At 43.0% G+C, this 72,089-nt stretch overlaps 3 protein-coding genes and 1 long non-coding RNA gene across 21 annotated transcripts in view; 3 read left to right on the top strand and 1 right to left on the bottom strand.

The window, feature by feature from the left end:
* Positions 1-943, bottom strand: part of LOC109881999 (hexokinase-2) — a 76,723-nt gene extending 75,780 nt beyond the window's left edge. The window contains exon 1 of the mRNA XM_020474103.2: positions 638-943. Coding sequence (XP_020329692.1) covers positions 638-700 — 63 coding nt within the window. The 5' untranslated portion in view covers positions 701-943. The remainder of the gene's footprint in view (positions 1-637) is intronic.
* A 28,968-nt stretch (positions 944-29,911) lies between these two features.
* Positions 29,912-54,424, top strand: LOC109882010 (beta-adducin-like). Of its 13 annotated transcripts, none has more exons than XM_020474149.2 (17): positions 29,984-30,375; positions 42,453-42,664; positions 43,498-43,645; positions 43,884-44,035; positions 46,201-46,281; positions 46,616-46,765; positions 47,012-47,155; positions 47,429-47,527; positions 47,884-48,060; positions 48,478-48,723; positions 49,727-49,834; positions 49,953-50,039; positions 50,355-50,423; positions 50,667-50,793; positions 51,664-51,750; positions 52,201-52,238; positions 53,272-53,370. In XM_020474149.2, exons 2-16 carry the CDS (start codon positions 42,500-42,502, stop codon positions 52,233-52,235), a joined length of 1,875 nt encoding a protein of 624 aa, XP_020329738.1. In that variant the 5' UTR covers positions 29,984-30,375; positions 42,453-42,499; the 3' UTR covers positions 52,236-52,238; positions 53,272-53,370. The 13 variants fall into 13 exon arrangements, with proteins under 13 accessions (XP_020329724.1, XP_020329716.1, XP_020329738.1 ...); XM_031805341.1 differs by having other exon boundaries at positions 52,201-52,234; positions 53,272-53,363; XM_020474142.2 differs by having other exon boundaries at positions 52,201-54,424.
* Positions 54,425-54,940: 516 nt separating this feature from the next.
* On the top strand, positions 54,941-59,664 carry LOC109872247 (uncharacterized). 4 transcript variants are annotated; one of them, XR_002252426.2, is made up of 5 exons: positions 56,443-56,828; positions 57,070-57,224; positions 58,050-58,129; positions 58,955-59,055; positions 59,489-59,664. It is a non-coding gene; the product is annotated as an uncharacterized LOC109872247 (long non-coding RNA). The 4 variants fall into 4 exon arrangements; XR_004205550.1 differs by lacking the exons at positions 56,443-56,828; positions 57,070-57,224 and adding an exon at positions 54,941-55,049; XR_004205556.1 differs by lacking the exons at positions 56,443-56,828; positions 57,070-57,224 and adding an exon at positions 55,180-55,555.
* Positions 59,665-61,249: 1,585 nt separating this feature from the next.
* LOC109882057 (max dimerization protein 1) overlaps positions 61,250-72,089 on the top strand; it is a 22,889-nt gene continuing 12,049 nt past the window's right edge. The window contains exons 1-4 of one of the 3 annotated variants that reach the window (XM_031805355.1): positions 61,250-61,318; positions 62,081-62,123; positions 62,841-62,940; positions 71,396-71,425. In XM_031805355.1, coding sequence (XP_031661215.1) covers positions 62,081-62,123; positions 62,841-62,940; positions 71,396-71,425 — 173 coding nt within the window. In that variant the 5' untranslated portion in view covers positions 61,250-61,318. Of the gene's footprint in view, positions 62,124-62,840; positions 62,941-71,395; positions 71,426-72,089 lie in introns of all 3 variants that reach the window. The other 2 variants (XM_031805353.1, XM_020474154.2) reach the window with 2 other exon arrangements.

Consider the following 72,089-nt stretch of genomic DNA (forward strand, 5'->3'; position numbering starts at 1 on the left):
ATGATAGGCTCATTTTCACAACCATTTATCCTACTACTGATGTAAAGATAAGTGTGCATGCATCCTGTCTAATTATGTTGATAGTCCTGTTTAGGTCAGTGATGTAGACAGTCTTACGTTTCAGGTCCAGCCAATCTAAACCGATATGCCAACAGTCTATTTCTCAAAACATTGCTAGGTCAGTGCTGTTATTTCTTGGATTCCCTGCCCATCCATGCACAGGGCCGACGGCTCTCGCTCTGGCATTGCATTGAAATGCGGAAACAAGAAGATGCGCAATTATTGCATTTTAAACATGTCAGTAAAAGTGAATAATACTTGGGCATATCTTGTCAGTGTCTTCAACTTTAATTTAGTTCGTTTGGATAGACATTGTGGGGCATTTGACGGAAAAGAAAACTAATTAACTACCACTCCTTAGAGGAAATTCGACACAATGGAAACTAGCTAGACGCTCCACTGACGCAATGCCAATATGATCCGAGTCATCACACGACACGTGTGGCGTACTTCAAGTAACCTAGCCTCTTCTTTCGAGTGCTAGCTAACCGGTCAACGGCCAATATCACTTGGAAAATATGTCCCTTTATAACATAAAAAGAGCAAAGACATGTAGCTATGTTTTCGATGCACTTACTTGTTGAACTTTGTCATGGTGGAGCTCCGTGAAGTAGTAAGCCAGAAGATGAGAGGCTATCATCGTCGTTGTAAATGTCCTTCTCTACCTCTTAGTTAGTTAGCTAGCTATGTCAATGTAATTATTTCCTATATGGCTTGTTCGTTAAAGTTGTCGGCAACTAATCATAACGTCTAACAAAATCTTATCTGGCCTTCGTAATGACAACTTTATAGAGATGAAGGCTGCAGAAGTCACATCGATAACTTCCACCTACTTCGAACAAGTAATTCTTAATATTCTTCGCGTCATTGCTGGCGATTGGCCACGAGGAAGGTGGGGCTTCTCTTCTTGTCTAACGATAAGCAAATTATCATAATGATGAATACTATAATTAAAGACAAGATGTCCTTACATATTTGATCTCTCAGATCAACTTTTAACTTTTTTTAAATATATATAAAATGAGTATATCTTATTCATAGAGATACATCTATAATCGTATTTATATAAAACAGGGGTGAGTTTGGTTTGTAATACAGATTAAACTGATTTCAGGGAGCAGTTCCATCTATTGACATGATGTTCCTGTAATGACTGACAATTCACATTTCTTACATTCATGAACTGCCAGAAGAAGGAAAAAATCTCATCATAGGAAGAAAAACTGTATGGGGGAAGAATATAATTTAAGGCAGGAAATTGACAGGGAGGAGAGAATTATTTCAACAACAATGTAGCAATATATCCAATTTAGCACATGTGGTAGCCCATTCAGGTGCCACATTCAATTATGTAGCCCATTCAGGTGTGTGTGTTTGATGTATTATATGCACCAAGTCAAGGTCAGTAATTTTCTGCAAAAAGTACAACTGAACTCATACTGACAAGATCTCAGGACCCTGGTTCACATCTGCACGTTCCATGATGCTGAATGACTAGGCATTACAGTGATCTGAGGATTCTTCTCTATTAGAACAATAGTAGGCTACTGTCTCAGAGGATGAGGGTTGGGGTCAGTTATATTTCAATTCAGAAAGTTTTTTGTGTTCTTGATATTTCAGCATGGACTACAGATATAACCTTCAGATAATGGTGTGACTCAGACAATGCTACTCATAGAATCTCTGAGTTGGATACAATAAAACAGATCACAAGGTCAGAACATTGGGATCTAACTCCAAACTGCTGCTGCATAGCAGCTATTGTCCAGAAGAAATGCCACACCAACAGCCACTATTGTCACACCAGAGCAACTCAAACCTACTGGCTGAAGTATGCCTATCTCTTTGTCAGTACCTACGCAGTGGTCAGGCCGTGTACTGGTCATTCTGCCAATTCTCATCCTCATTGTATCTCTCCATCCATCTATTGTATTCCTCTCCATCCATCTGAAACTTTCCCTCCTATGACTACTTGTCGAAACCCTATGGGAGTGCACTAGGGAATAGAGTGCCATGTCAGAAGCAGCCCTTGTCAATAATGCGTTCCTTCCAAACACACACAGTGCCACATTATATCACGATTAAATTAACATAAACAAAGCCATTGCAAAAGGCCATCTGTACTGATTACAGCCCTCACACTTTTCATATTGGACACAATTCAAACAAACACTTTCAATAAAATGTGCCTTTTATATAAGTGTAGAAAAGGTCAGTAAATATTATGATGTTTCTAGATATTTCAAGGTTTGTATATCAATTGACTCTATTGCTCTTTCCCTTCTACTAATAAAGCATTGCTCATGCAACCGGTTTGGCATGTTTTGAGCACACAGATGTACACGTAAACATGAATGCAAATAGACATTGTCATGATGCCTTAGGTCATGCATTCGACTAATGCTATACGATATGATCATATTCCAAACGAATGTTCATGTGGCAGAGGGAAATATCTGATCTAGCTCTGATCAGACTAAGGGGTGACTGCGAGTTTTAGGGCCCGTATTTAGGGTCTCAGAGTAGGAGTGCTGATCTAGGATGAGGTCCCCTCTGTCAAAGCAATTTGATTCATTATGATCTAAAAGGCAAAACCGATTTAAGATCAGCACTCTTACTCTGAGAAGCTATATTAATACCCGCCCAGGTTCAGCTTTTGGATATAGCCTAACCCTCTCCTCGGTATTCTGGTTGTGTTCCCTGTCTTCTGCTTGGACAGGACAGAATAAAAGGAGCGGCAAGATAAACTAGGTAATCCATGATGCAGGTATTAAAGGATTAGCTATTTATAACTCAAAGTTTAAAGCCAAGTGTAGTTGGCCAGAGTGTGAAATGTTTAGGACACTAAGCTATCATGTAGAGATAATGTTGAATAACATTTTATACCATATATTTATAGTGTTATACATAAACGGTCTCCTATTCCTCAGTCATGATGTGACTTTTACGGTGATAAATTCATATCAGGTTCAGACCGGCTCCTCCTGGCAAAGCCCCCCAAAATGGGTTATGTCATTAATTTATCGTTCAGCGATCCACTCACTTATCTCCCATTTGTATTTTAGTCTAGAGAGAGAGAGATTACGAATGATGATAGAGCCTAAATGTCCAAGAAAGAAATTAAATGTAATTTATGTGCTTCATTACAAAACACACATATTTCATGATGTTTTAACACAAACATTATTTTTTTTGTGGACCTGAGTTAAGATGTAGATAGCGGATATATAAATGCAGCCAGAGAAAAAACATGACATACGGTATACTCTAGTCCAGGACATATTTTAAGTATGCACTCTTTTTCTGATGTGATAACTGTAGCTTCTATTTCCCCAAAAATATATTACAGCACTCATGACCTCTAGTGGCTAACATTATTAGTACAGTTTTCAGCCAAGCTCAATTGCTCTTGCTCAGTGGTTCCCAAACTGTTTATAGTCCCGTACCCCTTCAAACATTCAACCTCCAGCTGCGTACCGCCTCTAGCATCTACGATACATTTATTAAACATAAGAATGAGTGTGAGTTTTTGCCACAACCCGACTCGTGGGAAGTGACAAAGAGCTCTTATAGGACCAGGGCACAAACAATAATATAATAATAATCAATAATTCTGCTCTTTATTTCACCATCTTACATATAAAACCTTATTTGTTCATTGACAATTGTGAATATCTCACCACAAGTTAATGAGAACGGTGTGCTTTGAAAGGATTCACATAATATGTTGGGTTGTATTGGAGAGAGTCTCAGTCGTAAATCATTTTCCACACAGTCTGTGCCTGTATTTAGTTTTCATTCTATTGAGGGCTGAGAATCCACTCTCACATAGGTACGTGGTTGCAAAGGGTATTAGTGTCTTAACAGCACGATTTACCAAGGCAGGATACGCTGAGCTCAGCCCAATCCAGGCTTCTGATTAAATCCAATTTTCACAGAACCACTTGTTGCAATTTCAATGAGGCTGTCTTGTTCAGATATCAGTAAGTGGACTGGAGGCAGGGCATGAAAGGGATAACAAATCCAGTTGTTTGTGTCATCTGTTTGGGAAAGTACCTGCATAATTGTGCACCCAACTCACTCAGGTGCTTCTCTATATCACATTTGACCTTGTCCGTAAGCTTGAGTTCATTTGCGCACACAAAAAAATCATAAAATGATGGAAAGACCTGTGTGTTGTCCTTGTTAATGCAGACAGAGAAGAGCTTCAACTTCTTAATCATAGCCTCAATTTTGTCCCGCACATTGAATATAGTTGTGGAGAGTCCCTGGAATCCTAGATTCAGATCATTCAGGCGAGAAAAAACATCACCCAGATAGGCCAGTCGTGTGAGAAACTCGTCATCATGCGAGTGGTCAGGCAAGTGAAAATTAGGGTCAGTAAAGAAAACTTTAAGCTCGTCTCTCAATTAACAAAAAAGTGTCAATACTTTGCCCCTTGATAAACTGTGTGTTGTAAAAGCGTTACATGGTCGCTGCCCAAATCTTTGCATAGTGCAGAAAATACAGGAGAGTTCAGGTGCCTTGCTTTAACAAAGTTAACCATTTTCACTGTAGTATCCAAAACGTCTTTCAAGCTGTCAGGCATTCCCTTGGCAGCAAGAGCCTCTCGGTGGATGCTGCAGTGTACCCAAGTGGCGTCAGTAGCAACTGCTTACACACACGTTACCACTCCACTATGTCTCCCTGTCATGGCTTTTGCACCAGATACCAACACATCTTGACCATCAAAGTCCATTTGGTATCACAAAGCTGTCCAGTACATTAAAAATATCCTCTCATGTTGTCCTGGTTTCCAGTGTTTTGCAGAAGAGGATGTCTTCCTTAATTCACCCCCATAAACTTAACAGACATATACCTGGAGCTGTGCCAGGTATGACTCATCCGGCAGCAGGAAGAATTAAGTCCTCCACAATAGTATGGGGCTTGTCTGTCCTAGCCACTTGGTAGCTCACCATATAAGACGCTTCTAGCCCCTTCTTATTCATTGTATTTGTTGCTTTTACAAGTCTTACTACACAGAAGTCGTCTTAATTCTTAATTCCCTTATTTTTCAAATTGTCATGTTTTGTTTCTAAATGTCTCCACAAGAGAGAAGGTTTCATCGAGTTGTGAGATAGTACTTTTTCACATATAACACACTTTGGCTGAGGAAAGGCACTCTCCCAATATAAGGGAACACCAAATCAATGTAGTTCTCATCATATTTGCACCTCTTCGATGGACCAACATCCCTGTCTGTTGTTCGGTGCTTTCCCGGGTAAGGGGGCAGTAGCTCTTCGGCTGCATCAGATTCACAACTGTCAGTGTCCATGCTAGCTGGGCTAACAACAAATGTAGAATTACTGATGCTAGCATTGGATGTACTCGTGGAAGCAGAACAACTTGTTTCGTCGACAGGTGCAGGTGTAGTACTGCTGGTAGTGGCAGTTCTACCAGTAGAGCTGGTATGTGTCTCTATGGATGCGGGCCTTACATTTTTTAAACCATTTATCAATTTCCGAGCAAACGGAATGAGCAGCAGCTCCATTTGGCTACATACTGACTGTTAGTGGAATTCCCGCGAGAGAGTAATGGTTAATGTGATTGGATGTTAATTATTTGACTAGGCTACCTGTATTTGACATTGTGTCGTTATTTCGCTGACCACCATATGGTTTAATTAGATTTTTGGCAGTGAAACGAGGCTACTCAGGCAAGAAAAAAAACTCATCCAAACGTATAGCCCCGTTGGAAAATATAATTGGACTTTTTTTATTTTTATGGGAATCACATTTTTATTTGGCGTACCCCCAACGGCATTTTGCAACCATTACCTGAGACCATAAACCTCAAGTAAATCTATCTAGCGACGATTTGGTTAGGTACATAGGTGAACTTTCTTTAAGATGAATGCAATAAATCGCTCTGGATAAGAGTGTCTGCTAAATAAAAAAATGTGAACGTGGGATTCAATTAATGAACGATACACATTGTCATTTATTTTCAGTAATGGAAAAGGTACCCAATTATCATACTTGAGTAAGAATAGAATATGACTCAAGTAAAAGTGAGTCACCCAGAAAAATACTACTCGAGTAAAAGTCAAAAGTATTTGGTTTTAAATATACTTAAATATCAAAAGTAAAAGTATAAATTATTTCAAATTGCTTATAATTAGCACATCAGACAGATATTTTACGGATAGCCAGGGGCACACTACAACACACAGACATCATTTACAAACAAAGCATTTGTGTTTAGTCAGTCCTCCAGATCAGAGGCATTAGGGATGACCAGGGATGTTCTCTTGATAAGTGAGTGAATTAAACCATTTTCCTGTACTGCTAAGCATTGAAAATGTACTTTTGGATGTCAGGGACAATGTATGGAGTAAAAAGTAAAATTATTTTCTTTAGGAATGTAGTGGAGTAAAATTAAAAGTTGTCAACAATATAAATAGTAAAGTAAGGTACAGATACCTAAAAAGAAACGACTTAAGTTGTACTTTAAAGTATTTTTACTGAAGTACTTTACACCACTGTTTATTTTAAGTGCCTCATTCTATTGTAAATCGGATGTGTTATCTACTGTAACATTGTAACATATCAGATATGACCACACGTAAAATACATCACTATGAAAAGCTTGGAAGAGAGTGCTGGAGTAATAAGGGTCCCCGAACGTGAATTGATGGGTGACATGAAAAAGGTGTGTCCTTCCTCCCAATTATCTTGAACGTAGCTAAATTCAGATGAGGAAACAAAGGACTTTATGTTCACACAGAGAACTGGAAGGTTATTGTGAAGAAAGGTTATTGTGAAGACGAATGGTAAACACCAAGGAACAAATGAGAGTGAGTGTAGCTGCAGGCTCAATATCAACACACAAACTCTACCTGTGGGCTAGCGGACTAAACCAACGGCGTAGAGCCGAAACCAGGCATTGTGGAATCTAGCACCGACTATATTGATTCACACTACATCAAATCAAATCAAATGTATTTATATAGCCCGTCGAACATCAGCTGATATCTCAAAGTGCTGTACAGAAACCCAGCCTAAAACCCCAAACAGCAAGCAATGCAGGTGTAGAAGCACAGTGGCTAGGAAAAACTCCCTAGAAAGGCCAAAACCTAGGAAGAAACCTAGAGAGGAACCAGGCTATGAGGGGTGGCCAGTCCTCTTCTGGCTGTGCCGGGTGGAGATTATAACAGAACATGGCCAAGATGTTCAAATGTTCATAAATGACCAGCATGGTCAAATAATAATAATCACAGTAGTTGTCGAGGGTGCAGCAAGTCATCACTTCAGGAGTAAATGTCAGTTGGCTTTTCATAGCCGATCATTAAGAGTATCTCTACCACTCCTGCTGTCTCTAGAGAGTTGAAAACAGCATGTCTGGGACAGGTAGCATGTCCGGTGAACAGGTCAGGATTCCATAGCCGCAGGCAGAACAGTTGAAACTGGAGCAGCAACACGGCCAGGTGGACTGGGGACAGCAAGGAGTCCTCATGCCAGGTAGTCCTGAGGCATGGTCCTAGGGCTCAGGTCCTCAGAGAGAGAGAAAGAAAGAGAGAATTAGTGAGAGCATACTTAAATTCACACAGGACACCACATAAGACAGGAGAAGTACTCCAGATATAACAAACTGACCCTAGCCCCCTGACACATAAACTACTGCAGCATAAATACTGTAGGCTGAGACAGGAGGGGTCAGGAGACACTGTGGCCCCATCCGATGATAGCCCCGGACAGGACCAAACAGGAAGGATATAACCCCACCCACTTTGCCGAAGCACAGCCCCCACACCAGTAGAGAGATATCTTCAACCACCAACTTACCATCCTGAGACAAGGCCCGAGTATAGCCCACAAAGATCTCCGCCACGGCACAACCAAAGGTGGGGCGCCAACCCAGACAGGAAGATTACATCAGTGACTCAATCCACTCAAGTGACGCACCCTTCCTAGGGACGGCATGAAAGAGCACCAGTAAGCCAGTGACTCAGCCCCTGTAATAGGGTTTGAGGCAGAGAATCCCAGTGGAAAGAGGGGAACCGGCCAGGCAGAGACAGCAAGGGCGGTTCGTTGCTCCAGAGCCTTTCCGTTCACCTTCACACTCCTGGGCCAGACTACACTCAATCATAGGACCCACTGAAGAGATGAGTCTTCAGTAAAGACTTAAAGGTTGAGACCGAGTCTGCGTCTCTCACATGGGTAGGCAGACCATTCCATAAAAATGGAGCTCTATATGAGAAAGCCCTGCCTCCAGCTGTTTGCTTAGAAATTCTAGGGACAATTAGGAGGCCTGCTTCTTGTGACCGTAGTGTACGTGTAGGTATGTACGGCAGGACCAAATCAGAGAGATAGGTAGAAGCAAGCCCATGTAATGCTTTGTAGGTTAGCAGTAAAACCTTGAAATCAATTTAAAGAGGAGTCCATAATTTGCTTTCTAATAATCATGATATTTTCCTCAAAGAAGTTCATTAATTTATTACTGCTGAAGTGAAAGCCATCCTCACTTGGGGAATGCTGCTTTTTAGTTAGCTTTGCGACAGTATCAAAAATAAATTTTGGATTGTTCTTATTTCCCTCAATTAAGTTGGAAAAATAGGAGGATCGAGCAGCAGTGAGGGCTCTTCGATACTGCACAGTACTGTCTTTCCAAGCTAGACTTCCAGTTTGGTGTGGCGCCATTTCCGTTCCAATTTTCTGGAAGCTTGCTTCAGAGCTTGGGTATTTTCTGTATACCAGGGGGCTAGTTTCTTATGAGAAATGTTTTTAGTTTTTAGGGGTGCAACTGCATCTAGGGTATTGCGCAAGGTTAAATTGAGTTTCTCTGTTAGGTGATTAACAGATTTTTGTCCTCTGACGTCCTTGGGTAGGCAGAGGGAGTCTGGAAGGGCATCAAGGAATCTTTGTGTTGTCTGTGAATTTATAGCATGACTTTTGATGCTCCTTGGTTGGGGTCTGAGCAGATTATTTGTAGCAATTGCAAACGTAATAAAATGGTGGTCCGATAGTCCTGGATTTTGAGGAAAAATATTAAGATCCACAACATTTATTCCATGGGACAAAACTAGGTCCAGAGTATGACTCTGTGACCGTGAGTAGGTCCAGAGACATGTTGGACAAAACCCACTGAGTCGATGAGGCTCCGAAAGCCTTTTGGAGTGGGTCTGTGGACCTTTTCATGTGAATATTAAAGTCACCAAAAATGTGAATATTATCTGCTATGACTACAAGGTCCGGAAGGAACGCTATATGGCCCAGGAAGCCTGTAAACAGGAGCTATAAAAAAAAGTGATTGAGTAGGCTGCATAGATTTCATGACTAGAAGCTCAAAAGACGAAAATGTCATTTATTTTTTGTAAATTGAAATTTGCTATCGTAAATGTTAGCAACACCTCCGCCTTTGCGGGATGCACGGGGGATATGGTCACTAGTGTAACCAGGAGGTGAGGCCTCATTTAACACAGTAAATTCATCAGGCTTAAGCCATGTTTCAGTCAAGTCAATCACATCAATATTATGATTAGTGATTAGTTCATTGACTATAACTGCCTTTGAAGTAAGGGATCTAACATTAAGTAGCCCTATTTTGAGCTGTGAGGTATCACAATCTCTTTCAATAATGGCAGGAATGGAGGAGGTCTTTATCCTAGTGAGATTGCTAAGGCGAACACAGCCGTGTTTAGTTTTGCCCAACCTAGGTCGAGGCACAGACACGGTCTCAATGGGGATAGCTGAGCTGACTACACTGACTGTGCTAGTGGCAGACTCCACTAAGCTGGCAGGCTGGCTAACAGCCTGCTGCCTGGCCTGCACCCTATTTCATTGTGGAGCTAGAGGAGTTAGAGCCATGTCTATGTTGGTAGATAAGATGAGAGCACCCCTCCAGCTAGGATGGAGACTGTCACTCCTCAGCAGGCCAGGCTTGGTCCTGTTTGTGGGTGAGTAACAGAAAGAGTCCCAGAAAGAGGGCCAATTATCTACAAATTCTATCTTTTGGGATGGGCAGAAAACAGTTTTCAACCAGCGATTGAGTTGTGAGACTGCTGTAGAGCTCATCACTCCCCCTAGCAGCTTCTATCTCAAGGCCATCAGACTGTTAAACAGCCACCACTGACATTGAATGGCTGCTGCCAACACACTGACTCAACTCCAGCCACTTTAATAATGAGAATTGATGGGAATTGATGTAAAATATATCACTAGCCACTTTAAACAATGCTATTTAATATAATGTTTACATACCCTACATTATTTATCTCATATGTATACGTATATACTGTACTCTATATCATCTACTGCATCTTTATGTAATAAATGTATCACTAGCCACTTTAAACTATGCCACTTTGTTTACATACTCATCTCATATGTATATACTGTACTCGATACCGTCTACTGCATCTTGCCTATGCCGCTCTGTACCATCACTCATTCATATATCTTTATGTACATATTCTTTATCCCTTTACACTTGTGTGTATAAGGTAGTAGTTTTGGAATTGTTAGCTAGATTACTCATTGGTTATTACTGCATTGTCGGAACTAGAAGCACAAGCATTTCGCTACACTCGCATTAACATCTGCTAACCATGTGTATGTGACAAATAAAATTTGATTTGGGAGGGGGAGAGAGACAATTACTCGATGCCGACACATCTTTCTAGCTGATTTACACGCTGAAGCTATGTTGCGCTTGGTGACCTCTAACTCTTTCATCCTAACATCGTTGGTGCCGACGTGGATAACAATATCTCTATACTCTACACTCGCCAGTTTTAGCTTTAGCCAGCAACATCTTCAGATTAGCATTAACGTTGGTAGCCCTGCCCCTGGTAAACAGTGTATGATCGCTGGATGATTCGTTTTAAGTCTAATACTGTGGGTAATGAAGTCGCCAATGACTAGGGTTTTCAATTTGTCAGAGCTAATGGTGGGAAGCTTCGGTGTCTCAGACCCTGTAACGGGAGGAGTAGAGACAAGAGAAGGCTCAGCCTCAGACTCGCTGCTTAATGGGGAAAACCGGTTGAATGTTTCTGTCGGCTGAATGAGCGACACCGATCAATACTTAAAAGTACAATTATTAAACGCCCACCTTGTCCTCTGTAGTTGCATGCCTTTCTTTGTTTGCGGAATTCCAAACTTTTAAAATAAATTAAATACCACCACTGACTGTTTCCTTTAGATTTAATGGACATTTGCGCTGAGTTGCCATCTTTGAGGAACAGCAATAAGCAACCAGTTGGAGGGTGTAATTAAATGAAATAAGTGGTTACTATTTTATAACTTGCCACTACAAACTTAATGGATGAAAATTGAAATGGCAGAAAGAGCTGTTCCGCTAATTCCGTCCTTCACAGAAAGTTATGTTATTTATTTATTTTTACTAGGCAAGTCAGTTAAGAACAAATTCTTATTTTCAATGACAGCCTAGGAACAGTGGGTTAACTGCCTGTTCAGGGGCAGAACAACAGATTTGTACCTTGTCAGCTCGGGGATTTGAACTTGCAACCTTCCGGTTACTAGTCCAACACTCTAACCACTAGGCTACCCTGCCTACTAATCTTTAACAGTCTTAATCAGTCGTTCATCTGTCCTCTTGACATGCCTGTATGTCAACAGTAGGCTGCTAATTATGTGATAATAGTCAATTCACCAATGACAACAAAGCATGTTGAATGAATAGTAGCCTAGTAGTCAGACCTAACTTGATGAATTAGGTCAGGGATGGAGATCTGAAACAAGCTCATATACAGTGCATTTGGAAAGTATTCAGACCCCTTGACTTAGTCCACATTTTGTTATGTTACAGCCTTATTTTAAAATGGATTCACATGTTTTCCCACCCTCATCAATCTAAACACAATAACCCATAATGACAAAGCAAAAACAGGTTTTTAGACATTTTTGCTAATTTATATATATATTTTTTTAAATATCACATTCACATAAGTATTCAGAACCTTTACTCAGTACTTAGTTGAAGCACCTTTGGCAGCAATTACAGCCTCGACTACTTGGGAATGATGCTACAAGCTTGGCACACCTGTATTTGCGGAGTTTCTCCCATTCTTCTCTGCAGATCCTCTTAAGCTCTGCCAGGTCGAATGGGGAGCGTCGCTTGTTGGAGAATAATCAGAATTAGTTGGTAACATAGGTAAGATGTTTTATATTCATCATATGTTTGTAAGTCACTTCTCATCAGAATGTTTATTTTTGTAATACTGTGGCGGGGTTAAAGTATCTGGTCTCTATCAAGACTAAGTTACTTGGGCCGGAGAGAGGGGAGAGGTTAAGCGTGTATCTCTTGGCTCCACAATGTCTGTGTGCCAGTCAATGTGTCTCTGTGATCTTGTCAAGATAGGATGGATTTGATATATGGCTGTTGATGGAGGATTTGCTGGGTTCTGAGTTTGAGAAAAGAGCATAGTTTAGGAGACAAAGCTGAACGATAAATTATGCCTAATGCTGTCTGGCTATGTGTGTCTTTGCTATAAAGGATCTCAGTTGCAATGTGTAAGGGACTCTCAGAGAATTCATTGATAGACACTGAATTCTCTGAGAGTCACAGGGTTGTGATGGAGCTCATATAATTAAAGATGGACTTTGTGATAACTAACTCTGACTTGTGTGTGGTTTGCTCTCATGATTTGGTAAATACAGAAAATTTCCACGACACGCTGCACAACTATTTTCAGGTCTCTCCAGAGTTGTTTGATTGGGTTCAAGTCCGGGCTCTGGCTGGGCCACTCACGGACATTCAGAGACTTGTCCCGAAGCCACTCCTGCATTGTCTTGGCTGTATGCTTAGGGTCGTTGTCCTTCTGGAAGGTTCTCCCATCTCCACAACTCCACAGAGGAGCTCTGGAGCTCTGTCAGAATAACCATTGAGTTCTTGGTCACCTCCCCGACTAAAGCCCTTCTCCCTCGATTCCTCATTTTGGCTGTGTCACGTTTCTTCAAAATCGAACCCAGAAGCAGACCAGGACAAGGAGAGTAGGAAGAAGGTGAGTATTTATTTACAAGTGAATGTGAGTGGGTAGATACATCCATCCAGGTGGCGTAGCGGGCAGCGGTGGTGAGTTGATGGGAGTAAATAGGTGGATCCAATGGGGAAGCGGAATCCTCTGATGACCAGGCGGGAATGGGGTAAATGATCCGGGTGAGTAACTGAAGACAGAACAAACGGAGGTAAGTTGAAGGCAAGCAAGACGTACAAAACAACAAAACAAATTCTATCCAACTTGAGGCTGATACTATGGCACAACATACTGTTCATGGCTAACGATCCGGCAGGGAATGGATGTCAGGTCAGAGCTTTTGAAGGGGAGAGGTGATGATCAGGACAGGTGTGCAGATTACTGATGGGATACAGGTGCGGGTGAACATCGATCTCCCAACAAGCTAATCTGCCCGGCAACCAGACAGGGTGCGTTCCAGGACACCGGAAACACACTCCAGGACAGAAACACAGGCAAACACAGACTCAGGAAGCGGGGTTCGTGACAGGCCGGGTGGCCAGCTCTAGGAAGAGTCTTGGTTGTTCCAAATTTCTTCCATTTGAGAATGATGGAGGCCACTGTGTTCTCAAATAAAATTTTACTTGTCACATGGGCTGAATACTTCAAGTTTATTAGACCTTACAGTGAAATGCTTACTTACAAGCCCTTAAACCAACAATGCTTTAAGATGTTTTAAGAAAAGAAGTGTTAAGTAAAAAATAGATAAAAATTGAAAATAAAAGTAACAAATAATTAAACAGCAGCAGTAAAATAACAATGGCAGGTTATATACAGGGGGTATCTGTCACACCCTGACCATAGTTTGCTTTGTATGTTTCTATGTTTTGGTTGGTCAGGGTGTGATCTGAGTGGGCATTCTATGTTGGATGTCTTGTTTGTCTATTTCTATGTCTGGCCTGATATGGTTCTCAATCAGAGGCAGGTGTTAGTCATTGTCTCTGATTGGGAAGCATATTTAGGTAGCCTGGGTTTCACTGTGTGTTTGTGGGTGATTGTTCCTGTCTCTGTGTTTTGCACCAGATAGGACTGGTTTAGGTTTTTGCACGTTTGTTGTTTTGTTAGTTTATTCGTGTACAGTTTCTTTATTAAAGTACAATGAATAACAACCACGCTGCATTTTGGTCCGCCTCTACTTCACCTAAAGAAAACAGTATCAATACAGAGAAATGTGGGGTTAGTTGAAGTAATTGAGGTAATATGTACATGTAGGTAAAGTTAAAGTGTCTATGCATAGATAATTAACAGAGTGTAGCAGCAGCGTAAAATAGGGGTCTGGGTAACCCTTTGATTAGCTGTTCAGGAGCTTGGCAGTAGAAGCTGTTTAGAAGCCTTGATAGTTTTTGGTGATGTTTTTGGACACCAAGGAACTTGAAGCTCTCAACCTGCTCCACTACGGCCCCTTCGATGAGAATGGGGGTGTTCTCGGTCCTTTATTATCCTGTAGTCCACAATCATCTTCTTTGTCTTGTTCACGTTGAGGGAAAGGCTGTTGTCCTGGCACCACATGGCCAGGTCTCTGACCTCCTCCCTGTAGGCTGTCTTATCATTGTCGGTGATCAGGCACTGTTGTGTCATCGGCTAACTTGATGATGGTGTTGGAGTCGTGCCTGGCCATGCAGCCATGAGTGAACAGGGAGCACAGGAGGGAACTGAGCACGCACCCCTGAGGGGCCTCTGTGTTGAGGATCACCATGGTGGATGTGTTGTTACCACCTGGGGGCGGCCCGTCAGAAAGTCCAGGATCCAGTTGCAGAGGCAGGTGTTTAGTCCCAGGGTCCTTAGCTTAGTGATGAGCTTTGAGGGCACTATGGTGTTGAACGCTGAGCTGTAGTCAATGAATAGCATTCTCACATTGGTGTTCCTTTTGTCCAGGTGGGAAAGGGCAGTGTTGAGTGTCATATAGATTGCATCATCTGTGGATCTGTTGGGGTGGTATGCAAATTGGAGTGGGTCTTGGGTTTCTGGGATAATGGTGTTGATGTGAGCCATGATCAGCCTTTCAAAGCACTTCACGACTACCGACGTGAGTGCTACGGTTCGGTGGTCATTCAGGCAGGTTACCTTAGGGTTCTTGGGCACAGGGACTATGGTGGTCTGCTTGAAACATGCTGATATTACAGATTCAGTCAGGGAGAGGTTGAAAATGTCAGTGAAGACACTTGCAAGTTGGTCAGCGCATGCTCGGAGTACGCGTCCTGGGAATCCGTCTGGCCCAGCGGCATTGTGAATGTTGACCTGTTTAAAGGTCTTACTCACATCGGCTATGGAGAGTGTGATCACACAGTCATCCGGAACATCTGATGCTATCATGCATGTTTCAGTGTTACTTGTCTCGAAGTGAGCATAGAAGTAATTTAGCTCGTCTGGTAGGCTCGTGTCACTGGGCAGCTCGTGCTTCCCTTTGTAGTCTGTAATAGTATGTAAGCCCTGCCAAATCCGATGAGCTTCAGAGCCGGTGTAGTATGATTCAATTTTAGTCCTGTATTGACGCTTTGCCTGTTTCATGGTTTGTCGGAGGGCAGGTGGGATTTCTAATAAGTTCCTTGAAAACGACAGCTCTACCCTTTAGCTCAGTGTGGATGTAGCCTGTAATCCATGGCTTCTGGTTGGGGTATGTATGTATGGTATACTGTGGGGACGATGTCATCGATGCAATTATTGATGAAGCCAGTGACTGATGTGGTGTACTCCTCAATGTCATTGGAAGAATCCTGGAACATATTCCGGTCTGTGCAAGCAAAACAGTCCTGTAGCTGCTTCATCTGACCACTTTCTTAGGAAAAGCGGGATACCTAGTCAGTTGTACAACTGAATGCCTTCAACTGAAATGTGTCTTGCGCATTTAACCCAACCCCTCTGAAACAGAGAGATGGGTTCTTATTGACCGAGTCACTGGTGCTTCCTGCTTTAGTTTTTGCTTATAAGCAGGAATCAGGAGGATAGAATTATAGTCAGATTTGCCAAATGGGGGGCGAGGAAGAGCGTTGTACGCCTCTCTGTGTGTGTAGTAAAGGTGGTCTAGAGTTTTTTTCTCCTCTGGTTGCACATGTAACATGCTGGTAGAAATGAGGTAAAACGGATTTAAGTTTCTCTGTATTAAAGTCCTCGGCCACTAGGAGCGCCTCCTCTGGATGAGCGTTTTCCTGTTTGCTAAAGGCCGCATATACAGTTCATTGAGTGCGGTCTTAGTGTCAGCATCGGTTTGTGGTGATAAATAGTCAGCTACGAAGAATATAGATAAACTCTCCTGGTAAATAGTGTGGTCCCGATATCTCCATTTCTTTCTCCTGCGAATGACGGCTCGTCTTTTTTTTTTATTTTTTATTTTTTTATTTCACCTTTATTTAACCAGGTAGGCTAGTTGAGAACAAGTTCTCATTTACAACTGCGACCTGGCTAAGATAAAGCATAGCAGTGTGAACAGACAACAACACAGAGTTACACATGGAGTAAACAATAAACAAGTCAATTATACAGTAGAAAAAAAGAAAAAAGAAAAAAAGAGTCTATATACATTGTGTGCAAAAGGCATGAGGAGGTAGGCGAATAATTACAATTTAGCAGATTAACACTGGAGTGATAAATGATCAGATGGTCATGTGCAGGTAGAGATACTGGTGTGCAAAAGAGCAGAAAAGTACATTTTATTTTATTTATTTTATTTTACCTTTATTTAACCAGGAAGGCAAGTTGAGAACAAGTTCTCATTTACAATTGCGACCTGGCCAAGATAAAGTAAAGCAGTTCGACAGATACAACGACAGAGAGTTACACATGGAGTAAAACAAACATACAGTCAATAATACAGTATAAACAAGTCTATATACAATGTGAGCAAATGAGGTGAGAAGGGAGGTAAAGGCAAAAAAAGGCTATGGTGGCAAAGTAAATACAATATAGCAAGTAAAACACTGGAATGGTAGTTTTGCAATGGAAGAAGTAGAAATAAAAATAATGGGGTGCAAAGGAGCAAAATAAATAAATAAATAAAATACAGTTGGGAAAGAGGTAGTTGTTTGGGCTAAATTATAGGTGGGCTATGTACAGGTGCAGTAATCTGTGAGCTGCTCTGACAGTTGGTGCTTAAAGCTAGTGAGGGAGATAAGTGTTTCCAGTTTCAGAGATTTTTGTAGTTCGTTCCAGTCATTGGCAGCAGAGAACTGGAAGGAGAGGCGGCCAAAGAAAGAATTGGTTTTGGGGGTGACTAGAGAGATATACCTGCTGGAGCGTGTGCTACAGGTGGGAGATGCTATGGTGACCAGCGAGCTGAGATAAGGGGGGACTTTACCTAGCAGGGTCTTGTAGATGACATGGAGCCAGTGGGTTTGGCGACGAGTATGAAGCGAGGGCCAGCCAACGAGAGCGTACAGGTCGCAATGGTGGGTAGTATATGGGGCTTTGGTGACAAAACGGATTGCACTGTGATAGACTGCATCCAATTTGTTGAGTAGGGTATTGGAGGCTATTTTGTAAATGACATCGCCAAAGTCGAGGATTGGTAGGATGGTCAGTTTTACAAGGGTATGTTTGGCAGCATGAGTGAAGGATGCTTTGTTGCGAAATAGGAAGCCAATTCTAGATTTAACTTTCGATTGGAGATGTTTGATATGGGTCTGGAAGGAGAGTTTACAGTCTAACCAGACACCTAAGTATTTGTAGTTGTCCACGTATTCTAAGTCAGAGCCGTCCAGAGTAGTGATGTTGGACAGGCGGGTAGGTGCAGGTAGCGATCGGTTGAAGAGCATGCATTTAGTTTTACTTGTATTTAAGAGCAATTGGAGGCCACGGAAGGAGAGTTGTATGGCATTGAAGCTTGCCTGGAGGGCCGGAAGTATACAGAGTGGTGTCGTCTGCGTAGAGGTGGATCAGGGACTCACCAGCAGCAAGAGCGACCTCATTGATGTATACAGAGAAGAGAGTAGGTCCAAGAATTGAACCCTGTGGCACCCCCATAGAGACTGCCAGAGGTCCGGACAGCAGACCCTCCGATTTGACACACTGAACTCTATCAGAGAAGTAGTTGGTGAACCAGGCGAGGCAATCATTTGAGAAACCAAGGCTGTCGAGTCTGCCGATGAGGATGTGGTGATTGACAGAGTCGAAAGCCTTGGCCAGATCAATGAATACGGCTGCACAGTAATGTTTCTTATCGATGGCGGTTAAGATATCGTTTAGGACCTTGAGCGTGGCTGAGGTGCACCCATGACCAGCTCTGAAACCAGATTGCATAGCAGAGAAGGTATGGTGAGATTCGAAATGGTCGGTAATCTGTTTGTTGACTTGGCTTTCGAAGACCTTAGAAAGGCACGGTAGGATAGATATAGGTCTGTAGCAGTTTGGGTCAAGAGTGTCCCCCCCTTTGAAGAGGGGGATGACTGCAGCTTCTTTCCAATCTTTGGGAATCTCAGACGACACAAATAAATAAAAACAGTATGGGGATGAGGTAGGTAAATTGGGTGGGCTATTTACCGATGGACTATGTACAGCGATCGGTTAGCTGCTCAGATAGCAGATGTTTAAAGTTTAAAAAGTCTCCAACTTCAACAATTTTTGCAATTCGTTCCAGTCACAGGCAGCAGAGAACTGGAAGGAAAGGTGGCCAAATTAGGTGTTGGCTTTAGGGATGGTCAGTGAGATACACCTGCTGGAGCGCGTGCTACGGGTGGGTGTTGCCATCGTGACCAGTGAACTGAGATAAGGCGTAGCTTTACCTAGCATGGACTTGTAGATGACCTGAAGCCAGTGGGTCTGACGACGAATATGTAGCGAGGGTCAGCCGACTAGAGCATACAGGTCGCAGTGGTGGGTGGTATAAGGTGCTTTAGTAACAAAGTGGATGGCACTGTGATAAACTGCATCCAGTTTGCTGAGTAGAGTATTGGAAGCTATTTTGTAGATGACATCGCCAAAGTCGAGGATCGGTAGGATAGTCAGTTTTACTAGGGTAAGTTTGGTGGCGTGAGTGAAGGAGCTTTGTTGCGAAATAGAAAGCCGATTCTAGATTTGATTTTGGATTGGAGATGTTTGCTATGTGACACGATCGTCGTATGAAGCGGACCAAAATGCAGCGTGGTATGTGTTCATGATGATTTTTTAATAAAAGAAAGCACTGAACACTGAATACAAATTATACAAAACAATAAACAAAATAACGACCATGAAGCTATATCGAGAACTGTGCTGACACAAGCAACAAACATAGACAATCACCCACAAACAAACAGTGAAACCCAGGCTACCTAAGTATGATTTTCAATCAGAGACAACTAATGACACCTGCCTCTGATTGAGAACCATACTAGGCCGAAACATAGAAATCCCCAAATCATAGAAAAACAAACATAGACTGCCCACCCCAACTCACGCCCTGACCATACTAAATAACGACAAAACAACAGAAATAAAGGTCAGAACGTGACACTATGAGTCTGGAAGGAGAGTTTACAGTCTAGCCAGACACCTAGGTACTTATAGATGTCCACATATTCTAGGTCGGAACCATCCAGGGTGGTGATGCTAGTCGGGCGTGCGTCTGAACTAAAACCTTCCTGTCCGACTCTTTAAAGAAAAAGTATTCCTCCACTACGGGGTGAGTAAATGCTGTCCTGATATTTAGAAGCTCTTTTCAGTCATAAGGCACGGTGGTAGAAACATTATGTACAAAATAAGTTACAAATAACTGCAGGAATCAATTGTGGGGCCTTATATAGACAGGTGTGTGCCTTTCCAAATCATGTACAGTCAATTGGATTTAGCACAGGTGGACTCCAATCAAGTTGTAGAAACATCTCAAGGATGATCATTGGAAACAGGATGAACCTGAGCTCAATTTCGAGATTCATAGCAAATGGTCTGAATACTAATGTAAATTAGGGACTTCTGTATTTTATTTGTAATACATTTGCAAAAATGTCTAAAAACCTGTTTTCGCTTTGTCATTATGGGGTATTGTGTGTAGATTGATGAGGGGAAAAAATTATTTCATCCATTTTAGAAAAAGGCTGTAATGTAACAGAATGTGGAAATGGTCAAATGGTCTGAATACTCTCCGAATGCATGTGAACAACAGGCACAACTAAGTTGTTTTTCTCAAAATTTCCGGAATGTCACGTGCATCCACTTATATCAGTAAATTTGTAACAGCCTAAACATTACCAAACCTCTATTAGATCAAATAAGCCTCATGTTATTTGATACTCACTCATAGACCTCCATACACAAAAGGGCTTATCTCACGCAGACAGATTTTGGGTGGAGTAAATCCTCTCGTTTCGCCTCTTCCACTCTACCGCTACCCAAGCCCTACATCAGCACCACCTTGTCAGAAAATCCTAGGGAGAGCCCTGATTGTGCATTTAAACATATTTCTTGTTAGCTACTGAAGAGCAGTCAATTAACAAGTACCCATAACTATATAGCCTACCATTCTTACTGAGGCAGTCTTCTGACATCGTTATTAGGCTACAAAAAGTGCATTTGCCTGTGATATGACTAGTATGGTTTTTACACTTGCTGTTGTGGGTGCCACCGCGCTGAATTGGTACTCATACAAATTCTTCAATGTTGGCAGGTCTGACTGTTCTAGTACACAGACCTATATATACCCTGTGATCAGTGGTGTAAAGTACTTAAGTAAAATTACTTTAAAGTACTACTTAAGTAGTTTTTTAGGGTACCTGTACAATACTTTACTAATTACATTTTTGACAACTTTTACTTCAATACAAGAAAATATTGTACTTTTTACTCCATACATTTTCCTTGACACACAAAAGTACTCGTTACATTTTGAATGCTTAGCAGGACAGGACAATAATCCAATTCACGCACTTATCAACCGAACATCCCTGGTCATCCCTATTGCCTCTGATCTGGCGGACTCACAAAACACACATGCTTCGTTTGTAAATTATGTCTGAATGATTGTGCCTCTGGCTATCCATAAATGTAAAAAAACAAGAAATTGGTGGTTTCTGGTTTGCTTTATATAAGGAATTTACTTATATTTATATTATATTTACTTATACTTTTACTTTTGATACTTAAGTACATTTTAGCAATTACATTTACGCTTGATACTTAAGTATATTTTAAACCAAATACTTTTAGACGTTTACTCAAGTAGAATTTTACTGGGTGACTTTTACTTTTACTTGAGTCATTTTCTATTAAGGTATCTTTACTTTTACTCAAGTATGACAGTTGGGTACTTTTTCCACCACTGGCTGTGATATTCTCTCAGGTCTAGACTGCTAGCAGACAGACCTGTATATAACCTGTGATATTTTCTCAGGTCTAGACTGCTAGCAGACAGACCGGTACATGACCTGTGATATTTTCTCAGGTCTAGACTGCTAGCAGACAGTCCTATATATAACATGTGATATTCTCTCAGGTCTAGACTGATAGCAGACAGTCCTATATTTAACATGTGATATTCTCTCAGGTCTAGACTGCTAGCAGACAGTCCTATATATAACATGTGATATTCTCTCAGGTCTAGACTGATAGCAGACAGTCCTATATATAACATGTGATATTCTCTCAGGTCTAGACTGCTAGCAGACAGTCCTATATATAACATGTGATATTCTCTCAGGTCTAGACTGCTAGCAGACAGTCCTATATATAACATGTGATATTCTCTCAGGTCTAGACTGCTAGCAGACAGTCCTATATATAACATGTGATATTCTCTCAGGTCTAGACTGATAGCAGACAGTCCTATATATAACATGTGATATTCTCTCAGGTCTAGACTGATAGCAGACAGTCCTATATATAACATGTGATATTCTCTCAGGTCTAGACTGATAGCAGACAGTCCTATATATAACATGTGATATTCTCTCAGGTCTAGACTGCTAGCAGACAGTCCTATATATAACATGTGATATTCTCTCAGGTCTAGACTGATAGCAGACAGTCCTATATATAACATGTGATATTCTCTCAGGTCTAGACTGATAGCAGACAGTCCTATATATAACATGTGATATTCTCTCAGGTCTAGACTGATAGCAGACAGTCCTATATTTAACATGTGATATTCTCTCAGGTCTAGACTGATAGCAGACAGTCCTGTATATAACCTATGATATTCTCTCAGGCCTAGACTGCTAGCAAGACAACCCTGTATACACTTGAGTATACTAAACATTAGGATCACCTTCCTAATATTGAGTTGCACCCCAGAACAGCAACATTTTGTCAGGGCATGGACTCTACATGGTGTCGAAAGCGTTCCACATGGATGCTGACCCATGTTAACCCCAATGCTTCCCAAAGTTGTGTCAAAATGGCTGGATATCCTTTGGGTGGTGGACCATTCTTGATGCATTATTAAAAAAGCGTTATTTTAAAACAGCAGCTTTGCCGTTCTTGATACAAACCAGTGCGCCTGGCACCTACTACTATACCCTATTCAAAGTCACTTACATTTTTTGTCTTGCCCATTCACCCTCTGAATGGCAGATATACACAATCCATGTCTCAAGGCTTAACAATCCTTCTTTAACCTGTCTCCTCCCCATCATCTACACTGATTGAAGTGGATTTAACAAGTGACATTAATAAGGGATTATAGCTTTCACCTGTATTCACCTTGTCAGTCTGTTTCACGGAAAGAGAAGTTTTCAGACTCATACTCTGTTTTATATACTCAGTCTATAGCTTGTGATATTCTCTCAGGCCTAGACTGTACTAGCAGGCAGCACCGCACAACCCGTTTTCTGTCTATGGAGCAGAGATGTTCAACTCTTACTCTATGAGGTCCGGAGCTGGTTTTCTTTTCTACCTGATCATTCATTTCATACGCCTGGTGTCTCAGGTCTAAACCAGTCCCTGATTAAAGGGGAACAATGAAAAAATGCAGTGGGTCAGGCATCAAGGTCCAGAGTTGAGTTTGAAGGCTACTTGATTTGAGTCAAGATGGCGTAGCAGTAGGTCGTCCTGTCCTGTCGTGTCCCTGTATATATCGTTTATTTTTCGTTTTTTACATATTTTCTCCACATATCTCTATGAAAACATTTTGCTAAACCCTAAGCTTCCAAATACTCTCCTGCAACCCGACTCACCCAATGTAGCTATTTTTCCTAAAGTATTTATATTTACTTCGGGACCCCTCAACTGAAGCTAGCCAGCTAACCAGCGGGTATGCTAGCGGTCTCCAGCTAACCGGTCATCAGCTAACCTGTAGTTCGGAAAGCTCTCGCCTGTTCGTACAACGCGACTTTAACCAGAGCACAATTATTTTTCATCCCCGGATTCCCACCGCAAACGGAACATCTTTCAGCTCGATTTTTCAGCAACTAGCTATCTAGCTAAACCGCAACCTCGGATTACTCCTGGCTAGCGTTTCCACCCACTTAGCTTGAAGCTAGCCCGGCCGTAGCACCTGCGCTACCACCGTAGCATACTCCTGAGCTACAATACCCGGGCCCACGACCGGTCTACCGATGTCATCGCATGAAGAGGAATAAACAGACTCACCCCATCGCGACGTCCCCCAAAGGCTAACTCTCTAGCCCTCGCTATCTCCCTGCTTGCTAATTCGGCCTGCTAACTGCTAGCTTGTCCAGCTCCGGCCCGCTAACTGCTACCTTGTCTAGCCCGGGCCTACAAACTGTTAGCTTGTTAGCACAGGCCTGCTAACTGCCTGAATCGCCGCGTCTCAAACGCTCACCGGACCCATATTTACTTTCTATCTCTTTTGACTTTTAATTTGTTTATACCTTCCGGAAACCTGCCTCACCCAATGTGATACGGAATCGCTATTATTTTTTTATTTATTTTTAGAACACACTCAAGAACCTCCAAGAAGCTAACCAGCTAACTAGCTACAAGCTATTTAGTCATTGTTAGTTTTTTTTTAACCTGGATAACACTCGCCAGGCCAGCTTCCCTGCCCCATCCACCGCTGCCCCCTGGACACTGATCTCTTGGCTACATAGCTGATGCACGCTGGACTGTCCATTAATCACGGTACTCCATTCTGCTTGTTTGTTCTATCTGTTGGCCCCGTTGCCTAGTCTACGCCATTTTACCTGCTGTTGTTGTGCTAGCTGATTAGCTGTTGTCTCACCTACTGTTTTAGCTAGCTTTCCCAATTCAACACCTGTGATTACTGTATGCCTCGCTGTATGTCTCTCTCAAATGTCAATATGCCTTGTATACTGTTGTTCAGGTTAGTTATCATTGTTTTAGTTCACAATGGAGCCCCTAGTTCCACTCTTCACGCCCCTGATAACTCAGCATGTCCAGAGATACAACCTCCCTCATCATCACCCAGTGCCTGGGCTTACCTCCGCTGTACCCGCACCCCACCATACCCCTGTCTGCGCATTATGCCCTGAATATATTCTACCATGCCCAGAAACCTTATTCTCTGTCCCCAACGCTCTAGGCGACCAGTTTTGATAGCCTTTAGCCGCACCCTCATACTACTCCTTCTCTGTTCCGCGGGTGATGTGGAGGTAAACCCAGGCCCTGCATGTCCCCAGGCACCCTCATTTGTTGACTTCTGTGATCGAAAAAGCCTTGGTTTCATGCATGTCAACATCAGAAGCCTCCTCCCTAAGTTTGTTTTACTCACTGCTTTAGCACACTCTGCTAACCCTGATGTCCTTGCTGTGTCTGAATCCTGGCTCAGGAAGGCCACCAAAAATTCAGAGATTTCCATACCCAACTATAACATCTTCCCGTCAAGATAGAACTGCCAAAGGGGGCGGAGTTGCAGTTTACTGCAGAGATAGCCTGCAAAGTAATGTCATACTTTCCAGGTCCATACCCAAACAGTTCGAACTACTAATTTTGAAAATTACTCTCTCCAGAAATATGTCTCTCATGGTTGCCGCCTGCTACCGACCCCCCTCAGCTCCCAGCTGTGCCCTGGACACCATTTGTGAATTGATCGCCCCCCATCTAGCTTCAGAGTTTGTTCTGTTAGGTGACCTAAACTGGGATATGCTTAACACCTCGCCAGTCCTACAATCTAAGCTAGATGCCCTCAATCTCACACAAATCATCAAGGAACCCACCAGGTACAACCCTAACTCTGTAAACAAGGGCACCCTCATAGACGTCATCCTGACCAACTGGCCCTCCAAATACACCTCCGCTGTCTTCAACCAGGATCTCAGCGATCACTGCCTCATTGCCTGTATCCGCTATGGAGCCGCAGTCAAACGACCACCCCTCATCACTGTCAAACGCTCCCTAAAACACTTCTGTGAGCAGGCCTTTCTAATCGACATGGCCCGGGTATCCTGGAAGGACATTGACCTCATCCCGTCAGTTGAGGATGCCTGGTCATTCTTTAAAAGTAACTTCCTCACCATTTTAGATAAGCATGCTCCGTTCAAAAAATGCAGAACTAAGAACAGATACAGCCCTTGGTTCACCCCAGACCTGACTGCCCTCGACCAGCACAAAAAACATCCTTTGGCGGACTGCAATAGCATCGAATAGTCCCCGTGATATGCAACTGTTCAGGGAAGTCCGGAACCAATACACGCAGTAGGTCAGGAAAGCTAAGGCCAGCTTCTTCAGGCAGAAGTTTGCATCCTGTAGCTCCAACTCCAAAACGTTCTGGGACACCGTGAAGTCCATGGAGAACAAGAGCACCTCCTCCCAGCTGCCCACTGCACTGAGGCTAGGTAACACGGTCACCACTGATAAATCCATGATTATCGAAAACTTCAATAAGCATTTCTCAACGGCTGGCCATGCCTTCCGCCTGGCTACTTCAACCTCGGCCAACAGCTCCGCCCCCCCCGCAGCTCCTCGCCCAAGCCTCTCCAGGTTCTCCTTTAACCAAATCCAGATAGCAGATGTTCTGAAAGAGCTGCAAAACCTGGACCCGTACAAATCAGCTGGGCTTGACAATCTGGACCCTCTATTTCTGAAACTATCTGCCACCATTGTCGCAACCCCTATTACCAGCCTGTTCAACCTCTCTTTCATATCGTCTGAGATCCCCAAGGATTGGAAAGCTCTTCAAAGGGGGAGACACCCTGGACCCAAACTGTTACAGACCTATATCCATCCTGCCCTGCCTATCTAAGGTCTTCGAAAGCCAAGTCAACAAACAGGTCACTGACCATCTCGAATCCCACCGCACCTTCTCCGCTGTGCAATCTGGTTTCCGAGCCGGTCATGGGTGCACCTCAGCCACACTCAAGGTACTCAACAATATCATAACCGCCATCGATAAAAGACAGTACTGTGCAGCCGTCTTCATCGACCTTGCCAAGGCTTTCGATTCTGTCAATCACCATATTCTTATCGGCAGACTCAGGAGCCTCGGTTTTTCGGATGACTGCCTTGCCTGGTTCACCAATTACTTTGCAGACAGAGTTCAGTGCGTCAAATCGGAGGGCATGCTGTCTGGTCCTCTGGCAGTCTCTATGGGGGTGCCACAGGGTTCAATTCTCGGGCCGACTCTTTTCTCTGTGTAGATCAATGATGTTGCTCTTGCTGCGGGCGATTCCCTGATCCACCTCTACGCAGACGACACCATTCTATATACCTTCGGCCCGTCTTTGGACACTGTGCTATCTAACCTCCAAACAAGCTTCAATGCCATACAACACTCCTTCCGTGGCCTCCAACTGCTCTTAAACGCTAGTAAAACCAAATGCATGCTTTTCATCCGGTCGCTGCCTGCACCCGCATGCCCGACTAGCATCACCACCCTGGATGGTTCCGACCTAGAATATGTGGACGTCTATAAGTACCTAGGTGTCTGGCTAGACTGCAAACTCTCCTTCCAGACTCATATCAAACATCTCCAATCGAAAATCAAATCAAGTGTCGGCTTTCTATTCCGCAACAAAGCCTCCTTCACTCACGCCGCCAAGCTTACCCTAGTAAAACTGACTATCCTACCGATCCTCGACTTCGGCGATGTCATCTACAAAATGGCTTCCAACACTCTACTCAGCAAACTGGATGCAGTCTATCACAGTGCCATCCGTTTCGTCACTAAAGCACCTTATACCACCCACCACTGCGACTTGTATGCTCTAGTCGGCTGGCCCTCGCTACATATTCGTCGCCAGACCCACTGGCTCCAGGTCATCTACAAGTCCATGCTAGGTAAAGCTCCGCCTTATCTCAGCTCACTGGTCACGATGGCAACACCCATCCGTAGCACGCGCTCCAGCAGGTGTATCTCACTGATCATCCCTAAAGCCAACACCTCATTTGGCCTTTCGTTCCAGTACTCTGCTGCCTGTGACTGGAACGAATTGCAAAAATCGCTGAAGTTGGAGACTTTTATCTCCCTCACCAACTTCAAACATCAGCTATCTGAGCATCTAACCGATCGCTGCAGCTGTACATAGTCTATTGGTAAATAGCCCACCCTTTTTCACCTACCTCATCCCCATACTGTTTTTATTTATTTACTTTTCTGCTCTTTTGCACACCAATATCTCTACCTGTACATGACCATCTGATCATTCATCACTCCAGTGTTAATCTGCAAAATTTTAATTATTTGCCTAATTTGCCTTCTCGACAATGCAACAATAAGAAATAATAAAAGATAACAATATGAACATAAAGTAAATGGCTCAGTAGAATAAAATAAACATTTTAGTATAAGTATAATACAGGAAGACACAATTTATAGTACAATATTCACACGTATCATAGAAAGGGGTGAATGATAGCGGGCAAGTGTTTAAATTGTGCACTATTAGCAATTTAAATGGCACCCTATTCCTGTGTACTATAAAGGGATTGCACTGCCATTTGGGACTCAGCCATGAAGTTTGCTTGCTGTACACTAAGGTCATTACTGAACAAGATGTTTCATGAGCTGAAATAAAAGATCCCAGAAATGTTCCATGTGCACAAAAAGATTATTTCTCTCAAATTGTGTGCACTCATTTGTTTACATTCCTGTTAATAAGCATTGCTCCTTTGCCAAAATAATCCATCCACCTGACAGGTATGGCATACCAAGAAGCTGATTAAACAGCATGATAATCAGACTTGTGCTTGGAACAATTAAGGCCACAAAAATGTTGTCACACAACACAATGCCAAAGATGTCTCAAGTTTTGATATTTCACCTTTATTTAACCAGGTAGGCCAGTTGAGAACAAGTTCTCATTTACAACTGCGACCTGGCCAAGATAAAGCATAGCAGTGCGACAAAAACAACAACACAGAGTTACACAATTGGCAAGCTGACTGCAGGAATGTCCACCAGAGCTGTTGCCAGAGAATTGAATGTTCATTTCTCTACCAGAATTTGGCAGTACGTCCAACCAGCCTCACAACCGCTGACCACGTGCATGGCGTCATGTGGACAAGTGGTTTGCTGACGTCAACGTTGTGAACAGAGTGCCCCATGCTGGCGGTGGGGTTATGGTATGGGCAGGCATAAGCTATGGACAACGAACACAATTGCATTTTATCAATGGAAATTTCAATGCACAGAGATAACGTGACGGGATCCTGAGGACCATTGTCGTGCCATTAATCCGCCTACAAAACTGCATGTTTCAACATGATAATGCACGGCCCCATGTCACAAGCATCTGCACACAATTCCTGGAAGCTGAAAATATCCCAGTTCTTCAATGGCCTGCATACTCACCAGACATGTCACCCATTGAGCATGTTTGGGATGGATCGACATGTTCGACAGCGTGTTCCAGTTCCCGCCAATATCCAGTAACTTCGCACAGCCATTGAAGAGGAGTGGAACAACATTCCATAGGCCACATTCAACAGTCTGAACAACTCTATGTGAAGGAGATGTGTCACGCTGCATGAGGCAAATCGTGGTCACACCAGAAACTGACTGGTTTTCTGATCCACACCCTACCTTTTTTTAAGGTATCTGTGACCAACAGATGCATATCTGTATTCCCAGTCATGTGAAATCCATAGATTAGGGCCAAGAGAAGTTATTTAAATTGACTGATTTCCTTATTAGAACCGCAACATGCAAAAACTGTTGCATGTTGCGTTTGATCAATTTCGCACAAACAAAAGGGGCGTCTCAACATAGAGTTGAGAGTTAGAATAGTAGAATAGCCAAGGTGCAATTTCAAAATGTGTTTATGCTTTAGCAGTTTTTCTCTTATGTCAGTCTGTGATAGTCACTCAATTGGCCATGTCAGCAAAAAAAACATGTAGATTGGTATATTAGTCTAGCAGCCAGCTATCTAAACTTGTGGTAATCATGGTCGAATAACCGCCCGGCCATTGATTTTGTTAGTCAGTCTGACTTCGATATCATATTAAAAACTGAAAACATTCTTCCCACCCTATGGCAAAATGTGTAGAATTGCACTAAATGACCTGTAAAATTGCTAAATCTTCTCTCCACCCTATGACAAAATGTGTAGAATTGCAACAAACTTGTTTAAAACAGCAACATTTTCTCTACACCCCATGGAAAAATGTGTAGGATTGCATGAAATAATAATACTAATTAATTCAATTATCACCTAACAAAGTAAACAATACACATGCACTTCTAAATGTAATTTGACTGACTAATATAGTCATATTTGATTATTGACCGCCACCCCTACATACATATAGCTTCTGCCTCTAAATGCCATGCCTATAGCTTCTGCCTCTAAATGCCATGCCTATAGCTTCTGCCTCTAAATGCCAGGCCTATAGCTTCTGCCTCTAAATGCCAGGCCTATAGCTTCTGCCTCTAAATGCCAGGCCTATAGCTTCTGCCTCTAAATGCCAGGCCTATAGCTCATGCCTCTAAATGCCATGCCTATGAAGGGTAGGCCCTAATGGTCTTTGTCTGTTTTTCCTTTGAGTCCTTATTTTCAACCTCGAGCACAAGGTGGCGCCAGATTGATGTAATTCGTGTTCACAGCTTCAATGTTTTTACAATATTACAATTCCAGGCTGCCATAGGACAAAAATAAAACTAACACCATTGGGGTGTGCACCATATTTTCATTGAATTCCAAGGTGAAGTTTTCTCACAAAAAGTTATATCAAATCAAATAAATTGCTGTAGAATTTTGTGGAGTGCAGGCGGTGTCGGATCGTGCAGAAGATATTTACGGAGGTCAGGGTGTTGGAGTGTGGGCAGGCTTAGCGATGGGCAGGTCCAGGCGCGCTCAACGATGAAAAACAACGGGGATATATACCAACGGCCACGGTAGAGGCAGACATAGCGGAATCACCAAGCACTGTAAACATTAGCGTTGCATTTTAATTCCTGCAGATAGTGTTACTTGGGTTTTAATTCCTACGACAGAGGGTGTGACGCGCACCCACAAAGGACAAGGCGCGGAAAATGCACTGAGGTAAGCGCTCAACATAACTTAAGATACCTGAATGTTTTTTTCTTTGATGTAAATTCGTTTTGAGTAATTTAACCTATCAACATATTCGTGATAATGCATTTGCCGATACACACCTTTCATTTGGTGACATTGCTCCGCAATTAAATGTAAGCCTATACTATAATGTGTGCTGCATGCCTGCCATAACACTGATGGGAGAATGACCAGTGATGTAGAAAATAAAACCATCTCCAACCTGAAATTAATAACATTTATAATTCCCTATAATATAATTTCAAAAGCCTAGCTGATCCACCTTTTTCTCCCAGCTGTGCTGCCTACTATGGCCTACATTTTTATTGGTCTGCTAATCATCACCAGCAATCTGTTCTGCCGCAGCAGACATGGATGCCTATGATTTATGGACATTCTTCGTCATAATAGTATAGCCTATCTATTCTTTTCGATGTTAGAAATTCGTTTCTTTTGGCTTTAAACGTATTACACGGTGGTTCTGTTATATTCGAGTTGACATAGCCCATGCATGGCAGATGCTCTTATTTTCCAACGTCAAACCGCATAAAGGGAATTGGATTATGTCACGAGGAGGGACCGTCTTGCATGGGTGCGCCCTTTATTTGTAATTTTAGGGGATTGGTCATTTTGCTTTTTATTATGCAAATTGGGGCCTGTGTAGTCAGGCTATAATGGATTCTTGAGGACAAAAAGTGGCGTCTCCGCTCACCTCTTGGTAACACCACAACATAGCTCGGCATATTGCGGGTGGCCATCAGTTTAGATCCTCCTGCCAGGCAGGGCTGAAACATCAGTCGCACAGTGGGAGCTGATGTTGCAGCGCTGCTCGTCTGGTTGCTAGGCAGCCGTGCAGGGGCCATGGGGTATCATATGAGGGATGCTGCTATGGAGGAACTGAACAAAATGGGGAGGCTAGGCCTATTTTTTAAGGAGTCACTTAAATCCACTTTCACCTCCCCAAAACATTGCTCTCGTCAGATGATAATTTATTTTGAACAGACCTAGTGGTTAGAGTGTTGGGCCAGTAACCGAAAGGTTCCTGGATCAAATCCCCACGCTGACAAGATAAACATCTGTCATTCTGCCCCTGAGCAAGGCAGTTAACCCACTGTTCCCCGGGCGCCGAAGACTTGGATGTTGATTACGGCAGCCCCGGTACCTCTCTGATTCAAAGGGGTTGGGTTAAATGCGGAAGACACGTTTCAGTTGAAGGCATTCAGATGTACAACTGACTAGGTATCCCCCTTTCCCTTTCCTATGCTTTAGTAATCATAATCAAATGGCTTCTTTCATGTACAGTGCATTCAGAAAGTATTCAGACCCCTTCCCCTTTCCCACATTTTGTTATGTTACAGCCTTATTCTAAAATGGATTACATAAATATTTTACCACATCAATCGACACACAATACCCCATAAGGCCAGAGCAAAAACTGTTTTTTTAGAAATCTTTGCAAATTTATTACAAATTAAAAGCAGAAATACCTTAAGTATTCAGACCCTTTGCTATTAAACTCCAAATTGAGCTCAGGTGCATCCTGTTTCCGTTGATCTTCCTTGTTATTTTTCTACAACTTGATTGGACCTGTGGTAAATTCATTAATTGGACATGATTTGGAAAGGCACACACCTGTCTATATCATGTCACACAGTTGATAGTGCATGTCCAAGCAAAAACCAAGCAATGAGGTCCAAAGAATGGTCCGTGGAGCTCCGAGACAGGATTGACAGCACTTTTTTTTTTGTACCTTTATTTAACCAGGCAAGTCAGTTAAGAACAAATTCTTATTTTCAATGACAGCCTAGGAACAGTGGGTTAACTGCCTGTTCACTGGCAGAACGACAGATTTGTACCTTGTCAGCTCGGGGGTTTGAACTTGCAACCTTCCAATTACTAGTCCAATGCTCTAACCACTAGGCTACCCTGACGACCACTTTGGGGTACCAGCGGATGTAAGGAGGGCTAAATAAATACATTTGATTTGATTTGATATTTCTCTCTCACAGTGGAGGGGTAGACTTTAATCTGTGGAGTAATGGGTGGGTGTATGTAGATAAGACAAGCACCCAGCATTTGTTCATGGCACAAGCCCTTTATACTCTGAGAGAAATCTGGTCTCTGGTGAACCAGCCACATCATGGAGACTGTTGAGGATTAGTTTCTAGGAACTCTCATAGTCTCAATGTATAATATGCCGGTGTATCTATCCTTAGTGGGACGCCACAGGTTACATTACTAAATGGAGTCTATTTCACTGCATCATCATTCATTGGTAGGTGAAACCGAAGTCCGTGTGCCTCTAACAATATAGCTCCACTGCCCCTAGTGGACTAGTGGTCCTCTGCTCACAAACACACGTGACCGCCTTCCTTGACAAACCACGAACCGATTGAACGACAGAAACATGTCTAATTCGACAGCTCCATTGGCGACATTTCGAGCTAGCTGTGGAGTGAGCTCATGGCATGTTCTAAACTCCATGGCATTAGCCTACATAGTTTCATGCAGCTACTCGCAATGGAATCGGTTCAATTGTAGCCTAAGTGTACAGATAAACTACACACAAGCTCATGTGGAATATCTTTTATGTTCCAGATACGAATACTTATCATAAACATTATCGGTATGAAGTAAGTCAGAAAATCAATAATGTATGGAGACCTAATGGCTGAAGAGGAAGGGAGATAAGATGCAGGAGAGAGGAGACAGTGGAGACATTGCTGTCTGGAGAGATGCACTGTCCCCATTTACCGAATCCAGGAAAGTGCTTAAGGTAGACAGACCCTTCCTGGTCCTGTCCTTGGTTCAACTCCAGCTGTCTTTGTATCTTTTTAGACTACGTTTTATCTAGGCTCCATGTTCTGTTGAAAACATGTCATGAAAATGCATTCTCAAGTTCCCAGTTGTTCTGCTGAACTTTAAAGCTGCCTGTTTGTCTATTTTTCATTGATTTTCTATTGTTGAGTGTGCATTTTGATATTTCTTTCCAGTTAACATCCTTCATCCTCCTCAATGTGTTGTTCCAACCTAGGGAGTGCATGACAGCCATTGGTTCAGAAGAATGCCCACTCATCATTGATTGTGTATAGTTCACAAGTTTGAGCATAATTGTCGATAACTATAAATGAAAACCATAATTACATCCTTTCAGAAGCCTTGCTCTAATCTCAGGGCATGTTTCGCGTGTTTAGATGCTGATGGTTTGACAGATTTTCTGAAACGAGTTTCCAGCATCCTGTCCAGTTTAGAAATCTACCCAGCTGATATAGCAGAACATGTAACTAAAAATAAAAGAGAGACGCACACTCTAGGAGCTCAGATGCTAAATTTAATTACCAACGTTTCGACAGCCAAGCTGTCTTCATCAGGGTATAATCACAAACACTGCGGGATGACTCGTTTATGTAGTGTCAAAAGACACAGGTGTCTGTAATCATGGCCAAGAGTGGCCTAATATCATTGGTTAATTATCAAATATTAAAATGGCATACAAAGAACAGCATACAAACAATCGTTCCTAATTTCATAATTAATAAACATTATTTCAAAAACCCACTGACAATCAGGTGTTTCTATTACAAACGGTTTCGTTATATTTCAGTCTTCAGTGATATAGAAAGTGTAATATTGGGATGCAAACTCAAAATCATATACATTTAAACTCTTATATTTTTTTAAAGCCCATAACCATGTGTGTGAGGTCTGTACTTTTCTTTCAAAGTGTATTTGTTTAATACTACTAAGAAACATTCTGTATGACCCTGATTTAGCCCACTGCAGTAAAAAGTTAAATAATCTGACTAAATAATGAGGACCGGAGCACAGAAGAGACGACTAATATTATACAAGGGTTCATTTAAAACATTAACATCCCTACCAATAATGCTCAAGAGGAACTTTGATTAAAGCAATCCAACGCAATTTGGCCTGTTCATTTATGAAAGATGATCTCATTATTATGCATATAATTATGCTTGAATATCCAGGAAGATATCAACGCTGAGTTTTCTGTTATTTTTAGAACTTGAGATGAAAAAGGGGTTTATATCTAAAATGCCAATGACAAAGACACTGTATCTTCACCCAGATATATTTGTTTAAGTTAGCTAGGTAGTGACAACTGGCTGAGATGAAAGTGGGTTAGCATGGATAAACAAGACTGAATCAATGCTGACTTTTTCCAAAGTAGTTCCATAATTAGTTTGTATCCACTAACTGCACTTTCTCTCATTAACCTAATGAAAGCCTGGCCAGATAAATCAATCTGGGACTACTCTCCTATTCACCCCCTCTTTCCTCTAACTGGTTCTCCAGCTCAGGAGATGCAGGAGTCAGGAGAAAGGCCTGGCTGCCATATCAATCCAGTGAAAGAGGCCGGTGCATTTACACAGATCAATAAATATTTGCACACATGCACATCCACATGCCCAGCGCCTAATTTGGACTGGCAGAGGCTCATCATATAACTAGCAGTCAGAGCTCCCCTGTCAGATCTCCCCTCTCCTTCTCTTTCCTCCGGATTTTCCTGGAGCTCAGGTGACGAGGCTGGGGAGCAGCAGGAGGAGGAAGTAGTGGTGGAGGAGCAGTATATTTGTCCTGAGGACCCGGTTGGCTCTGGTCAAATGTGGAATACTATATAGGGAATAGGGTGCCATTTGGGATGCAGTCACACTCACAACCACAGCATGAACTGGAACCTGCCAGGGCAGAGGCAACAGAAATTAGTATGTTTATATCAATCAATCAAATGTATTTATAAAGCCCTACTCAGCTGATGTCACAAAGTGCTGTCCAGAAACCCAGCCAAAAACCCCAAACAGCAAGCAATGCAGGTGTAGAAGCACGGTGGCTAGAAAAAACTCCCTAGAAAGGCCGGAACCTAGGAAGAAACCTAGAGAGGAACCAGGCTGCGAGGGGTAGCCAGTCCTCTTCTGGCTGTGCCAGGTGGAGATTATAACAGAACATGGCCAAGATGTTCAAATGTTCATAGATGACCAGCAGGGTCCAATAATAATAATCACAGTGGTTGTAGAGGGTGCAACAGGTAGGTCTTGAAAACAGTAGGTCTGGGACAGGAAGCACGTTCGGTGAACAGGTAAGGGTTCCATAGTCGCAGGCAGAACAGTTGAAACTGGAGCAGCAGCACGACCAGGTGGACTGGGGAGAGCAAGGAGTCATCAGGCCATGTGGTCCTGAGGCATGGTCCTTGTGCTCATGGCCTCAGAGAGAGAGAGAGAGAGAGAGAGAGAGAGAGAGAGAGAGAGAGAGAGAGAGAGAGAGAGAGAGAGAGAGAGAGAGAGAGAGAGAGAGAGAGAGAGAGAGAGAGAGAGAGAGAGAGAGAGAGAGAGAGAGAGAGAGAGAGAGAGAGAGAGAGAGAGAGAGAGAGAGAGAGAGAGAGAGAGAGAGAGAGAGAGAGAGAGAGAGAGAGAGAGAGAGAGAGAGAGAGAGAGAGAGAGAGAGAGAGAGAGAGAGAGAGAGAATGAATGTGAGATAATGAAAATGTGAGAATGAAAATGTGAGAATGAAAATGAGAGAGAGAGAGAGAGGGAGAATGAAAGTGAGAGAGAGAATGAAAGTGAGAGAGAGCGAGAGAGTGAGAGAATGAAAGTGTGAGAATGGAAGTGAGAGAGAGAGAGAGAGAGAGAGAGGGAGAGGGATAATGAAAGTGAGAGAGAGAGAGAGAAAAGAGAGAGAGAAATAGAGAGAGCATAGTAAAATTCACACAGGACACCGGATAAGACAGGATAAATACTCCAGATATAACAGACTGACCCTAGCCCCCCGACACATAAACTATTGCAGCATGAATACTGGCGGCTGAGACAGGAGGGGTCGGGAGACACTGTGGCCCTGTCCGACAATACCCACGGACAAGGCCAAACAGGCAGGATATAACCCCACCCACTTTGCCAAAGCACAGCCCCCACACCACTAGAGGGATATCTTCAACCACCAACTTACCACCCTGAGACAAGGCCGAGTATAGCCCACGAAGATCTCCCCCAAGGCACAAACACAAGGGGGATGCCAACCCGGACAGGAAGATCATGTTGGTGACTCAACCCACTCAAGTGACATACCCCTCCTAGGGACGGCATGGAAGATCACCAGTAAGCCAGTGACTCAGCCCCTGTAATAGGGTTTGAGGCAGAGAATCCCAGTGGAGAGAGGGGAACCGGCCAGGCAGAGGCAGCAATGGCGGTTCGTTGCTCCAGTGCCTTTCTGTTCACCTTCACACTTCTGGGCCATACTACACTCAATCATAGGACCCACTGAAGAGATGAGTCTTCAATAAAGACTTAAAGGTTGAGACCGAGTCTGTGTCTCTCACATGGATGGGCAGACCATTCCATAAAAATGGAGCTCTATAGGAGAAAGCCCTGCCTCCAGCTGTTTGCTTAGAAATTCCAGGGACAGTAAGGAGGCCTGCGTCTTGTGACCATAGCGTATGTGTAGGTATGTACGGCAGGACCAAATTGGAAAGATAGGTTGGAGCAAGCCCATGTAATGCTTTGTAGGTTAGCAGTAAAACCTGGAAATCAGCCCTTGCCTTAACAGGAAGCCAGTGTAGAGAGGCTAGCACTGGAGTAATATGATCACATTTTTTGGGTTCTAGTCAAGATTCTAGCAGCCGTATTTAGCACTAACTTAAGTTTATTTCCTGCTTTATCCAAGGTAGCCGGAAAATAGAGCATTGCAGTAGTCTAACCTAGAAGTGACAAAAGCATGGATACATTTTTCTGCATCATTTTTGGGCAGAAAGTTTCTGATTTTTGCAATGTTATGTAGATGGAAAAAGGCTATCCTTGAAACAGTATTGATATGTTCGTCAAAAGAGAGATCAGGGTCCAGAGTAACGCAGAGGTCCTTCACAGTTTTATTTGAGACGACTGTAAAACCATCAAGATTAATTGTCAGCGTCAACAGAAGATCTCTTTGTTTCTTGGGACCTAGAACTAGCATCTCTGTTTTGTCCAAGTTTAAAAGTAGAACATTTGTCGCCATCCACTTCCTTATGTCTGGAACACAGGCTTTCAGGGAGGGCAATTTTGGGGCTTCACCATGTTTCATCGAAATGTACAGCTGTGTGTCATCCGCATAGCAGTGAAAGTTAACATTATGTTTCCGAATGACATCACCTAGAGGTAAAATATATAGTGAAAACAATAGTGGTCCTAAAACGGAGCCTTGAGGAACACTGAAATTTACAGTTGATTTGTCAGAGAACAAATCATCTACAGACAAACTCATATCTTTCCGACAGATAAGATCTAAACCAGGCCAGAACTTGTCCGTGTAGACCAATTTGGGGTTCCAATCTTTCCAAATGAATGTGGTGATCGATGGTATCAAAAGCAGCACTAAGGTCTAGGAGCACGAGGACAGATGCAGAGCCTCGGTCTGATGCCATTAAAAGGTAATTTACCACCTTCACAAGTGCAGTCTCAGTGCTATGATGGGGTCTAAAACCAGACTGAAGCATTTCGTATACATTGTTTGTCTTTAGGAAGGCAGCTTTTTCAAAAAATTTTGAGAGGAATGGGAGATTTGATATAGGCCGATAGTTTTTTATATTGTCTCGGTCCACGTTTGGCTTTTTCAAAAGAGGCTTTATTACTGCCACTTTTTGTGAGTTTGGTACACATCCGATGGATAGAGAGCTGTTCAACATAGGAGGGCCAAGCAAAGGAAGCAGCCCTTTCAGTAGTTTAGTTGGAATAGGGTCCGTATGCAGCTTGATGGTTTAGAGGCCATGATTATTTTCATCAATGTGTCAAGAGATATAGTATTAAAAACATTTGAGTGTCTCCCTTGATCCTAGGTCCTGGCAGTGTTGTGCAGACTCAAGACAACAGAGCTTTGGAGGAATAGGCAGATTTAAAGAGGAGTCTGTAATTTGCTTTCTAATGATCATGATCTTTTCGTCAAATAAGTTCATGAATTTATCACTGCTGAAGTGAAAGAGGGAATGGATGGAAAGCTTAGGCAAATAAATAAGTAACCTGTATTAAAACTGATGAAAAATCAACCTGAATGTGGTGTTACGGTACACATAATTAAGATTTTTCTGTGATAATGCACAATGCTTTCTGTGTACCAAGGTTAATTAAAGTTTGTACCACCACAGAAGAAATTCCTTCAAATGACAGGTTGTGGGCAGCAGTTCATCCATACTATTAGGCCTGGTGGTGGGAGTGACTTGGTATTTGGGAGTAGATTTAATGCATTAGGGAGGAGGAATTAAGAGTGCATTTAGATCAGTGGCGGTCGGTGCAGTTTAAGATGAGGGAGGGCGATTATTTTTTTATGAGCATGGCCTTATTTCTATTACAGCATGGATGGCTGTCATTCATATTCCATTCACCCAGTTCAATGTAACATTGATAGGTTTAGCCTACTACATGATGCTTCAATTTTCTATATACCCATCATGAGGTTGCTACAACCTAGCCTATGAATGAAAGTTTACAACATAGGTGCACACGTCGAGAGAAACATTTGAGGTGAAAGACAGTGACACAAGGACAGACAGTGACACATTCAATAATGCATTTCACACTCTTGCCTGCATCTAGTTGATCTAGGGTGTAATCATTAGTCCTAAAGTTGCAAACAAGACTTTCTCGTGCAGGTATGTTTATCCCCGTTTCGCTCCGTTTGCTTCCATTTCAGAAACGTTTTTCAACAGAATACAACCTTGATCACACGTAAACACAGTTCACTCTCATAGCAGCCACATTGTATTCCTTCTTGCATCTACATGCTCTCTTCCTCTCACCTTTTCCCTTTGCTTGTGGATTTCAATGCACAACACATCAGATGTCTGTGACCAGGCAAAAAAAGACTTTCTATCCCAAACCATATCATAACCGCTAACCGTTAAAAACAGCCTACATTTTTGTCACCATATTAGCTAAATTAACGTCATAGTCAACAAAGCTAATAGAACAAACACGTTAGTAAACCCGCTACAATCATCCAGTACAGTTTACAGTCAGTAAGCAGTTTAGCAGTTACACTGGCGAGCCCCCGATGGCAATAAATTAGTAAAACCAAAAGCTTACCTTGACTTGGAAGAGTTCAAGTGTTGGATAGCCATAGCTTGCTAGCTAACATAGAATCCCTCGCTGTTTGAGCTGGGTGTGAGTAGGCTAAACTAGCTAGCTGCATTAATTACCGAAGTGAGTAAAGTGGAAGAAATACAAGGAAATCTATCTCTCTCTCTCTCTCTCTCTCTCTCTCTCTCTCTCTCTCTCTCTTGCTTCTACACTTTTGAATACAATTATTTGTTTAAAACTGTTCAACTATTGTCTTTCTCTCTCTTTGAGTCAACTACTTACCACATTTTATGCTCTGCAGTGCTAGCTAGCTGTAGCTTATGCTTTCAGTACTAGATTAATTCTTGGATCCTTTGATTGGGTGGACAACATGCCAGTTCATGCTGCAGGAGCTCTGATAGGTTGGAGGATGTCCTCCAGAAGTTGTCATAGTTAGTGTGTAAGTCTATAGAAGGGGGTGAGAACCATGAGTCTTCTAGGTCAATGTACCCAGAGGAAGACGGATATGGATTCCGTAGACGGAAGCTAGCTGTCCTCCAGCTACACCATGGTGCTTCCCAAAAGAGGATTGTTGAGGCTACTGTAGACCTTCATTGTAAAACAGTGTGTTTTAATTAGTTATCTGGTGACGTGAATGTATTTAGTATAGTTTTAGCTAAAAGGGAAACTTTTTAAATGTTTCACTATTTTATTTTTATAAAATTCACTGAGGAGGATGGTGATTCCGTTCCTCCTCTGAGGAGCCGCCACTGATTTAGATAGTAGTAGAATGTTTACAGATTATGGGTCAAAACAGTTTGGGAGCTTGGGAAAACCAACACAAAGTGCATATCCTGAAATTCACCATTGACTATTCAAAGGGATAGTTCAACCAAAATATACATTTTCATAATTCAGAGAAATGCACATAGATTTGTATGTTTGGTTAAATATGCATTTAGCATCTGAGTTCATCACCATGCTTGCCTATTCTTGAGATGTTTACAATACCAGGCATGTTATTTTCACGTTATTTTCACGTGAAATATATTTTTTCCTCATCAATCATAATTCCTCACAATAACAAAGCAAAAACAGGTTCTTAGAAAGTTTTGATCATTTATTTGAAAAAACTACTGAAATATCACATTTACATAAGTATTCAGACCCTTTACTCAGTACTTTGTTGAAGCACCTTTGGTGCAGCATTGAGTCTTCTTGGGTATGACGCTACAAGCTTGGCACACCTGTATTCTTCTCTGCAGTTCTTCTCAAGCCCTGTCAGGTTGGATGGGGTGCGTCACTGCACAACTATTTTCACGTCTCTCCAGAGATATTAGATTGGGTTGAGTCTGGGCTATGGCTGGGCCACTTAAGGACGTTCAGAGACTTGTCCCGAAGTCACTCCTGCGTTGTCTTGGCTGTGTGCTTAGGGTCATTGTTCTGTTGGAAGATGAACCTTTGCCCCAGTCTGAGGTCCTGAGCACTCTGGCGCAGATTTTCATCAAGGATCTCTCTGTACTTTGCTCTGTTAATCTTTCCCTCGATCCTGACTGGTCTCGCAATCCCTGCTGCTGAAAAACATCCCCACATCATAGTGCTGCCACCACCATGCTTCACCGTAGGGATGGTGCCAGGTTTCCTCCAGACATGACGCTTGGCATTCAGGCCAAATAGTTCAATCTTGGTTTCATTAGACCAGAGAATCTTGTTTCTCATGGTCTGAGAGTCTTTAGGGGACATTTGGCAAACTCCAAGTGGGCTGTCAGGTGCCTTTTACTGAGGAGTGGCTTCTGCCTGGCCACTCTACCATAAAGGCCTGATTGGTGGAGTGCAGCAGGGATGGTTATCCTTCTGGAAGGTTCTCCCATCTCCACAGAGGAACTCTAGAGCTATGTCAATGACCATCGGTTCTAGGTCTACTCTCTGACCAAGGCCCTTCTCCCCGATTGCTCAATTTGGTCGGGCAGCCAGCTCCTTGAAGAGTCTTAGTGGTTCCAAACTTCTTCCATTAAGAATAATGGAAGCCACTGTGTTCTTGGGGATCTTCAATGCTGCAGAATTTTTTTGGGTACCCTTCCCCACATCTGTGCCTCGACACAATCCTATCTCGGAGCTCTACGGACAATTCCTTCGACAACATGGCTTGATTTTTGCTCTGATGTGCACTCTCAACTGCTCTCAACTGGGAGACCTTATATAGACAGGTGTGTGCCTTTCCAAATCATGTCCAATCAATTGAATTTACCACAGGTGTAGTCCAAGTTGTAGAAACATCTCAAGGATAATAAATGGAAACAGGATGAACCTGAAATCAGTTTCGAGTCTCATAGCAAATGGTCTGAATACTTATGTAAATAAGGTATTTCTGTGTTTTATTTGTAAGAAATTTCTAAATACCTCATAAATTATTTTATTTAAGCAATTTTAGAAAAAGGCTGTAATGTAACAAAATGTGGAAAAAGTGGTCTGAATGCTTTCTGAAGGCACTGTGCATGTGGCTAATCAGAGTGGTTTCAGATAGCACAGGAGAGAGGGCGTGTTTGTGGTCTTATCTGCTGTTAGCAGAAATGTGTATGTTCACTGGGGGAGGGTTGGTTGGCTCTTTTTGAAAACCTTTACGGTAAGTCTTTACTGGTTCTCCCATTACTGGCCCTCTATGATTGAGTTGACTTCCTGCTGGCGGGCGTTGTAATGTTGCTGTCTGAGCTCTTACTGCTAATGCTGCATTTCTCCACTTCCTATTGGTTCCGCTAGCCAACATCCCACAGAGGCTTTACTCTGTGGAATATCTCATCCCTGGTTTTGGGGTGGGAGGTAAACTCCTGTGTCTATGTTGAAAGTTGAGGCTTGGTACCTACAGTAGATTACAATAAAAACAACAAAAAATACAGTCTGCACTGTATTTATTGTTGCATAAATTAAGAGTGTGTGCATCACTAGCATGACTTAAAATTATATTTTCTAAATGTATATCTATCTATTTGAAACATAAATTAATTTATCTTCTTTTCCTCTTCCCAGCTCTCCCCACCCCACGTCCTGTGACACCCCCTTGTAAGCAGTAGAAGATGAGCACCACGCCCACCCCTAAGGGCACGCCTGTGCAGCAGAGCTCCAGCGATGGGGGCCCTAGTGATGGGGTCCTCGAGGCTCTTGTGTCTCCACAGCACTCTACACCTGGCTCCTCCGGGCCCCAACACAAGAAACGCGTCTCCAGCCTCCTGCAGAGCCCGGTGAGTAGAACAGTGTGTGTGTGTGTGTGTGTGTGTGTGTGTGTGTGTGTGTGTGTGTGTGTGTGTGTGTGTGTGTGTGTGTGTTCATGTGTGTGCGTCCAGTCTGTTTGGGTCTGTGTGAGCGCACACACGTGTCTGTTTGTGCATATGCACATTACTTTTCAAGGAGCGGTTTTAAAAAGTCCCACTTCAGTTTTGCATTATGGACATCCCTTACTCACTCTACCCTGACCTCCCCCTCATCCCATCATTCCACCCTTTCATGTACACCCTGTGTCCAATCTCTCTGCCCTCCACTCTCCCTTCCCCCTCATTAGATCTCCAAAGATATGTTTATCTCCACAGCTCAGATTTAATCTGCTCTGAATCACCACTTGACAGCTGCATACGGGAGCCTTTGCGATAGTATGTGTGTGTGTGTGTGTGTGTGTGTGTGTGTGTGTGTGTGTGTGTGTGTGTGTGTGTGTGTGTGTGTGTGTGTGTGTGTGTGTGTGTGTGTGTGTGTGTGTGTGTGTGCATGTGCCGTGCCTGTGTGCACGTGTGTGTGTGGGAGGGACACAAAAAGGAGGCCTGGAGTTGTGAAGATAGGCAGTAACAGCGGACAGTGCTAATGAATGGCGAGAGAGAAATGCATTAGATGATGCGGTTTAAAAGCCTTTTATTGTGAACATTTGATGTGTCTGTCTGCTCTAGGAACTATGCTGCTCTATGCAGTATTTGTGAGTGTGTTTGGATGAGTGTTTCAGCCCTCAGGCTAATTGTGTGTGCATTTTAGCAGCATGCAGACTAATAGTTGTGTGTGTGTGTCTGTGTGTGTGTGTGTGTGTGTGTAGTCGTTCCGTGAGGAGCTGGATGTTCTGATCCAGGAACAGATGAAGAAGGGAGGCAGCAGCTCCAACCTCTGGGCTCTGAGGCAGCTAGCTGATTACATGGCCTCTCATGGCTCACCTGCTGCCCTGTCCGCCTCCCCCTCCAGTACAGGTACTGTACAGGTACACGCGCGCATACATGCGTACGCACATAGACACATTCACACACAAACATACTCATAGACATACTCCTGTTAAAATAGACTTGAGCCAAATAGGGCAATTTTGCAATCGATTTCTAACATCAAGACACAGACAAATAACTCCCTGAATCGCCTCACCAACAGATAAAAAAAAACACACACAAGATAATGTTCGGTGATCTGCTATTGACTTCTCTCTCTGTGTAGGCATGATGATGGTGACGCCCATCAACGACCTGCATGGCTTGGAGCCCAGCGGCATGGTGAAGGGAGAGAGGCTGATGCGTTGTAAACTGGCCAGTGTCCACCGCCTTCTGGACCTTTACGGCTGGGCCCAGCTCAGCCACACCTGCCTCACCGTGAGTAGACTTGCCTGGCTGACACTCTCTTTCTGTGTTTCTTTCTCTCTTTCATTCTTTTGCTTCGTTCTTTTAGAGCCCTATTTTGACAATGCAAAAAGCACTACTGTTCTAAGAGATGGTTTTAGTACCATCATTACCATTACAATGTCCATGACTATGGCTGTTGTGGTTACCGTATTACCGCCACACCGGCGGTCACCAGTCATGAAGGCAGTCAAATTCCACATGACCGTTTAGTGCCGGTAATTAGGCTTCTCAAAGATCTGATGCTGCTGACGGTCATTAGTAGCCTACCAAACTTGCTAACTGCCTGGTACTCAGCACTCTATTGTCCCTCTATATAGTCTGATGGGTGACAATATTAGCCTATCACTTGTAGTATATATTATCAGTTGTGAATGATGCCCAGCATAAGAAACAATGCCCTTTTTTTGCGACTTTTTCTAATCATAGTCACACACCTCATGTAGCCTATTCCACAGGCCTATATGTTTTAAAAAGGTTTGTATCACAACTAAAGTGGCCAAATAACTTCTTAAAATTAAGGACATTAATCCACTTTACAAGGTATGTAGAGCCTAACTGGTATACATAAGCAGCGCGTGAGTTTCATGTTTGGGGAAGATCATTTTCACCATAAAAATGCACCTTTTATAATAAAAGCATTATGTGCATAGTTGCATTTGCGATTACTTTTGATAATGGTGTTTTCCTGCTAATGGAACATTTTCGCTTATAGCCTACTACCATGAGGTCATTGCTGCCCTTATAATGTGAAGAAATAGCCTAATAGTTTATCAATATTTTAAGATGTATTTATTTATTTCTTGCACAGAATAGATTAGGTCGACTTTTGTACTATGGGGGATGGTAGATTGACATAGGCTAGTGCTTTTGCAGTTCGTTAGGCCTACTCATCTTGTTGGCTGACAAAAAGTAAATGTGGACAGTTCTTCCAATATCTTCAATATGCACCTCGGAATTGGATAATGATGTGTGCAGTTGCATCCCTAATGTGTCTGTCTTCACTTGTAGCCTGTGCGAAAGACCCGATCATGTGATGGAGCATGCAGTACTCAGGGAGAAGGGCACAATAGCCACTAGCCGCAAAAGGCATGGATTTCTTTTAGGGGGCATTACGGCCACACAAAGATGATGCCGCCGTGAAATTCTAGGCATTATCAAGTGCTTGTCAAATTGTGAATGAGAGACTGATGCACTGTGTACAGCCTGCACACAACACAAAGCAGAGCTCATGCCTTTTCAAGCAACTTTTTTCATTTCATCATTAGAGTTGTATCATGCAGCCTTACAATGTATTAAAAATTTAAAACATAGCCCAATGTTTGTAGAACAACTAACATTACATTTATAACTCTAAATTAAGCAGATAGGAGTACGTATTTCTTTGTTAACCGCTCAACACAGAATGCACACTCCCTCAAATCGTTTGGAGAAAATATCCTTTGTTTTATTCAGCTTTGTTCAATTGTATTCTTCATACTATAAAATAATGGTATGGAATTCTAAGCAAATCTTGTCTGCTAAATGAACTAGTGTAGCCCACAGCCATATGGTATAGCCAGATCAGGACCTAACATAAGGACAACTCAGACTATGCTATTCTGTTCTTCTCAAATAGATTACATTTTCTTCATATCATGCTTCTTTAGATCTGTCCAAAAATAAATAATGGATTTATTGTGAAGGCAGTATGTGGTGTAGGCTATATTAAATTGATTTATTAGACTTTCTAAAATGTAGTTCCAAAGCTCTGCATCACCAGACCTATGCGTGGAAGCCAGGAGATGCTAAATGTGTTTATGTTAATGAACTGTCAATTACCGTGAGACCGACCAGTTATTTGCTTGACAATCACCGGCTGACCGCCACAGCCCTATCAATGAGAGTAAAATTGTATGCAGGTTTTGAAAGTTTGGAGCAGATACTTGACTATGCCGTTGTGTAACTCATTTTAAAAGGACAACATCTCAGTTTTTACCTTTACTTTCTCTCACTCTATCTTTGTTTTAACCTTTGGCCTTATTCTCGCTCTGTTTGCATTCTATCTATCCATCCCTTCCTTTTCTCTATCCCTGTTCGTAAAGTTTGGTATCTGACAGAGCTGTGTATGTGTGTGTGTGTGTGTTGTCTCCTGTCAGCTGCGTGTCAGTAAGGAACAGGAGCACTTCCTGGTTCTGCCCAATGGCCTGGCCTATGGTGAGGTCACTGCCTCTAGCCTGGTGAGTTCACTACTAATTCTGCTCCACAGTCATAAAGCGGACCTCTCTACTTGCTGTGGGTTATTATGTAAATAGCCTGATCCACATTTGAGTTTAGCTGCTAACGTAAACGGTACTTTTATACTGGCCGATACACGTAAGCACTAACTATTCAGTCATCTCACTGATGCTTAGTTTAACTTGCCCCTGTTATCACAGAACTCCTTCAACAAGGGCTTAATAACAGTTGAACATTGTAATAACCAATACGCATTGCAATAAGCATTACACAAATATAAATGAATGTGACACTGAGCTCTAATGCTAGTGTTGCTCTGCTTTGTTGTCCTCCCAGGCGAAGGTGAATATCCTTGGGGAGGTGGTGGAGAGGGGCAGCACCACCCTGGGGGTAGACCTGGATTCCTTCAGCCTCCACTCAGCCATCTATTCTACCCGGCCAGACGTACGCTGTCTGGTGCACCTCCACACCCCCGCCACTGCCGCCGTGAGTCACACATACACTGGGGCCCTGCCTAGGGGACAGGGCCCACTCAGAACTATCATTAACATATATTCACAAAGTCTCAAATGTTTTTTCTAAAATAATAGAGTTTTAGGACTAGGTATAACTAGAGATTATACTTTTTAGTATAAGATATAGACATTATTCACATTTAATGATGACCAGTGTTGAAAAAGCATGTCAAATCCTTCATTCCAGAATGTGACTTATAGTTATCTGTGTGTGCAGGTGTCCGCCATGAAGTGTGGCCTGCTGCCACTGTCCCACGAGGCTCTGCTGGTGGGTGAGGTGGCGTCCTATGACTACAATGGGCTGATGGAGAACGAGGAGGACCGGGTGGAGCTTCAGAAGAGTCTCGGGCCCACCTGCAAGGTGAAAACATTATGGCAGTGCAAGGATTAACGGAACAGGCTTGTGATTGTCCTGATACTGCTAATTTGCTGCTTGAGAAAAAAATGGCACCATAAATTGTGAAAACCTTAGTTGCTTTTACTCAATATATTTGTTAAACAATAACAATTGCAATGACAGGGCCGAAGAAAGAGGAGGAAATGAGAGATAATGAACAAAAATAAGAGTGTACTCTGAGGCAAAAGAGGATTTTACTACGTTTTTTCTCTTGCTGAAGTCTATCTTTATTCCCAGGTGCTGTTGCTTCGAAACCATGGCATCGTGGCCCTGGGGGAGTCAGTGGAGGAGGCTTTCTACACCATCTACCACATACAGGCTGCCTGTCAGATCCAGGTACAGAGACACACGTACTGACATCGCTTCTGCTGCTCCCTCCTGCCAAAGGCTTGAGGCACAACTCTGACAACCACACTGAGAGAGAGAAGGAGGACTCCCAGAATCATAGCTCAGTGACTGTGTGTGTGTGAGAGAGAAAGACAGAGGGAGAGGGTGAGGGAGAGGGAGAGAACTGCCAGACTCATAGCTCAATGTCTGTGTGTGTACGAGAGAGAGTAACAGCACACACATACACAGCTTTGACAGTTTCACTCCTAAATGCTTGTCCTTGCCTTAGTACCCTTGTACTGTAACTGTATGCTTGCCAAACACAAAGCATAACACACTGCTGCAATCCTGTGTTGTGCTGACAGGTGTCAGCATTGTGCAGTGCTGGAGGAGAGCAGAACCTGATCATGCTGGACCGCTCCACCCACAAACCCAACGCTGCAGGCACCGTGGGCTGGGCCGGATCCACCTTCGGCCCCCTGACCAAGAGTCGACTCGGGGAGCACGAGTTTGAGGCTCTCATGAGGACTCTGGACAACCTGGTGAGATCAAAAGACAGAAGCACATTTACATTTACATGCTAGAAGTATTTTCAATTTAGTGGAACGATTCAATGTAGAGTACTGCTTTACAATGCTACAAGCATTGTCAATTTTGTGGAATGGGGAAAGTCATTAGGGCAGGTAAAATGCTGTTTATGACATGCACTGCACTGGATCTTATCAAACAGGTCATGTGTGTCCCCCTGCACGAATCCAGTAACATCCACCACACACAATACTGGATAAACAGTACATAGAATGTGCAGAGACTAAGAGGGCTCCAGACACAGGTCTTACCTACTTTAACCCTCCAGGATGTGGATCACATGGATCACTTTTACCCCTGGACATTGGACATTTACAATACATCAATCAGACAAAAACCTTCCTATAAACCTCCCTCTCCCCACCCTCCAGGGTTACCGTACCGGCTACGCCTACCGCTTCCCCGTGCTGCTGGAGCGCTCTCGGACACGGAGGGAGGTGGAGGTCCCTGCCACAGTCCACTCCTTCCAGTTTGAGGAGGAGGGAGTGCACCCGTTACCCCGCCAGCACCCCTACGCCCAGCGGCAGCAACTGGAGAAGACCCGCTGGCTCAACACCCCCAACTCCTACCTGAGGGTGAACCAAGACCAAGCCAGCCCCGGACACCAGCGCACCACAGTAAGTATCTGAGGGCCAGCCTCGGACACCAGTGCACCATAGTAAGTATCTCAGGGCCAGCCCCGGACACCAGTGCACCACAGTAAGTATCTGAGGGCCAGCCTCGGACACCAGCACACCACAGTAAGTATCTGAGGGCAAGCCTCGGACACCAGCACACCACAGTAAGTATCTGAGGGCAATGTTCCCTCAACATTGTTGCTTTTATTTTAAATATCTATTATATTAGAATTTCCACTAATGCAATTGAATTGAACAGCCATTCAAGGCTATGTGTGTGGCTAATTAATGGATGCAGATGCAACCTTTATGTGTGTGCGTGAAAAGGTGTTTAAAACAGGGTGTTTGCTATAGTACCTCAGGGAGAGAGATTGTTATAGAGTACTCCAGCAATGGAGTCCTTTCAGACAGAACAATACTAGCCAGGCAGAGACCTTCTTACATCAGGCAGGGGGAGGAGACTAGCTCTCACTCTCCCTGTCTCTCTCTCTCCTGTACCTCCCAACCTCTCTTTCCCCTGTCCTCTGCATTGCAGAGGAAAGCCCAGTACTGGTGTTGATTACTGCAGTTCTATCTGCCCTCTGGTGGTGGAAAAGAAAGTCACTGCAGGGGTGTTTCTCTGTCTGAGAACACGTGATAATAATAACACTGCACTCAGAATGACAACAACACTGTATAACACCCTGGTTTAAAATAATGGTTATTGCTGCGTCTTGATTCCAGTTAAACATGCATTCAGAGAGAAATGACCATGGTGCAAATATTCTTCACTGGATTCCATAGAATATTAGGAGGATGTCATTCGAGAAAGGCACATTGCCCAGCCCAATGCCTTTCTCTCTCTCTCGCTCACACACTGTCATATATAAGATCAACTTTGTCCCCAGAAAGTGTCATTGAAAGCACAAACATGTTGATTGGGCAAAAGCATTTGAAGCAATGTTTATGGGATGGGTCATGCAGCCGAACTCCTGACCCTCAACACTCATCTCTCTTTCTTCAGTGGCTAAAGACAGAGGAGATGCAACAAGGAGCCATCAAGATTGAGAACTCAAATCAGTTTGTTCCTCTTTTTACCAACCCTCAAGAGGTGCTGGAAACACGAAATAAAGTACGTCTGCCTTAACTGCTCCCAGTGAGCGATGACGTCACAGTATGGATGTATTACAGGGATCAGATGGTTGGATGTTGGGTTTTCAGCCTTTCGGGTTCTTGTTGTGTATCTCCAGATCCGGCAGCAGAACCGTCAGGACATGAAGACAGCAGGACCCCAGTCCCAAGTACTAGCCGGTGTCATAACGGACGGTAGTCCACTGGTAAGGCTCAAGTACTAGGTCTACAGTGATGTGCCTACTAGTGCTGGAGTATGTATGAATTCTTGCTTTTTACATTTTCATTTGATGTACGGTATTTCTGTCTTAGGTGTTAAACTGAGGCCCTATGGTCTTGTCGCAAGAGATGGGTTGTTTACCCTGTTGTCTTGGTTAAATACGATTCCTAACCCAGCTGCAGAAGCTACTTTGGCCACCTAACCATCCCCACTAATCATCCGTTCTCCCCTGTTTCTCATTGTAAAGTCCATTCATTCATTCATTTAAACCCTCATCCTCCACCCTGCTAATCTTCCCCAGGTCCAGAAAAAACTGCATGTTGCTGTAAAAAAGGGTGTGTTCTCAGTCAACAAAAGCATCAAAGTAAAGGTAAACAAATAAATAAGATAGTGTGAGAGAGAGAGGGAATCATGAACCATGAAGACGATTAAACCTAGGCGCTCTTCTTAGAGCAAACGCAAAGAAGACTTGGAAGATATTGCAATGTTCAACTTTCCTGGGAACGAATCATTTGAGTGTGAAATTGAACTGAGATGGGAAGCCTCTTGGGTCGACAGTGATTATCAAAACCAAAACAATTGTAATATCCTTTCCTTCTCCTTTTCATCCTAGTCTCCAGACCCGGCAGAACTTGCGACACTTGAGGCGGAGACCCCCAACCCGTTTAACCAGCTGACAGACAAGGAGCTGGAGGAGTACCGCAAGGAGGTGCAGAGGAAGGCAGGAGGTCAAACAGATGGTAAGTGCACTGCTCCCAAAAGCTATCCGTCACACTGAATCCAGAGCTTGGACTATTAGCTTCTATCTGCATTTTTGTCAAAATGTTGTTACTGACATAGCTTTGTTCTGTTCAATGTTCGCTACCTACAGTGTGTATAGTTCTCTAAATATCCCAATTAATGTTGTTAAGTTCAAAATAATTTTAAAAAAAAATTAATTGCTTGACACCATTCAAACCAATGAGGGTTCGGGAACTTTAAAGCCAATTATCTCCGAATAATATTTTTGCAGATAGAACCTTATAGTCCCAAGCTCTCGAAATGTTGCCTTACACTATCCCTCACTCTAAATGTGTCTTACTACTGGCTCGCTATTGCCTTATGACTCAAACGTATTATTCCGCTATGTTCGCTACATACTTCAGTCTGAGACTGCTGTCGTTGAAGTCGTTTGTGGTGACGTCACAATGAGGGGTGTTGTACAAAATCATCAGCGATTGGTTCATCTCTAACCAATCAGAGTATTTACCCATGTGTGTTATGGCTCTGGCTCTGGCCCAACCCATCGTTTTCTGACAACAATCAGAACGGTTAGAATGTGTTTGCCTTCTATAAATCTTTGGGGAGGTACTCAGATCCAGGCTCATTGCGGAGAAGAGACTAACGTCCGTGGGCGTGGTGTAGAATTGGACCAGGAGCAAGGAGTTTAGGTAGCCAGGCAAGGCTCGCTATACTCACAGCAATGAAACCTCAGACTGTACAGTTAATGTGCCTTTCTTTCACCAATTCCTAATTCACTTCTCACTCTGCCTCACAACTCTTGCACGCGGCTTACTAGAATTAGCTCTATGCGCTGTTCTTCTGTGTCTGTCTGTCGTTCTGTGCGTCAGTAGGGGAGGAGGTGGAGAACGAGAAGGAGTCTCTCCCAGCTACCCCCCCCACCAGCAACCCTACCCCCTGCAATCCCCCACCCTCAGGTGAGACTCGGCCTGCAGTGCTGAACACACACAGCTGTCTCTGCTTGCCTTGCATACAGGGGAGAAGAGCCGCTCAAATTCCTACATGACAATATGTGGGACCCTGTACTGTTGTCTCCACAACCCCTGTTGCGCTCACCATCATTGAATATTTCCCTAAATATTTAAATCCTAACTTGAGATATGTAACATGCATTGATGTTCGCATTAAACATGCATTGATATCAATGTATGGAGTTACGTGCATGGATCTCAATTAGGAGAATATTGTACAATAAGCTCAGTGGCTGAGTGATGTGTGTGTGTGTGTGTGTGGTGATGTTTGTTGTAAATGTGTCACATTTCAGCGCCGTCTTGTGACGCCCATCTGTCTTCACAACTACTGTATGTACCTCTCTCCTTCTGTCTCTGTGTTCGTCTTTGTCTATGCTCCTCTATACTGACTCATAGGGCACCCCTCTGGTACTGAGATCTTGTCTCAATAGTAAGTAAGTACTGAGAAACAAACTGTAAGACATGGTTGCACTCTCATTAACCAAGCATGTTTTGTTGGGCACAACTGCAATGACATGACATGTCTGCAGTGAAGGGTAGAGTGGGGTAAGTTGAGCCAAAAGGGTAAGTTGAGCCACCCTTTTTTCTCGGAAACCATACCCCAAAAATAATTTGACCAAATATTTAGAAAGAGGTCATCATTTCATGGAGTCTGTGAAGGAAGAAACAACATGGAAAAAGTGGTAAGCAAGTCTAATTCATTTATTGTGTCAGAAGTTCCATGATGCTTGCATCTAAACCAAAGTAGATCCTTTTAAGATTGTTGTACATCAGTTGGGGTCTCTACAAGCTTCAATATGAGGTCTTAAACATGTGCGAGCAAAGTGCATCCTTGTAGATGTGTGGGCTAATATATTCAAAATGTTTCCCTTGGGTTTAGTTGAGCCAGTGGGCATGGGGTAAGTTAATAGCAAGTCGAGCAAATGTAAGTGTTTTCTACCCAGGCGTAATGCAAGGCATTATCGCTGGGGTATGAGGTAACAACAGGGCCTGGCCTATTTAAAAGTGTTTTTAAACAGCACAAAGCGTTTATTAGGTGTTAAGCCTGTGTTAAAATATGCTTAAAATGATTTAAAGACAAACAGGGATTGTGTTGAATTGGGGGAAATAAAGACGGTAATATTTAAATCAGGGCAGAAGGTGGCTTAACGTACCCTGTCCTGCAGCTCAACTTACCCCATACCCGTATCACTTTTTTGGGGGGGGGCAAGCTGTGTTTTTACATGAATTCTGCTTATTTCCAGGGATACACAACATCCTGAAATATATGTAGGAAGGATGTTTTTTTGCATGCTCTACAGACGGCTATATCGATGGTGGGGGTTGTATATTTTCTGTGTACTTCCCGCATACTATGGACTTACTCCACTCTCCCCTACTGTTCCATGCAGCTAACACAAAAACAATCTATTTACTCTGATAGTTTTTTTCCTTTGCTTTGTTTTACTCCAATAATAAATGAGCAAGATGAGACAAAGAAAGACTCCACAGCAGTTCAGAACGGGAAAGGAGAGGAGGAGAAGCAGACCACGGAGGAGCTGGAGAAAGGGATGAAGGCTTTGTCTACCAATGACACTTCTACACCCCCCTCCACCACCCCTGCTGCCCCACCCGCTAAACCGCCCAGCAACACCCCTGAGGGATCCCCCTCCAAGTCCCCCTCGAAGAAGAAAAAGAAGTTCAAGGCCCCCTCGTTCCTAAAGAAGAGCAAGAAGAAAGAGCAGAAAGAGAAAGCTGAAACTTGAGGGGACATGTAAAATGATTCTGACACGCACCCTCCACTTCTAGCCATATACGCGGAGGCAAACACACTAACACGCACTCAAGTCTCCTGTATGTATAGCTCAGTCACTCATCACGTCTAGAAGTAATTCTAATTCTTCTTTTGGGGGGGGGGGGCAATATTGTTTCTGTACAACTCTCAAATGATCTTGAAACAATCCACAATCATTCTAAATGAAATAGAATCAACAACACCACCTGAATTATGCACTCCCTATTTATTATAAGAAGTAACACACTTGACATGTGTGTATATAAACCAATGTTGCATTGAAGTATCCTCATAGGCACCCCCCTGGCCTGGTCATGTTTATTCGTTTTTAATAGTCAGACGAAGGTGACAGGTATGTACATACGAGCACAGGTGCAGTACATGTAGAATTATGCAGGTATAATAACGTGCTCTTTTTTTTTTTTTTTGCAGAAGTCTTGTTCCAATTAAACTAACTATTCAAGTCATAGACAGCAGGGACAAATAAGAAAATAAATGCACAAAAAAAATAAAGTCCCCAACATTAAGCTGACAGCTATAAATGCCACTAATACCAAGCAAGGATATGATCTAAGTATTGTGGAAGAAACGTGTTGCTTGATGTTGCAAACTGAAGCCGAACTAAAAGGTACTAAACATTCCACTCTTCCCCAAAAATTTTCTTTGAAATATGTGTACAAAATACCTCTACAACTGTAATTATTTTTATGATCAGTAGCTGTTATCAAAATGCTGATGTGTGATATTTGTTGTTTTTGAATGTATTATTTCGTATTAGAATGTAAAGTGAAAAGTTGCAAGGTTAAAATGTACCAGTCATTAAAGATCAAAGTTGATTTCAATCCAGTTTGGTTTGATCTGTTGTTCGTTACACTAGCAACTGCACTTAATCATGTGAGATTCAGGTACTGTAAAGTTGCCATTCTGATATACCTTGCCTACCTTTTTTATAATTCATCTTGGTTAGATATGCCTTATCAAGACATGATCTCACGTGTGACAGGAATAACATGTGCTTCAATACGTTTTATTCTTCTTTTTTTGCCTCCATGGCCATGGTTGTCAAATGTACCATATGAATAGAACGTAATTCACGGATGATAGATATTACGGTGGCAGCTACAGAGAAGTAATTGGGTGTATGATATTTTACTGCAGGAGAGTTACAAGGTGTTTTAAATGATACTATCCCGTCCTCCCAGGCTGCTGGCCTGGTGCAGGATCCGATAGGGTCAAAGTAGTGGAAAAGTGATGATGTTTTAATGGGTGTAGGGTTAGTTGGTAGGGCAATTTTTTCCACAGTGTAATGAATTCATACTAAAGAATAGTAGGCTGATATGCAGCCAATACAGTAGACGGCGGCATGCAACTAAAACATTTGTTTGCGGACCACCATAATACCAAAGAAGAAAAAGAAGAATACATTGGAATGCTAAAGATGTTACGCTGCAAATATACGGCCAGGATATAGGTAGGATGTCTAAGTTAAAGTATTTAGGTATGGGGTTTGATGAGAGGCTTACGTGGAAGAGACATGTTGAGTATATTTAAATAAAGTGTAGGGAAGGCGCTGAACCTCATGAGGGCAGTGGCAGGATATGATTGGAGGTCGAATAGACAAACACTGTTGTATACTGTGTGTACCAGGCATTGATCAGGTCATCTTTGGATTATGGGTGCTTTGTATATGGATTGGCAGCTAAAACGGTACTACAAGCGCCTGGATACAATACAGTCAAGGACCCTGAGATTGCGTGTGGGTGCCTTCAGGACGACACCTGTTGAGGCATTGCAGGTGGATAGTGGGGAACTCCCACTGAGGATAAGGCGGGACAAACTGGCATTAGCATACTGGGGGAGGTTGAAAGGGAGTTCAGAAGGACATCACGGCAACTGGGGAATGCTGGGAGCGAGGAATGGGTAAACAGAGGACGTACGGGTGGACAATCAGGCAGAAGGTTGTAGAATATAGACAGGGTGAGAGAGAGATAGGGCCCGCAATTGCATTGGGGACCATTCCTCTGCGGCTGTTTCCGAAACCAAGTGTAGATGTGGACATGATTGACGGCAGGAGAGAATGGGCTGAGGACGTCAGACTCTGTGTGGAGAGCTATAGATAGTCGTTTTTATTTGTTTTTAAGGATATAGATGGTTAAAAGAATCCAGTCAGTGGTAGGGTGGGTGTACATCACAGATAAGTTTGAGATGGGTGGAGGAGGTGAAACCACTCGGAGTGGTGATCTGCTCTGATTCGGCTGCAATGTTGAGTAGTGAAGACGAGCAGGTAGGACTGGGGAGACTTGTTTGTGTAGATGATGGTGAGGTTAGTGGGATTGGAGAGGATGGGAGTGATGGTAAGCTTTTGCTGGGTTCCAGCCCATGTAGGTGTGGAGGGTAATGAGAAGGCCGATGTGGTGGCTAAGAGTGCTGTGCGGAGAGAGGGGATAGATATTCAGGTCCCGCTGGGCCGCCAGTCAAGTCCTTGATCTGGGAAATGGGTTAGATCTTTGGCAAAGGGAGTGGGATGCTAGTAGTAAGGGGAGGCAATTTGATTGCGTGCACCAATCAGTAAAGGAAGAGGTGGGATGTAGGGCAGAGGAAGTTATGTGGAGTAGACTATGGTTTGGGCACGCAGGTTTGAATGCCACGCTGTGGATGATAGGGAGACAAGAAACAGAACTGTGTGATGCGTGTTTAGTGGAGGAGCATGTGTTGATATTTTGTGAACTGTATGACGTAGATAATGAGAGATTGTGTGAAAGGTTTAGAGAAGCTGGATGGGGTTTGGGTGGTGTAGTGGGGGGAGGGAAGTGATGTCTAGGGCTCTTTCACTTTCTTAGAGGAACAGGACGAATGAATATAATTTAATTTAGTTAGGCCGTGACTGGCCTCCCACACCAGTACAGTAGGTGGCAGTGTGTATACACCATAAAAGTTGGATGCGATCAGCCAACCCAATCCCAAAGAAGAAGAAAAATAAGAAATAGAAATAGAAATTAATTACCGAAATCCACATACAATTTCCGTTCATATCAATTCCACCCACTAGGGGGCAGTCAAGATAGCTTTCTGTGTTGAGGGCTTCCGTTTTTCCTGCCCTGTATTTTTCATCTGCGGACTCGGGGTTACTGAAATCAAACGGAAGAGATCTGTTAAATGGTCGAGGTTTTGAATTTGTTTATTGTTTGAAGACCTTCACAAGAACGCACTAAAATGGGCAGAAGTAGAAACCGATCCCCACCAAAACGAGGTTTGCTTTAGCAACGAATAAGCATTCCGATTCCCTATGCTTCTCCCCAAAATGTGCACTTGTTCACCTAATCCTCAAGAATTTAAAAGCGTTGCGTTGGTGTTAGAATGGGCTGGAGGGTATTCGCAGCTTCCATAATATTTCTTAAACCAGTCCATTAGGAGAAATGATTAGTGTACACATCAAGAAGATGATAGCCTAGATAACCTGTCCTCTAGCTATCGCTGTCTCTTTTCTTTAGGTCTCTTCGCAGACTACGCTCTTCCCCTGGCTCCCTCCAGGCAGAAGGACAGGCGTGATGATGATCAAAAGGATTCCAAGGATAAATGGTTTATTTGCTATGAACTTGGATGCGTTTCAAATGGTGAAGTCGGCCATTTGGAACGTACCCCTTATGTGAGGATATGGATAAATACTATTGTTGCATGTCACTAGCTAGGTTTCCAATCAATTGGCGACAGATTTCAATGAGAATATTAAAACATGTACTTGTGCGTGATAACGTAGGGCACATAATAACGTTTGCGGTTAAATTCCCATGTACCGAATCAATTAAAAAAAATACAAGTTAAATGGTTCACCAGTTCGCATCCTGTACAGTAGATTAAAGTGAGCAAAAATAAATCACTCTGCTCTTTTTTGTTGAGTTCTCCAACTCAACTTTTACCTCGAATTAGTCATGTTTCTTCTTGGTAAGCCATTCTCATGGTTTCCGTTACAAAATAATCAGTAGAGCTAAAAATTTAACTAAAAATAATATTGGCACGTGCACTCTAGCCAACAATTTAATGATACAGTATGGGTATAGCCTACTACATGATGAGATTATTTTGGACAAAATATAATTTTTATTTGTCAAACAGCATGCAAGCATCCATGTCACCAAAATAAAAAGCTCGATATTTATTGGAAAGAATCATGAAGCTCATCACTACGCTTTCACTACCCTTGAAAGTTCATAGTGGGAGGATCACCTAACATAGACTATCATCGTGGGACTTAGAAAGGATGCTTATTTCAATATTTGCACATAAAATAATTTCCACTGCCATTTCTTGCATAATTAATTTTACAGACACATAAAGATCCAACCTTGTCTGGCATGGTTTGTCCATTTATAATGTTTCCATCAGGACATTTTTTTTAATCCAACGTACTTTACTCGCATAAAAAGGTTGGATGGAAACCTGCTTAGTGTCAAAATGTGTGTATTGTTTACAGAGGAAGACATGCAGGGCAAGACTAAAGAGGAGATTGAGATGATGAAGATTATGGGCTTCGGCAACTTTGACACCACAAAAGTAAGGATTCTGTCGACTTGTCTCAAACCTAGAGGTTCCTGGTTAGGCTTGTCAAAGATATCTATAGATATTATATTATTTGTATTATACCGTAGGCCTCTGGTTCTCAAACCTCTCCTTGGTGACCCCTAGCTGTTCCACGTATTTGAGTTATCAACTAACACCTAACCCTTGATAAGTGAATCAAGTATGCTACTTCAGGGGTGTATTCATTACGGTAACCTTTTACCGTTTTAAGAAGCAAACGGAGCAAACAAAACGGGGAGGGACCGAACTGCATTTGTCCAATAGAAACACTTTTTTGCGCGTTTTCCATTTGGAGTTAACGGTTTTCGCAACAGACGAAACGTTTTGCAACACGATCAGCGTCACCATTACACCCGACCATTAAATTATTAAATGTGTGACGGTTCCGGAGGAGAAGTTTGAGAACCACTGCTGTAGGCAGGTAAGTGCCCAAATATTCCAAATCTCCACAGGGTGGCACAGTTTGCTCAGGCTCATAAACCAAACTGATTGTACAGTGCTCTTCACCAACAACAATCACAGATCTAAGAACCATATGGTAATAATAGTGATTATAAAGAATGTGTGACACTTCACAGTTTATAAGACTAAGGGAATCTGCTAGGGCTGTGATTCTTATCAAAAGGGTAGGTCTCCATTTGTGTGTAGCAGTTTTTATTGCGAGAACATGTTTTCATTTGAAACAATTTAAGTCGTGATTGTTCACTATTCATTCAATGGTGGCAATCGCTTGTTTTTGGATGATACCTTGACCTACTTCCAAGTGGGATGTGTTAATGTGGCTGTCTTTGCCAACAGGGAAGGGAAGACCGATGGTGCAGTCAATGCACATGCTATCAATGTGTCCCAGAAGAGGAAATACAGGCATGCTGATGCATTGTCTTTAGAAACTACAAGAGGTGTTATGTGGTTTATCATTTCACAAATAACATTCAAAACTGCCCGCAAGTATTTGTGTAAATGCTATAATATAGACTGCATCTATTATTCATAATATTGCATGTGAGTGGGACTGCATATTCAGTATCTAGTCCTTCATGTTTGGCTATTATTTATTTTCCATCACATTCTGGCCACCTGTAATTAAGTAGCATATCTTGTTGATGTATGCGCCAAATAGCATGGTTTGTTTATAAATCAACAGTTGCAACTGCAAGACACAAGGTCCTGGCTGATATTGAGCAGTCTGAACAGTGCTCATTCTCACTGGAGCCAATCACTTCTGCAGGTGTTTCTATGCAGACAGATCGTCTCTCCTATTGGTGGATGATGATGTAATGTACAAGTGCTGCAAGGGTAGCAGTGATGTAACGTTTGCCCCTCTCTTTTCAGGCAGTACACAAACAGAAAAGGTGGATTCAACAGACCTCTGGATGTCATTGCTTGAAGTAGGATAAACAACAGACTCATTGATGTTACCTAAAATGTACTAGCCTTGTGGTCTCTCTTTACTGTGACACTGTGTGTTTTGGTGATAAAGTAAAAAATAAATAAAAATGTATAGTCTGTTCCTGTTTTATTTATTGACTCCCTGCACGGCATATAAATTCTGCAAATACTCATGGGACTGAATAAGTAAATGTTTCTGTAATATCAGTTTTGTTTATTTATTTATTTAGAATGAGCCTTGTTAACAACATGCCTAGGTTAATATGTGTTTCATAATGCATTTTAAGGTGTTTTTGATTCAGATTAAAAACTTCAATTCAGATCATGGATCAACAAATTGTTGAAATGTAGTGCTCTAATCAAACCAAATCGAATGTTATTGGTCACATACAAATGTTTAGCAGACGTTATTGTGGGTGTAGCGAAATTCTTGTGTTCCTAGCTCCAACAATACAGTCGTATCTAAAAACAATACACACAAACCTAAAAGTTTTTAAAAAATGGAATCAATAAATATATAAATATTAGATCGAGATGTGGGTTCTAAGTGGGATAGTTTTCAGCGCTGGAAGGTCTGATGTTTTTTTTCGTTCACTGCTATAATAATGGTTTCATTCCGTTTGGTTCCTAGTGAATGCCTCCCATGTGATCTACTTTGCATGGCCAAAGTTCTTGTTGGTCTGTCTTAATCTTTCTCGCATACAAGAACAATTGCGTTCGAATGAAATAGATTTGATTCTGGGTATTTTGGTCCGACTCTGATGGAATATCTCAACTTAATCTTCCCAGAAGATCATCAATTATGGTCCTGTCAAGCATGCACATAATATATTCTGTGTAGTCTTGCCGCAACATATGCAATTCAACGCTGGCTTTTTCCCTCATCGCTAGTATGCCAATTGCATAACCTGCTATGAATCAATCTACCAATCTAGTTTTCAAGCATATTTGGAGATTTCCAAGTGGTAAAATGTGTTCTAACCTAAATGCAAATTGAATTAAGATCGGCTCTCCACTGTCAAGCTTTCTAGAATTCAATTGTTTTTATCAGTAATTTGTATGGTTAAAAATGCTTAATTACTTCTGCGGTCCATATTATCTCATCAGGAAAACAAAGGTACCTGTCACTAAACGAGACAGACCAATAGTGGAACAGCATGTGAATTCGGCCAACCACTGATCTTGATATACGGCAAACAACACTGAGAAACCAATCACCGATGTACACAGCGAAAGCAGCATGTCCACGGGGCGTGGTCTTTCGCAGAAAAAGGGGTGTTGCCACCGCAGCTCGTGCGAGTTGTTGATAAATCGTGACCGGTCTCGGTGAGAACAACCAATGGTGGAACGCTAAAACACTTATTGGTGCCAACATTAGCGAAACAAGACTCCATTGTGGATCATGTATTGTAACAATGCTAGACTAGTGGGGGAGAATCTCAATTAATATCCCTCGCGTCCTCTCTCCTCAAAACCCATTGCATGAGCAAGTCAGAGATCGCTCTTACCTTCTCTTTTGAGAAGGAGGAGAATGCAATTGCGATTTCCCCCTAGGATATGATTGAGCCAAAATGGCGAAACATGTTGACCAGTCGCATATGACTCGGGGTATGTGATAGCCCTATTGGTTGAAGCGACAGTGGCTAGGTCCAATAAGAAATGCATTTACTATTTAGGGTACCCAATCGCATCGCAGCTCACAGAAGCTTTTTGGCAAAAAATACAGGAGTTAGTTTACCAATATAATTGCGGTCTGATCAACACTGTTGCAAGGTAGCAGGTTGGCTAGCCGCTCTTTTCAAATATTTTGTTAACTTATTTTTTTGTGTCATCCTTTGCAGCTCGAGACCGAGCAGCATAACTAGCCAGCTTGTTACTACATTATTTGAATTCGACAAGGCTGTTTTGACGTTGGATAGCTAGCTACATTCACTGGTTCGAAATTTCGAATAGACCAGACATCACATTTTAAAACGGGTTCATTTCTTTGCTGTGTCGTTAGATTCACACGCTAGCAAGAAAGCTATACTTCCCCCCCCCCTGTGCGGCTAAGTTTAAACGTACTTTGATTTTGAAAGCCATCTACTAATAACTAACTAGCTACCGGTTGTCATTTTTACTTTGTCAACAACAAGGCGTGACGTTTGGTTCAACACTAATTCTGCCTGCAAGATTTTTGTTGGTGACTTCCACGAACGTTGGCTAGCATTTACGTTAGCTTGCCATCACTGACAGCGATTGTAACCGCGAGCCAGCATCAGTCAAGCGAATTTGACAAAAACAACTTAGCCAATAAATAAGCTATCAAGCTGATCAGAGCAGTATCACAGCGATAACTGACTTCTGTTATCGATAAATTGCCTTGTGGGAGATAGTATATATTTTGCTTATTTGAATCATTACCAAAAAAACGTAATTGAACGTGAAGTCATTAACGTTAACCCACAGAAGTAGTTGTGTATCCAAATTCAGACCCGAATTGTCATCTTTTTTTCGGTGCTATTGTTGAAAATGGCGGCGATCGAAATGGTGCAGATGTTGATCGAAGCAGCAGAATACCTTGATCGCAGAGAAAGAGGTACAGTAGTGATAACATTTTTGCATTCTTAATTTGTTTTTAAATGAATGATTGCGTTAGTACTACGGTGCCTCAATTGCATTGCTGGTGGACGCACCTGTTATAATCAATTTGTCAGGTTGATTAGCTATAAATAATGTATTGATTATTATTGCATACCACATATTATACAAGAATGCATAGCTAAGTAATTGCATTGTAACTAGGCTACATCGACAAATAGGGGAAGCTGGCAGCAATATGTTCACAGCAACAACAAATGTACAGCAATAATTAGTCGACACTACCAGGGTATTTATCTAGACACTTTTTTTTTAAGTATACTGTTTGCAATCTTACTGAAATGCAAAAATGACCGTATTTTATAACAAAACATTTTTTTCCCACATTCACACGGTAAGGGTTCCTGCTTGCTTCATTGGATTTGATCTTGATGTTCTCTCCAAGCTACCCCTTCACTTCTCTGTTGTGGTTTGCTTGGTAGGGTTTACTCTAGTTCAGATGACATCATTGGCTGAAGGGGAAAAATTTAAATAAATCGATATTTTGTACAAATTGTCTCATCTTACCTAGGCAAAAATACAGTATTCCCTCATCTAACATTTCTGTCCCTCATCAATTTTCATTGGAATGTGTATGGCTGCATTGAATGCATTCCTTGCACTGTTGAGAATTATAATGATGTGATTGACTTGTATCCTGCTCATTTATTTGCAGAAGCAGAACATGGCTATGCCTCCATGTTACCGTTCACCAGCAGCAAAGAGAAGGACAGCTTGAAACGGAAAAACAAAAGCAAGAAGAACTCCAATAGCAGGTAGTCCTTTGACTAACAGTAGTGTATAATCCCCTGTGTACTGTTAGACCCCCTCAATGATTCAGCTGTAATGGCAAGATCAGTTTTTCAGAAAACAAGCAGTTTGTGTGGTCCAGTTTTGAAGCACCCCCTCATCATGATGTGTTATTCATCCATGTGCAGGCAGAGCCCCCCTCGTCCTACATTCACTCATGTAGTGAATGTCATATAGGCGTGGTGGCACTGTGTAGGCATGCAGCACTGACAAAAACAACTCGACTTTACCAACTTGCAGGGGCTCTGTTGAGTTGTTTCTTTGCTGTCCATTGGGATTGTGTTCTGATCTTTAATGTTATGCTCTCAATTGGTCTGTTTACAGCCAATGATAATCTTTAACTGTATTATCATAATCTATAACAACCCAGTCCTTCTGAAACTCTATAAAACTGATGCTTTGAGTTTGTCTGAGTGTGTTTGTGCCTGTAAGTTTGCTTTGAGCATTTTTAATAGCATTTTGCCCTTGCAGTATTCCAGACAGGAAAAACATCAATCAGAATTAGGCAGAGTTAAGCAAGTAGCAACATGCAGTAGTGGGAATCCAAGCAGATTGAGGTTGATCAGGGTGTCCGAGGACAGACTGCAGCAGTCAAGCAGTTCACCCTGATCAACAGCTCTTCTCCTGGAAGGACAGGATACCCTCGCCTGGCCAGCTGTCTGTTGTTATCCAGCTTACCAAGACACCTAGCTATGAAGAAACAGCCTCCTACGGCAGTCTCCTACCTAACCCTGACAAAGATTAAGCAGTATGGCTGGGTGGCCGGGTGAGGCAGTAACTCGAGATAACTGGATATTAAATCTAAACTAGTAAGGAGGGGTCGCATGGATCTATTTTTGCCTCAGTCTGTTGTAATAGGAACCTGATTCATTTTAGATATTAGGCTACATAGGTAGTTTTAGCACTAGTCAAATGTTAAATTCTAATGACTGTAGCAAAGTAGAATGTTGCCGGAGAGGATGACTGACATTTTACGTGCTCCTAACCAACCATGTTATTTTTGTTAAAATGTTTTTATTTTTGTGTTTAACTTATTTTTTTTAACTTATTTTGTACATAATGTTGCTGCTACTGTCTCTTATGACCAAAAATTACATCTGAACATCAAAACAGTGATTACTCACCACAAACTGGTAGAAGCTTTTTCCTTTACGAGTCCGACGTGAAGGATATACTGCTTTCCTGGGAACAGGCCCAAATCCCCATCATTTGCGTGAAGAGAAGACTGACAAAAAGGGGGCGGAGATCGGGCTCCCTTCTGAGAATTCGTAGGCGAGCGAGTAAACCCCCACTGCCATCCGTTCTATTGGAAAGCATGCAATTATTGGAAAATAAAATCAATGACCTACAAGCAAGATTTAATTACCAATGGGACATAAAAAAATGTAATTTCTTATGTTTCACCGAGTCATGGATGAACAACGACATGAACAACATACAGCTGGTGGGTTTTACTGTATTGGCAGGATAGAACCGCAGCCTCTGGTATGACAAGGGGTGGTGGTCTATGTATATTTGTAAACAACAGCTGGTGCATGATATCTAAGGTAGTCTTGAGGTTTTGCTCGCCTGGGTATCTCATGATAAGCTGTAGACCACACTATCTACCTAGAGAGTATCTGTATTTTTCGTAGCTGTCTACATACCACCACAGACCGATGCTGGCAGTAAGACCATACTCAATGAGCTGTGTACCGCAAACAGGAAAACGCTCATCCAGTGGCGGCGCTCTTAGTAGCCGGGGACTATGCAGGGAAACACAAATACGTTTATACCAAATTTCCACCAGCATGTTAAACTCTAGACCACCTTTACTCCACAAACAGAGACACGTACAAAGCTCCCCCTAGGCCTCCATTTGGCATATCTGACCATAATTCTATCCTCCTGATTCCTGCTTACAAGCAAAAATTAAAGCAGGAAGCGCCAGTGACTCGGTCACTAAAAAAAAGGGGTCAGATGAAGCGGGTGCTAAGCTCCAGGACTGTTTTGCTAGCACAGATTGGAATATGTTCCGGGACTCTTCCGATCGCATTGATGTGGTGTACTCCTCAGTCACTGGCTTTCAATAAGTGCATCGACGACGTCGTCCACACAGTGACTGTACGTACATACCCCAACAAGAAGCCATGGATTACAGGCAACATTCGCACTGAGCTAAAGGGTAGAGCTGCCGCTTTCAAGGAGTGGGACTCTAACCCGGAAGCTTATAAGAAATCCTGGTATCCCCTCCAATGAACCATCAAACTGGCAAAGCGTCAATACAGGACTAAGATCCAATCGTATTACACCGTCTCTGAACGCTCGTCAGATTTGACAGGGCTTGCAAACTATTACAGACTACAAAGGGAAGCCCAGCCAAGAGCTTCCCAGTGACACAAGCCACCAGACGAACCAAATTACTTCTATGCTCGCTTCGAGGCAAGTAACACTGAAACATGCATGAGAGCATCAGCTGTTCCGGATGACTGTGTGATCACGCTCTCCGCAGCCGATGTGAGTAAGCCCTTTTTAAACATGTCAACATTCACAAGGCCGCAGGGCCAGACGGATTACCAGGACGTGTACTCCAAGCACGCTTTGACCAACTGGCAAGTTTCTTCACTGAGTCTGTAATACCAACACGTTTCAAGCCGAATACAATAGTCCCTGTGCCCAAGACCACCAAGGTAACCTGCCTAAATGATTATCGACCTGTGGCACTCATCTGTAGCCATGAAGTGCTTTGAAAGGCTGGTAATGGCTCACATCAACACCACTATCCCAGAAACCCTAGACCCGCTCCAATTTGCGTACTGCCCTAACTGATCCACAGATGATGCAATCTCTATTGCACTCCACACCTGATGAGGGGGTGGGGTCAGCTCTCCAATTAATTGTGGAGTCTACCAATCAGCTGCTATGGGATTTCAGGAAGCCATCTCCTGAAACACACTCAAATACACAAACTTCAACACAGAAACTGGGGAACGTAACACACACCTGTACAATATTAACACGTATGTAAGAATGCTATTCATTAGCTACAGCTCAGTGTTCAACACCATAGTGCCCTCAAAGCTCATCACTAAGCTAATGACCCTGGGACTAAACACCACCTTCTGCAACTGGATCCTGGACTTCCTGATGGGCTGCCCCCAGTTGGTAGGTAACAGCACATCCGCCACACTGATCCACAAGACGCAGGCTCCTCAGGTGTGCATGCTCAGTCCCCTCCTGTACTCCCTGTTCACTCATGACCTTACGGCCAGGCACTAACACCATCAAGTTTGCCGATGACACAGCAGTGGTTGGCCTGATCGCTGACGACGACAAGCCAGCCTATAGGGAGGAGGTCAGAGACCTGGCTGTGTGTGGTGCCATGACAACCTCTCCCTCAACGTGAAAAAAAAAGGAGGACTGAGTACGCCCCCATTCTCATCGACGGGGCTGTGGTGGAGCAGGTTGAGAGCTTCAAGTTCCTTGGTGTCCACATCAGCAAAAACTTACATGGTCCAAGTACACCAAGACAGTCCTGAATAGGGCACGACAAAACCTATTCCACCTCAGGAGACTGAAAAGATTTGGCATGGGTCCTCAGATCCTCAAAAGGTTCTACAGCTGCACCATCGAGAGCATCCTGACTGGTTGCATCCCTGCCTGGTATGTTAACTGCTTGGCCTTCGACCGCAAGCTACTACAGAGGGTTGTGCGTGCAGCCCAGCTCCCTGCCATCCAGGACCTCTATACCATGCGGTATCAGAGGAAGGCCTTAAAAATGGTCAGATTCCAGCCAGCCTAGTCATAGACTGTTCTCTCTACTACCGCGTGGCAAGCGGTACTGGAGTCTAGGTCCAGAAGGCTTCTTAACAGCTTCTACCCCAAGCCATAAACCTCCTGAACATCTAATCAAATGGCTACCCAGACTATTTGCATTGCCTTCCCCTTTACACTGCTGCTACTCTGTTATTATCTATGCATAGCCACTTTAATAATTCTACCTAAATGTACATATTACCTCGACTAACCGGTGCCCCCGTGCATTGACTCTGTAGCCCTGTATATGGCCTCGCTATTGTTATTTTACTGCTGCTTTTGAATTATTTGTTTTTTTGAAACTGTTGTTGGTTAGGACTTGTAAGTAAGCACTTCACTGTAAGGTCTACATTTGTAGTATTCGGTGCATGTGACAAATACAATTTTATTTTATGTTTATGCCCCGCCCAACTCAGGATCTGTCTTGTTCAGCCATCTATTTGCTGTGTTTGAGGTGTGTCAAATCCCCCCCCCCCCCCCCCCCCCCCACCACCACACCACATTGCGAGCGACACAATTGAGCAGTCTCCCTCTAGAGCGGGTTTGCTGCAATTCTACACATTTTTCCAGAGGGACATTTGCTCTAACTAATTTCCTGCACTTCTACAAAATTTTCCATAGGATGGAGAGAAATGTTAGCCGTTTTATTTATTTTGTTTTATTATTCTTTACCCCCTTTCTCCCCAATTTTTGTGAAATCCAATTGGTAATTAGTCTTGTCCCATCGCTGCAACTCTCGTATGGACTCGGGAGAGGCAAAGGTCGAGAGCCATACGTCCTCCGGTACACGACCCTGCCAAGCTGCACTGCTTTTTGACACACTGCTCGCTTAACCCGGAAGCCAGCCGCACCAATGTGTCGGAGGAAACACCGTACAACTGGTGACAGTGTCAGTGTGCATGCACCTACCACAGGAGTCACTAGAGCGCGATGGGACAAGAACATCCCGGCTGGCCAAACCCTCCCCTATCCCGGACAACGCTGGGCCAGTTGTGCATTGCCTCATCGGTCTCCCGGTCACGGCCAGCTGCGACACAGCCCAGGATAAAAACCGTCTCTGTAGTGACGCCTCAAGCACTGCAGTGTCTTAGACCGCTGCGCCACTCGGGTGGCCCTGATGTTTGCAGGTTTTAATATATCTGAGTGAGATTGACTAACAATCAATGAGGGCTTGACTGAGTTCTGCTAGTTGCCCATCCCTGGTCTAAATGCTTCTTACAGTGGCGATCAAGTTTTATAAATTGCATGGCTGGGCAGTGGATCTGTAAAAGTAGTAGTAGTGCATTGCTAGGTAACAATGTAAATGCTGGCACTTTTTATGAATGTACTGTTCTCTCCTTTTTTCTCGCTCCCCTCTTTCCCCTTTTGTTCTGCTGTTCACTCTTGGCAGTCAATGCTGCTTCAGTTCCTCCATTACAGAAATGGTCCTCTCCTCCTCTCTTACTTCTTTCTCTCCCCTGCTCCCTGTGCACACAGAAACAGGCCTGACATGCTATTGTGTTGGTGGACTAGACTCTAGACCTGTTTATTACACTCTATTATGAAGTCATGTAGAGGAAGATGTTGAATATCTATCTAATCATATTGGTGTTATGGCCTCTTGGACTCAGTTGAACATTTTGCCCAGGATGTCCTTAGCTCTCCGCCTTTTGAGAACCCAGGGGAAACACTGACTGATTAGACTATATATAGCTAATGACAACAATGCAGCTATGTTTATCCTTATTCTAAAGCTCTTCCAATGTGTGTAGTACTACATAGCTGGAATACTGTGTAGCCTAATTCATTGCTTATTACATTGATCATATGACTGCTGTACTGTACACACAGAATCACTAGATCGTTAATCCCCATTCAAGTCAATAGGTCTGTAATGATTTGTTCTATTTTATAACTGTACGGTAATGCATGGGCTCCTCATGTACAGCATGCCAGGTAGACGGCACCTAGAGTAGAAGGGGGAGGTGGCCTTGTCCTGTACAGTAATACGACCTGGCAGAGGAGAGGAGAGGAGAGGAAAGGTCTCTGGCAGTGGCATGCCTCTCCCGCCCCCCCGTCACATGGGAAATGGGTTACACTGGTAGCCCTATTCATATCCAAATCCTAGTCTTTACCAGTCAGCTCTACTGTGCTGTCATATGAACTGTACTCTCTGGCTGGGGCAAGCAAGCACTCGTATTTGTGTTGTCTGTAGTGCGTGGTTGATCTTTCGTAGGGGGTCCAAGGCTGTCGGGGTGCTGACAGCAGTCAGCTTGCAGAGTGCAGGTTGGTCTATTTTGGGACTGGAGGTTGGGGAGTTCCTGTGTAGTGGAGAGAAGAGGACTTTGCTCCTGTCCCTCTGCCTAGTGCCCTTTCCCTCTCACCCCATTTGCAGATTCTTTATGAAAAAGAGACCTGGCCAGCTTCCTTGCCCTGTGTGGAGCTTGGAGAGAGGGGTGCGTATCTGTGTGCCCTTATCCTACAAGGGACTATAGGCCTCATTCTGGTAGCGCTGGTAGGACCATAGGCGGTTGGTGAACAATGCAGTTTACACTGCAATGTAGGAGGCAAGGTGGCCACCAATACACAATCACTACATGACCTTTTAAATCGTCTCTGTCCCTTTCTTTCTCTCTCTCTGTCCCTCTTCCAACTGCTACCCTCTTTTCACCCTTTATTCACTCTGTAGCCTGGCTGGTACCAGGTAGCAGGCTGTTTCTAGTTATTGTTGCTAAGTCTACCCCCCCGGGCCTCGTGTGTGTGTGCCTCCTGAATTATTTATATATATATATATATATATATATATTACACACACACACACACACACAGGGGCAAAAAAGTATTTAGTCAGCCACCAATTGTGTAAGTTCTCCCACTTAAAAAGATGAGAGGCCTGTAATTTTCATCATAGGTACACTTCAACTATGACCGACACAATGACAAAGAAAATCACATTGTAGGATTTTTTAAATGAATTTATTTGCCAATTATGGTGGAAAAATAAGTATTTGGTCAATAACAAAAGTTTATCTCAATACTTTGTTATATACCCTTTGTTGGCAATGACAGAGGTCAAACGTTTTCTGTAAGTCTTCACAAGGTTTTCACACACTGTTTCTGGTATTTTGGCCCATTCCTCATGCAGATCTCTAGAGCAGTGATGTTTTGGGGCTGTTGCTGGGCAACACGGACTTCCAACTCCCTCCAAAGATTTTCTATAGAGTTGAGATCTGGAGACTGGCTAGGCCACTCCAGGACCTTGAAATGCTTCTTACGAAGCCACTCTTTCGATGCCCGGGCAGTGTGTTTGGGATCATTGTCATGCTCAAAGACCCAGCCACGTTTCATCTTCAATGCCCTTGCTGATGGAAGGAGGTTTTCACTCAAAATCTCACAATACATGGCTCCATTCTTTCCTTTACACAGATCAGTCGTCCTGGTCCCTTTTGCAGAAAAACAGCCCCAAAGCATGATTTTTCCACCCCCATGCTTCACAGTAGGTATGGTGTTCTTTGGATGCAACTCAGCATTCTTTGTCCTCCAAACACGACGAGTTGAGTTTTTACCAAAAAGTTATATTTTTGGTTTCATCTGACCATATGACATTCAAACAATCTTCTTCTGGATCATCCAAATGCTCTCTAGCAAACTTCAGACGGGCCTGTGCATGTACTGGCTTAAGCAGGGGGACACGTCTGGCACTGCAGGATTTGAGTCCCTGGCGGTGTAGTGTGTTACTGATGGTAGGCTTTGTTACTTTGGTCCCAGCTCTCTGCAGGTCATTCACTAGGTCCCCCCGTGTTTGGTTCTGGGATTTTTGCTCACCGTTGTGATCATTTTGACCCCACTTGGTGAGATCTTGCGTGGAGCCCCAGATCGAGGGAGATTATCAGTGGTCTTGTATGTCTTCCATTTCCTAATAATTGCTCCCACAGTTGATTTCTTCAAACCAAGCTGCTTACCTATTGCAGATTCAGTCTTCCCAGCCTGGTGCAGGTCTACAATTTTGTTTCTGGTGTCCTTTGACAGCTCTTTGGTCTTGGCCATAGTAGAGTTTGGAGTGTGACTGTTTGAGGTTGTGGACAGGTGTCTTTTTATACTGATAAGTTCAAACAGGTGCCATTAATACAGGTAACGAGTAGAGGACAGAGGAGCCTCTTAAAGAAGAAGTTACAGGTCTGTGAGAGCCAGAAATCTTGCTTGTTTGTAGGTGACCAAATACTTATTTTCCACCATAATTTGCAAATAAATTCATTAAAAATCCTACAATGTGATTTTGTCTGTCATAGTTGAAGTGTACCTATGATGAAAATTACAGGCCTCTCATCTTTTTAAGTGGGAGAACTTACACAATTTGGTGGCTGACTAAATACTTTTTTGCCCCACTGTGTGTGTGTGTGTGTGTATATATGTGTCTATCCTTGCCTTTTCTCATTTTGTAGAGTTTAACTTCCCTGTGCTTTTTGGCACTTCTTAAACTCCCACACAACACAAGCCTCTCCCTCTCTGCAATAACTCCCTGGTTGACTGCAGTGGTTGCGAACCGAGAGGGATCGTCTATTATTAAAGCACTTTACTGAAGCACGCTGAATCTACTGTGTGATGATGTGTAAGGACACTTTCTAACCTCTGTCTGTCTGTTCACAGATCTACACACAACGAGATGGAGAAAAACAGGTACGTTGAATCTCCACATCACTGTCTCTCTCTTAGCTCTGTCAGACCACCCTATTAGACATTGAATCTCTCCTCAGTCCCACATGGCTAGAAAGGAGTAATGAGTGAAATGAACAGTGCAGAATGCAGCTTATCCAAAAAGGGACTTACAGGCCTCATCCCTGGTCTCTCTTTGACCTCTACCTGGCTTTCCCTGGAGTCTCCCTGTTTCCATAGTCTCTCCCTGGAGGTGTCCCTGTCCCTCTGGTGTTCTAGGCAGGGTTTGAGTGGTGTTCTGGTTCAACCAGGGCTAATGACTCAGTGCGCAGGCAGACTGACTGAATAATGCATGGCTCTGGAGCTTAGGCCTGGGAACAGGAGCACAGCATGAGAGTGTGTGTGATTCTCAGGCTTTATAAGCCCGTACACATTCCCTTAACTGGAAGGAAGGCAGCCATCTCACTCCTGCTGCCTATTGCCTCTCAATGTATCCCTCCTAGGTGTGTAACAGTTCACCAAAGCCCATGGTTAGGTTCGTATTGTGGTTTTGGGGTCAATGTTTGGTTCTGTTTCGGTACAGCAGGAAAATGAAATGCCATTCACAATGTTCAGCATACACAATGTTCCTGCCATTGTCTGTTGTGACTATTGTTATGTTGGGCCTCAAGTTTCCTCTCTTGATTTT

The sequence above is a fragment of the Oncorhynchus kisutch genome, linkage group LG3 (assembly GCF_002021735.2).
Source record: "Oncorhynchus kisutch isolate 150728-3 linkage group LG3, Okis_V2, whole genome shotgun sequence".
Lineage (NCBI taxonomy): Eukaryota > Metazoa > Chordata > Actinopteri > Salmoniformes > Salmonidae > Oncorhynchus > Oncorhynchus kisutch.

Bases quoted from the DNA above. Each gene is read 5' to 3' on its own strand.
- LOC109882010 (XM_020474111.2), top strand. From the start codon at position 42,500: ATGAGCACCACGCCCACCCCTAAGGGCACGCCTGTGCAGCAGAGCTCC. The intron at 47,156-47,428 runs GTGAAAACATTA...CTTTATTCCCAG, and splicing joins GTCTCGGGCCCACCTGCAAG to GTGCTGTTGCTTCGAAACCA. The intron at 50,794-51,663 runs GTAAGTGCACTG...TCTGTGCGTCAG, and splicing joins GGCAGGAGGTCAAACAGATG to TAGGGGAGGAGGTGGAGAAC.